The sequence below is a fragment of the Dendrobates tinctorius genome, unplaced genomic scaffold, assembly GCF_039654945.1.
Source record: "Dendrobates tinctorius isolate UK_male_01 unplaced genomic scaffold, ASM3965494v1 ptg000086l, whole genome shotgun sequence".
In the NCBI taxonomy this organism is placed as follows: domain Eukaryota; kingdom Metazoa; phylum Chordata; class Amphibia; order Anura; family Dendrobatidae; genus Dendrobates; species Dendrobates tinctorius.
The window spans coordinates 17,454,954-17,527,042 of record NW_027361754.1 but is presented as its reverse complement, the minus strand read 5'-3'; the positions used below and the strand labels follow the sequence as shown (position 1 = coordinate 17,527,042).

The 72,089-nt window shown below is 44.7% G+C and overlaps 1 protein-coding gene and 1 pseudogene across 1 annotated transcript; both read left to right on the top strand.

Annotated features, from left to right (window-relative positions):
• Positions 1–3,279: 3,279 nt before the first annotated feature.
• LOC141097726 (nicotinamide N-methyltransferase-like) lies at positions 3,280–13,234 on the top strand (annotated as a pseudogene).
• Positions 13,235–45,482: 32,248 nt separating this feature from the next.
• On the top strand, positions 45,483–53,181 carry LOC141097725 (indolethylamine N-methyltransferase-like). Its single transcript, XM_073585099.1, has 3 exons — positions 45,483–45,673; positions 50,768–50,975; positions 51,539–53,181. The coding sequence occupies exons 1-3, from the start codon at positions 45,520–45,522 to the stop codon at positions 51,960–51,962; spliced, it is 786 nt and encodes a 261-aa protein (XP_073441200.1). The 5' UTR covers positions 45,483–45,519; the 3' UTR covers positions 51,963–53,181.
• Positions 53,182–72,089: the final 18,908 nt, after the last annotated feature.

The window sequence follows — 72,089 nt, the reverse complement described above, 5'->3', positions numbered from 1 at the left end:
CACTATTGCCACATGATTCTCACAGAGGTTAGTGGCGTCCGCCAGAGCGGTGCAGTGCGCACCTTGTGTGCATATACATTTCAGTTGCTCTATCTGGCACCGCAGCTGCGGCGTCAAGTGCTAGTGGTCTAGAGGGACTCTAACCCTGTTCTGGGGCAGAGTCCTGTTGTGAACTCATTTTCTGGTTTACCTCTGGCTTCTGGTGAGGGTGGTGGAGCTGGCTGTGTTGACAGAGGAGTCGTGAGTTCTCCATCCGGGCTCCCTCTAGTGGTGAGAGTATGTAATGAAGCTGATCTAAATTGCAGAGACCTGCCACCTGAGGAAGAGGACTGTGAGTGGACATCAGGAGTCTCTGACTGGATTTAAGACAGCCGACTCCCTAATTTTGTGCTGGTGATTTTCCTGCCCTGAGGTTCTGGATTCCAGTCCTGTTCCTGCCTTCTCAAGCTAAGTGTGCTCTGCTATTTTTTCACATGAGATTTGGTCTGGTTTACTCAGTTTTTGTGGTCAGCCTGCTGGGGCTGTGCTGAATTTCCATTCTTATGTGTCTCTTTATGCCAGTTTGTTTTTTTTGTCCCTGATCACATTGGTCTCTTTCTGCTCTGTCTTCAGAATATACCAGATTGCTGATATAGGGAATTGAAGTCTAGCGACTTCAGGGTTTTTGTTATCAGAAAGTGTTGGACATTTTTTGGCAGGGTTTTGTGCGTGATTGCAGACAGCATCTTTCCTTTCCTGTCCTTTGTAGTTAGTTTGGCCCCATCGTTTGCTCAGCCTATTTTTCTATCTGTCTTTGTGTTTTCATCTTGTCTCACCGACAATACATGTTTGGGGGCTGTCTATTGCTTTGGGGTCTGCTCTGGGGCAGTTTAGATTTCCCTTTTCTTGCTTTAGGCTTATTTAGTTCTCCGGCTGTGACGAGGCATCTAGGATCATCGTAGGTACGCTCCATGGCTACTGCTAGTTGTGTGGATAGGATCAGGGGTCTGCAATCCACTTAGTTACCAACCTCTCTGGTTCTCTGTGGCTTAGCTTGTTTTTGTTTTTCCACCTCGGTGACTCATTCATAAAAGAGTCCTGTGACTATATTCTAGCGCTCACCCGGCCGAGTCCTGTGAGTTTTAACAGGCTTCGGTAGTTACACTCTGCGGCAAGTTCTGAAGCAACAGAACTCGCCACTGTACACACCTGGTGACTTTAACCCGCGTGTGTCCATCTATTACTTTGCCGTATAGTCTCCGCCATTACCGAGCAGCAGGTAACATCTCCATGGTGGACCCCGGGCTGCGAACACACCTTTATACCATCTTCTATTACCTGGTGCATTCCGCTAGCCCTAACAGTTATATAGCGGTACAAATAAAGAACACACATGGGTTAACGTAACCTGGTGTGTACTGAGGCAGACTCTGTTACCTCATAGAACTGCAATACCACATAATATAAATGCCGTAGCCTGGTAAGCTCACAGAACTCGGCAAAGTGAGTGCTAGTGAACGGTCACAGTACTCTGCCCCAAAGACACAGGGTTAGTGTTCCTCTAGACCAACTAAGCGCACAGCGTCGCACCTGCGAATACCACTAATTAGACGCTGGCTACCGTGGCATACAGGCAAGCCACTACTTGGTGCTGATGCTAGTCCCTGACTCAGCCTCCTACCTGCACTCTCAGCCTAGGCACTAACTGGAAAGGCTGAACAACACATGCGTACCAAGGGTAGGGGTTTCATAATTAGTCATTCACCTGAGACATACATACGTGCATAGAACACTCACTCCACATGGTCTATACTAGAGCACGGCCGTGCAATCCTTTTATAACCGCAGCCTCCCGGGACCGTCCTGATGGCCCAATTCGAGTTGCTTGAGGACCTGAGCATGTGACCTCCGACCTCCAATGAGAGGTCATCCCACGGGCATGCTCAGTAGGCTGCAAGCAGGACTTAGTTTCCAGAGCTGCTCGCTGCTGGTTAGTGCAGGTTGCTATAGCTGAACCAGAGGTGGTAGAGCAATCAATCTGACAACACTAGCCTGAGCAAGATGCTGGGATTGTCATCTCTGCTGAGCAGCTCCCTTTGCGGTCGAGACTGGATGGGACACCATGGAAGGCAAGGCTTGGGATTCCTCCTGTGCAGAGGAAGAAACCCGACGCCTAACACTCCACACCCGACGTCACCACTTCCGGTGCTGCGGCCGCTCTGGGGATCCTGTCGGGTGCGCACGCGCACCTCTCACACTTGATCCTGTGGCTGCATGGCTATGCCTGGCACGCATGCGCACCCTTCTCTGATCTGACTGCAGCCATGCTATCTCTATAATCCTGGAGGAACAACAGGGAAGTCCCAGTGCTCTTGCCCTATATCAGGCTACCTCTTCCTATGGGAGGTGCCTGATTATTGTTGTGCTTCCCTGCTAGACCTGCTTGGTTCCTGCTCAGTCGCTCTCTGTATTCAGGTCCCTTGCCTTGTGCTCTGTTGTGCTCCTTAGCGCACACTCTGCTCCTGTACTGTGCTCTGTCGTGCTCCTTAGCACAAGCTCTGCTCCTGAACTGTGCCCTGTCGTGCTTCTTAGCACACCGTCTGCCTTGCACTCAGGCGTGCTTCCCAGCGCGCGCTCTGTCTAACCCTGTACTCTGGCATGCTTCCCAGCATGCGCTCTGCCTAACCTTGTACTCAGGCGTGTTCCCTTGCACGCGCCCCGCTTTGCCCACACCCGGGCGTGCTTGTCAGTGCACGCCATACGTGCCCCCGTCTACTCACCTTGCACTATCCAGTACTCAGCGCACCCCTGTGTACACGCCCTGTATAGTCCTGAACCATGCATATTCCCGTGTATACGTCCTATATGATTCTATACCCAGCGTGCTCCTGTGTCTATGCTTTGCACACTTTTGTACTCTGCATGTTCCCTGTTGCACTTTGCTAGAAGCACTCACTCATGTCTTCTGTGAGCCGGCTACCTGGTTCCATTAGTCGTGGTACTAAGCCTCCCTGGGTCTGCCCCTGACACTCCCTGTATCAGGGGGTGATCCTCACTAGGTCAGCTCACCCTGGGTGGGCTGCTATCATAACCCAGAGGGTCCACTCCAGGAGTCGTCACAAATATGAATAATGTTCCATGGAAATATATTATAACACATCCCCATGACTGACTTATGATAGTAACTCGTGATGTGAAAAGTAATATGGTCTAAGTTATTATACTTGCAAATTTAATTATTTAATTTATTGTTACTATAAGAAGACCTTGATTTTAAACAGTCATTCCGTCTGTCTATTATAACACATGACTGACTCATGAAAATAGCTTATGATGTGATAAATTTCTGGAGCATTATGTTTCAGGTAGCTCAGAAATGGTCTTTAAAGAGGATTTCTTGAAATTTCCCATTGAAAATCTTAGAAAAACTTTCACAGTAGGTAAGTATTTTTCAATGTTTAATCATTTCTTTTCTCACTTTTACTAAAAACAATTTACTTTAAACATTAATGGTATCTCATCAGAATCATCCTGGGCCCAACCAATGAGCAACATCATCCTGCTGCCCATAAGGGGAGGAGAGAATAGCGGAAAAGGCTACTCTTAAGTAAGATGATCAGAGGGGGGACCATGCAGTCAAATTAAATAATGGGAGCAGAGCGAAGACTTGTTTTTTTAATTGATTATAATGAATCTATAGTGTCAGATTTAGTAGAGTCATTGTTTCCTACTCTAATATCCAAAACCTTTGAGGACTTTAAAGGATGATGAAAAGTAACTCTTAAATTCCAAGTGGTGGAGGGAATTACTTTAAATCTGCTTTTATCTGGAAAATACCAGTTCACCGTTTTTTGCTTTTGTCATTTCCTGATATGTTCCAAATGTATAACGTTCTTTGTTGAACTTGATGGTCTTTTTTAAACCATATTGACTTTATAACATTTTCCTGCAATATTATATTATTCCAGTATATACAATAGGCGAGAAAACAATTTCATGTTCAAGTCCCCTAAAAGTAAAAAAACAATAAAGTAAAAAAATAAAAGCAGTGCTTTAAAAAATATAAGAACAATAAATATTAGTTCAAACTAACATTTTTTCCTCATTTTAAAATAAGAAAATTGTAAAAGAATATATACACCAATATATATTTATGTACATTATTATTATAATTATATATTTGGTATTGTGTCTGAACAAAAATCCAAGTTATCGTAACAAAATTATTCAAACCATTTAAATGCCAAAGATAATTTTAAAAAATGCAATTTTTTTGGTCACCATTAGTGTTGAGCGATACCATCCGATATTGAGAAATATCGGATCGGATTGGATCGGCCGATACCCAAGAAGTATCGGGTATCGCCGATTCCGATACCAGAAGTCCCATTCAAGTCAATGGGACAGAAATATCGGAATTAAAAAAAACCCTTTCTTTACTTGTACATCCAGTTCGGGAGGGGGGAATAGTGTGGGCGGTGCGTGGGCAGACACTGTGCGTGTCTGTGTGTGCGGGCAGGGTCTGTGCGGGCCTGCCGGCGGTCTGTGCGAGCCAGCCGGGGGTCTGTGCGGGCTGCCGGGGGTCTGTGCGGGCTGCCGGGGGTCTGTGCGGGCTGTTGGGGGTCTGTGCGGGCCTGCCGGGGGTCTGTGCAGGCGTGCCAGGGGTCTGTACGGGCTGCCGGGGGTCTGTGCGGGCTGTCGGGGGTCTGTGCGGGCCTGCCGGGGGTCTGTACGGGCCTGCCGGGGGTCTGTACGGGCCTGACGGGGGTCTGTGCGGGCTGCCGGGGGTCTGTGCAGGCTGTCGGGGGTCTGTGCGGGCCTGCTGGAGGTCTGTATGGGCCTGCCGGGGGTCTGTTCGGGCTGCCGGGGGTCTGTGCGGGCCTGCCGGGGGTTGTGCCTGTCATTGTAGCAGGCTATGCCTGCTACAATGACAGTGATTGACACATTAGCCAATGATGGGGCAGTAGTAGTCCCATCATCCGGCTAATGTGTTGAATGTAAAAAAAAACAAACAAAAAAAACATACTACATACATACTACATATATATCATATATATCCTTCCGCACTGTATTCCTCTGCCACTGTAAAAAAATAGTCCCTAGTCTCACTTTTGGCATTGCTGTGTGAGATAGTTCCCACGTAGCTTTTGCCATAAAGTGAGACCAGTGAACTATAGTAACCTCTCAGTGATGCAGTGCAGGAGATCGTCGTGGGACACTCGTGGATTTCTGCGGATCAGGGAGTATATCGCTTGTTTGTTATTTTAATATTTTTTAAAGATGACACTGGCTTCGGGGAACAAAGTGACAAGTGATGGTGAGTATGTAGTCTATGTTATATGTACTGTATGTCTATATGTATGTATTGTATGTAGTATGTATGCAGTATGTACAGTATGTAGTATATATGTAGTATGTATGTTGTATGAATGTAGTATATATGTAGTATGTTGTATGAATGTAGTATATATGTAGTATGTATGTAGTATGCATGTAGTATATATGTATGTATGCTGTATGAATGTAGTATATATGTAGTATGTATGTATGTATGAATGTTGTATATATGTAGTATGTATGTATGTTGTATGAATGTAGTATATATGTAGTATGTAATATGTATGTATGTTGTATGAATGTAGTATATATGTAGTATGTATGTATGTATGAATGTTGTATATATGTAGTATGTATGTATGTTGTATGAATGTAGTATACAGTATATGTAGTATATAACATGTATGTATGTATGTTGTATGAATGTAGTATATATGTAGTATGTATGTATGAATGTTGTATATATGTAGTATGTATGTTGTATGAATGTAGTATATATGTAGTATGTAATATGTATGTCGTATGAATGTAATATATATGTAGTATGTATGTATGTATGTTGTATGAATGTAGTATATATGTAGTATGTATGTATGTTGTATGAATGTAGTATATATGTAGTATGTATGTATGTAGTATGTATGTATGCTGTATGAATGTAGTATATATGTAGTATGTATGTATGTATGTTGTATGAATGTTGTATATATGTAGTATGTATGTAGTATGTATGTTTTTTTAAATTCAACACATTAGCCGGATGATGGGACTACTACTGTCCCATCATTGGCTAATGTGTCAATCACTGTCATTGTAGTAGGCATAGCCCAATGGGACTTGTAGTCCCAACGGACGATGCCTGCACACACACACAACCCCCGGCAGGCCCGCACAGACCCCCGGCAGCCCACACAGACCCCCGGCAGGCCCGTACAGACCCCCGGCAGCCCGCACAGACCCCCGGCAGGCCCGCACAGACCCCCGGCAGGCCCGTACAGACCCCCGGCAGGCTCGTACAGACCCCCGGCAGCCCGCACAGACCCCCGGCAGGCCCGTACAGACCCCCGGCAGGCCTGTACAGACCCCCGGCAGGCCCGCACAGACCCCCGGCAGCCCGCACAGACCCCCGGCAGGCCCGTACAGACCCCCAGCAGGCCCGCACAGACCCCCGGCAGGCCCACACAGACCCCCGGCAGCCCGCACAGACCGCGCATCATGATGTGCACAGACCGCGCGTCATGATGACATCATTTTAGCAGCCAATCACAGCCACAACACTGGCTCATTGCATTATGGGAACTTCCGATTCCGGTATCCGATAGTGTAAAAATATCGGTACTGGGTATCGGAATTCCGATACAGCGAATATCGGCCAATACCCGATATTTGCAGTATCGGAATGCTCAACACTAGTCACCACACTTCCCTAAAAAATAAATAAGTAAATAGCAATCAAAATGTTTTATATAACCCAACATACTGTCAATAAAATCAACATGCAAAAAAAGAGCTCTCACCCAGCCACATCAAAGTAAAAAAGAGTCTCAGAACATGGCGACATGAGTACATTTTTTTACAGACAGTTTAAAATTTATTTTAACCAATAAAATAAATACATATATATTTACCGTATATAATAAGTCGTCATACTGATGTAAAAAAGAAGTTCTTCTTTAAAGGCCCCTTTACATTTTGCGATGCACCAGAGATCCCGACCACGATACGACCCGGTCAGGATCGCTGGTGCATCGCTAAATGGTCGCTAGTGAGCTGCCACACAGGCAGAGCTCACAGCGATGCAGCAGCGATCTAGCGGTCGTTACTTACCTTTCTGACGCGGCGATCCTGACGTCCTCTCGTCCACTTCAATGCGTCGCCTGACGAGAAATGGAGCTGCGCGATCAGCAATGGACAGCGGTGGAGCCGGTCGGAGGTAGGTATCACACATAGCGATATCGCTAGCGATATCGCTGCTACGTCACCAAATCGGTGATGCTTTAGCGATATTGTTAGCGATATCGCTATGTGTAAAACCCCCTTAAGGATGAGCAGATTTGCATTTGTACAGGAAAAACAATTTGCATCAAATTTATTTGATGAGAGTGTGCACACATTAATACTGCAGGGGCTGAGCGCACAGTGTCAGTGCGCCTGTGATCTAATCCCCCTCTCCTATCAGCATCGGCCATGTACTACTCTGTGCAGCAAGCGGCCACTGTTGACAGGAGAGTGAGATGAAAATGCATTTTTTCACACTGACACTGTGTAAGCTCTTGTTCCTGCAGTGGCAGTGTGTGCAGAGCTGAGAATTCTATTTAGATTGCGCTTCATATTGAGTGTTGTAAATCAACATAAGAGGAGCTGCAGAGGATTGCAATTAACCAGATGAAAAACTACATTGAGACCTTGGTTAAACCAAAGCTCCTTTATTTACTTAAATAATAAAATACTTTTATATGTAAAATCTATACTACCTGTATGATTTATTTGAGGGCCAAGTCTCCTATATCAGTGTATAAATAGTTTAATTTGGGTTTTGGGGGTGACAGACTCCTTTTAAATACTTTACTAGAAGTGATTGCTTATTAACATGTATGAGGGTTTAATATGTCAGAACTTGAATATTTGGATTTTCCTGCAGGTCATATTAAAGGAGTCATCTTGATTGACCTCAGCAATGGTTCTCACTGGTTCATCAATTGTATGCAGCCTGTGATTTTTTCAACCATGTCATAGTGCTGAAGTTCAGAGACAGATGCATCACGGAGCTGAAAAGATGGGTGGACTCACGTACTGGAGCATTTCATTGGGGCCACGCCACAAGACTTCATGCTGAGGATGGAGAAGAATGGTGAGAAGAAAATGCAAAATGAGGCAGATCTACTGTCTAGACCAGGAATGGAGAACCTTAGACCTGAGAGCCATTTACTGCCTTCGATGCCCTCGATTTTATCCTTTTATCAGATTCCTGGGAACCATACTACTTGGGCCGGCAGCTGTATTTTGATGCCCAGTGCCCGCCAACTCATTGATTTCTTCTTGCTCTGTGAGCATGTGCACATAGTGTTCACCATTGAATACTGAGGCACGTGCAATGAAAGATTACGTCCAGACACCAGTGCCAGCGTTAGGACGTGCTTTTTGGGCTAGCGCGTAACTTGTACAGCCCTCGAAGGATGGCATAAATATCCAAATGACCCTTGGCAGAAAACAGATTACACACTCCTGGTCTAGACAGTGCAAAGTGGAGCTTTTTTTGCTGCTAGAGACATAAACATAGAATGTTTTTTGATAAAAAACAAATTATTAGGTAACCAAAGGATAGGTGATAATTTATTGATCAGTGAAGATCCGAACACTGGGACCTGAACTGGTCAGTAGAACGGGGCACATTTATCCTCATTAGACTGTCGTGGCAGTGCACATGCTCAATTCATTACCTTTGAGCTACTGAATGTTGCACTGGGCTTTTTCCAACAGCCCCATTAATGGAGCAGTGGATGGACATTCAAACAACTACTCAAATAGTAACTGGAATAAAAACTCCCTGCTCTGCCGAATGGTGCGGGTCCTAGCAGTCAGACCCCCACTAATCAATTTAATATCATCTATTCAGTGAAAAACTTATCACTGCTCGAACAACGCATTATAATAGTGCAACCCCCTAACAAGCTTTTGGAATCACATAAGATAGAGTAAAATGTCTCCCCCCAATGGTTCTAATGTAAAATACAGCAGATATTTTGTTAGGAAAATCCGGACCAATTATCTGCTGTGTATTCTCACCATGAGAATATGCCATGATATATTTTATCGCTTGAAGCTGAGAAGACAGATTCCCCACCTACTCTCTCTGCCTGTCATTATTTATTTAGACAGTTCCATTTCTCCTTCTGTCTATTCTGCAGAGAAAGATCTATAGTTCCATTCACAATCTTTCAGGGCACAAGTTACAGGGGAGTGAATGAAGATTATGTCCCATACCATAGTGTACAAATTTAGGTTGGAGGTGAGATTCTAGGTCATGCACATATTCTATTATCGCAATGCTAGACTATCTACAATCACATACAACCCCTGGCAAAAATTATGTAATAACCGGCCTTGGAGGATGTTCATTCAGTTGTTTAATTTTGTAGAAATAAGCAGATCACAGACATGGCACAAAACTAAAGTTAATTCAAATGGCAACTTTCTGGCTTTAAGAAACACTAAAAGAAATCAAGAACAAAAAATGTGGTAGTCAGTAATGGTTATTTTTTTACACCAAGCATAGGGGAAAATTATGGAGTCACTCAATTCTGAGGGAAAAACTTATGGAATCACCCTGTAAATTTTTATTCCCAAATCTAACACCTGCATCAAATTAGATCTGCTCGTTAGTCTGCATCTAAAAAGGAGTGATCACACCTTGGAGAGCTGTTGCACCAAGTGGACTAACATGAATCATGACTCCCAACACAAGAGATGTCAATTGAAACAAAGGAGAGGATTATCAAACTCTTAAAAGAGGGTAAATCATCATGCAATGTTGCAAAAGATGTTGGTTGTTCACAGTCAGCTGTGTCTAAAATCTGGATCAAATACAAACAACATGGGAAGGTTGTTAAAGGCATCAAGACGGGAAACTTAAAGCAATATGTCTCCAAAAAAGGAAATGCACAACAAAACAAATGAGGAACGAATGGTACTTACATACAGAAAACTAAACAAAAGCCATCATTAACACCTAAGCAAAAAAAAAAAAAGGTTATAATAGGCTAAGGAAAAGCAATTGTGGACTGTGGATGACTGGATGAAAGTCATATTCAGTGATCGCAAATCTGCATTGGGCAAGGTGGTGATGCTGGAACTTTTTTTTGTGCCATTCCAATGAGATTTATAAAGATGACTGCCTGAAGAGAACATGCAATTTTCCATGGTCATGGATGATATGGGGCTGCATGTCAGGTAAAGGCACTAGGGAGATGGCTGTCATTACATCTTCACTAAATGCACAAGTTTATGTTGATATTTTGGACACTTTTCTTATCCCATCAATTGAAGGGATGTTTGGGGATGATGAAATCATTTCTCAAGATGATAATGCATCCTGCCATAGAGCAAAAACTGTGAAAACATTTCTTGGAAAGTTTCATGGAAGTTGAAGAAAATGGTCCAGGACAAGACTCCAACCTGCAAAGCTGATCTGGCAAAAGCAATCAGAGAAAGTTGGAGCCAGATTGATGAAGAGTACTGTTTGACACTCATTAAGTGCATGCCTCAGAGACTGCAAGCTGTTATAAAAGCCAGAGGTGGTGCAACAAAATACTAGTGATGTGTTGGAGTGTTTTTTGTTTGTTTTTCATGATTCCATAATTTTTTTTTCCCTCAGAATTCAGTGACTCCATAATTTTTTTACCTACGCTTGGTGTAAAAAAGTAACCATTACTACCACTACCACATTTTTTGTCCTTGATTTCTTTTAGTGTTTCTTAAAGCCAGAAAGTTGCCATTTGAAATTACTTTAGTCTGTGCCATGTCTGTGATCTGCTTTTTTTTTCTACAAAATTAAACAACTGAATGGACATCCTCCAAGGCTGGTGATTACATAATTTTTGCCAGGGGTTGTAGTAGTTTTGTCCACAAAGATAATTGTATTAATTCATAAGGTCTTGTAATATAGTGAAGTTAGCAATAGCAATTATTGTGTATTACAAACCCCTCTCCAAAGCTAACTACTGGTTTTACTTGTTTCACTTTTGATTGTGAGTTTGGAACAATCATTGTCATGGGTTTACCACAACAGACAGGAGCCAGATGATCGTGAGATATGATTTTTCCTACTCCTGCACTAACTATTAGCATTTCTACTTCATATCAAATGGTACAGGTTTCTTCTAGCAGCGTAGTGGTTGATCTGCTCAGCTGAGAGCTCCTGGAAGCTTACCTGCATTATGGTCCTCAGCTGTTCACTGTTAGCCACTCTCTTCGCTTATAAAAACTGGACTCAAGCACTCATTGCCAGAGCTAACTTCATTGCTACATGGTTTAGGAGTTGGTGGAGAGTTGTTGTTTGAGAAGGCGTTTGGTGGATTTATCGAAGACTGTTGCGTGGTTTAGGTTGCATGCTAATGCTCTCCTTTTCCTTCTTTGGCTTTTCCCCCATCCTTCACTCCCTATTTTTTCTTTTGTTGAGTGTGTGTGCATTTTTGTATGATTGGTATTTTCCTTTATCCCTGTTCATATTACCTTGCTAGTCTGATTGGCGCATTGCCATACACCACTACTCGCCTCTTCCACTTGTCAGACCACACTTGGAGTATTGTGTGCAATTTTGGCGCCGGTGCTCAAGAAAGACATTACTGAACTTGAAAGGGTTCAAAGGCGGGCTACTAAAATGATAAATGGAGTTGGTTCACTACAATACCCAGAAAGGTTATCAAAATTAGGTCTATTTACTCTAGAAAAGAGAAGACTTAGGGGAGACCTAATATATAATATATATGTACAAGTATATCAGAGGGCAATACAGAGATCTCTCCAATGAACTGTTTGTACCAAGGACTGTGACAAGAACAAGGGGGCATTCTCTTCGTTTGGAGGAAAGACAATTTCTGCACCAGCATAGAAGAGGGTTCTTCACGGTAAGAGCAGTGAGGCTCTGGAATTCTCTTCCTGAGGAAGTGGTGATGGCCAACTCACTGAATGAATTTAAGAAAGGAATGGATGCTTTTCTTGTGAGTAACAGTATAGAAGGTTACGAATAACAGAATATTATAGGTAGATGGTTGACCCAGCTTAGGAGTCGGGAAGGAATTTTTTTCCCCAATGGAGAAAATTGGCTTCTACTCTGTGGGTTTTTTGCCATCCCCAGGATCAACAATGCAGAACAGCTGCACTAAAAATAGGCTGAACTAGATGGACATAAGGTCTTCCTTCAGCCTTCAAAACTATGTTACTATGTAACTATGTATTCAGGAGTTCAGCAAGGTACATGGCCCTGGCGTCTTCACCATTAAAAGTAATCTGGGGAACAGGGCTAGCTAGAGCGCTCCTAGCGTTAGGGATAGGGAAGGAGCCCCTGGTCCTGGGATACCAGACAGCAAAGTTGTGACAATCACTTTTTACATTATTTTACATTTCTTTCAGTGACAGGTTACTGGAATAAGAAGAAAAAATGAGGTCAGCACTTCAACATGTTGTGAAATGTGACATTGGGAAAGAAAATATAATGGATCCGATCGTCTTACCACCAGCAGATTGTATCATCTGTGCTTGGCTCCTAGATACTATCAGTAAAGATCAAGATGATTACATCCGAAATCTCAAGAAGTTCTCAAGTTTACTAAAACCTGGAGGACACTTTATAATATTGGGGTGTTTAGAGTCAACATATTTCATAGTTGGGAAAGACAAAATGCATCTTGTCAATTATAATGAGGATTTTCTCAGGAAAGCTCTAGTTGGAGAAAGATTTGTTATTGACCGCTGTGAGGTATTGAAGAGAACAGTTGTAAGTGATCTTGTTGACCATAAGGGAATCATATTCATTGCAGCTCACAAAGAGAACCAAGTCTGATAAGAAGCTAAAAAAAATAATCCTGCATGTTTTAATATTAATATCTATGCCATCAAAATATACAAATTATAACAGTTCTTAAAAGAAAACAAATTCAAACATTTTTCTTGTAAAAGTTTCACACTATTTCTTGAAGGCAATTGGATCCCTCTTTTCTTATGAATCAGTTGAAAATTTTGTGTCTAATTGGTTAATATTACTCTTTTATTTTTTTAAGTCTTTATTTGGAATATTAATTGTGTGAAATGAAAATAGCACCAGAACGTGATGTGATCATTTGGGAGATCTTACGGTATTATGAGACTTTTGGCCGTTTGCAAGATATCAACATTGTAATAAAGAGAATGTAATATTAAACTTGAATCTTGTGATTTCCTTGAGGGGTTATTGTTATCTGCTTCTTTTTTTGCCAAAGAGTTATCTTGATTTCTGAGTCTTATTATAGCTACATTTTATGCAGAGCCTTTAAGGGTATGTCCACGCGTAGCAGATTTGCCTGAATTTTCTGCACAGAATCTGCACCTCTTGGCAGAAAACGCAGGTAAAAATTCACGTGTTTTAGATGCGTTTTTCATGCGGATTGTATGCGTTTTTGTAAGCTAATTAAAGATATGTTATTAAACAAAAAAAAAGATTTGTGATGTCATTTCTGGTCCCACCTTCTCTTTTACATTTGTCCAACCCACACTTTGTTACACACACACACACACACACACACACACACACACACACACACACACACACACACACACAGACAGAATGACAGGTAGGTAGATAGATAGATAGATATAGGATAGATAGATATATCTATCTATAGATATATCTATAGATATATCCATAGACATATCTATAGATATATTCATAGATATATCTATCTTTTGATATAGCTATGGAAAGATATAGATAGATAAATAATAGCAAGGCCGATGTTTATTAATGAACAATGTGTTTAATTTTGAAAAAAAATGGGAAAAAAAGTTGTCTGTCTGGTAGCCCAAAAATTAAAAAAACTTTGCACACATTTGTCGTAGTGGTATCTCCGTGTGCTCAAAGTTTTGCCAGTTTCCGGCGATTTTCTTTTTTTGTCCTTGGTGAAACTGTACTCATGTACAGCACTATCTAGCCAAAAAAAAAAAAAAAATTAATACAGTGTGTTATCACTAGCATGTGTCCCTCAACATTACCCGTGCCCTCAACAATGCTGTTACTGGGAAAGTCCACCTAACCACGGACACGTGGATAAGTGCTTGTGGGCAGGGATGGTACAGCTCACTGACGGCACACTGGGTTAACATAGTGAAAGCTGAGACCCAGTTGGACCTTGGGATGGAACACATCCTCCCCACACCGTGGATTGCCGGCCTTACATCAATCAGGGTTGCCCCCACAGTCTATAGCAGCTGTACCTCCTCCTCCTCGTCTTCAGCCTTCATCTCTGAAATGAACACATCAGTCAGAAGCTGGAAGCACTGCATCAATGCCTCAGTCAAGCTGCAACAGGTTGTGCTGAAGCTAATCTGCATAGGTGACAAACCGCACAATGCAGAAGAGTTGTGAACAGTGCAGAAGAGCAGTCAGTTATTTGGATGACTCCGCTGAACCTACAGCCAGGCATGGTCATGTGTGAAAATGGCCAGAACCTAGTGGTGGCTCTGAGACAAGGTGAACTCAAACACGTACCTGGCCTGGCCCATGTGCTTAACCTTGTGGTTCAACGTTTTCTCAAAAGCTACCCGGAGCTGCCGGATCTGCTAGTGAATGTACGCCATCTGTCTGCCCATTTTAAAAAGTCAGTTCCACTTCAGCAACATTTGGAACTTCCAGCTCATCGACTCATGTGTGATGTCCCCATGCGTTGGAACTTGACACTGCATACGTTGGAAAGGATTTGTGAGCAGAAGAGCGCAGTTGTTGACTACCAGCATCAACAAGGCCGCCGATATTCAGCTCAGACTCCACACATAAGATCTCAGGAATGGACATGGACAGTTTTCTCAGACCCTCCCATTGTGCTGGCACAGAGGCAAGGGGTGCTGGCACAAGAAGTGCAATGTTTGGGAAGATGCTGAGGAAGTACCTTGCAGATCGTACAAATGACCTCCAGGATTCCTCTGTGCCTTTCAATTATTGGGCATCCAAGCTGGACATGTGGCATGAACTGTCTCTCTATGCTTTGGAGGTCCTGGCCTGCTCTGCTGCTAGTATTCTGCAGAGCGGGTTTTTAGTGTCGCTGGTGGAATTATAACAGATAAGCAAGGGCTGGAAAGGGCAAGACTTCTGTACACCACCGAATGAAAACAGCGAAGCATAACCTCAAATACATTGTCTTTTTTGTGGAGGTGTATTCTCATGCACCTCTTCACAACCACACATGGGTATTCGCTTCCTGATTTGGTCTGTTTGGTGTTATCCTCCTCCTTATCCTCATCATCCACAACCAGTAGAACACCAGGGTGAATGTATTCTGTGATGCAAAAGTCACCCAATTTTTGTGCAGGGGTGTTTTTATGATGCCCGTTACTAAATTGAAACCAAAACAAATGTTACTCCCCCAGGGGGAACGGTCATAAAAATGAGATTTATGTATATTCTTCCCTTTTATTCTTATATTTTCCAGTTTTACTATCTCTGAACCATCCTCTTGGGACCTAGTGTATACCTCTCCAATAGAAATATATTGAAATACTATTATATTATATTTTAATTTATATCCCTGTCTCTGAGCTGTTGCTAGGGACATACATATTTCGTTGGACACATTCTGGCTTCTTTCATAGGTGGAGTCACATTTTTTATTTATTTGGTTGATTTCAGTATGATTTATCATTATGTCTCCTTATTCTCCACTACTAGATCACCAGGGTTAATGTGTTCTGTGCTGCTACAGGCAGTCCAATTTTTGGCATGGGTGTCTATGATGCCCATAGTTTTGTTTTTCAAAAATGTACCCCCCATGGGGAAATGTTTGTCAGCCCAGGCATTGTGTGTATGGGCATTACAAGTCTAGGAGACACACTCCTTTACATTGGGCCTAGTGTTATGATTGGGTCACCGAGGAGGAGAGCAAGACCAAGCTAAGCCACAGAAAACCAGAGAGGTTGGTAACTAAGAGGATTGCAGACCCCTGATCCTATCCACACAACTAGCAGTAGCCGTGGAGCATACCTACAATGATCCTAGACGCCTCGTCACAGCCGGAGAGCTAAATAAGCCTAAAGCAAGAAAGGGGAAATCTAAACTGCCCCAGAGCAGACCCCAAAGGAATAGATAGCCCCCAAACATATATTGTCGGTGAGACAAGATGAAAACACAAACGCAGGTAGGAAAATAGACTGAGCAAATGATGGGGCCCACATTAACTAGACAGGAAAGGAAAGGAAAGACACTCTGCAATCACCCAAAAAACCCTGCAAAAAATGGCCAACACATCTGATAGAAAACTAATGAAGTCACACAACTTCGCCCACTATATCAGCACTCTGGTATATTCTGAAAGCAGAGCAAAAAAGAGGCCAATCTAATAAGGGACAACAACAAACTGGCACAAGCAGTAACATATGGATGGAGATTCAGCACAGCCCCAGCCGGAGCTGGCTGGCCACACAAAACTGAAATAGATAAAACTAAATCAAATGTGAACAATAGCAAAAGAACACTTAGCTGAGCATGCAGGGACTGAGCTGGAAACTAAGACCTCAGGAGGCAGGAAAAAATCACCAGCAGAGATAGAGGGAGTCGGCTGTCTTAAATACAGTCAGAAACTCCAAATCTCCAATCATCCTCATTATCAGGTGGCAAGTCTCTGTTAATCAGATCAACTCCATTACCTCCAGTCACCACAAGAGGGAGCCCAGAAAGAGAACTCGCAACCTCTCTGTCAATACAACCAGCTCCACTACCTTCACTAGTAACCAGAGGTAGGCCAGAAAGCGAATTCACAACAGCCTAGTTTTTAATGAGGCCTTCATCAATGTCTCCTCATTCTCCACCACTAAATCACCAGGGTTAACATGTTCTGTGCTGCTACAGGCAGTCCAATTTTTGGCAAGGGTGTCTATGATGCTCATAGTATATTTTTCAAAAATGTACTCCCCTTGGGGAAATGTTTGTCAGCCCAGGCACTGCATGTATGGGCATTAAAAGTTTAGGAGACCCGCTCCATTACATTGGGCCTAGTTTTTAATGAGGCCTTCATCAATATCTCCTCATTCTCTGCCACTTGATCACCAGGGTTAACATGTTCTGTGCTACTACGGGCAGTCCAATTTTTGGCAAGGGTGTTTTATGATGCCCGTTAATAAATTGAAACCAAAACAAATGTTACTCCCCCAGGGGGAAATCTCATAAAAATGAGATGTACGTATACTCTTCCCATTTATTCTTATATTTTCTAGTTTTCCTATCTGTGGAACATCCTCTTATGACCGAGTGTATACCTCTCCAATATAAAAATAGTGATATACTATTATATTATATTATTATTTATATCCTTTTCTCTGAGTTGTTGCTAGGGATAAACATATCTTGTTGAACACATTCTGGTTTCATATCTATGAATCTGTGTTCGCCCCTCCCTTTTGTTAATGTCTTTCATAGGTGGATTCACATTTTTAATTTATTTGTTTGATTACAGTATGATTTATCAATATGTCTCCTCATTTTCCACGACTACACCACTATATCACCAAGGTTAACGTGTTCTGTGCTGCTACAGCCAGTCCAATTTTTGGAAAGGGTGTCTATGATCCCCATAAAATATTTTTTTAAAATGTACCCCCCATGGGAAAATGTTTGTCAGCCCATACACTTAGTGTATGGGCATTGCGAGTCTAGGAGACCCTCTCCTTTGTAATAGGACATTTTGTTTTATGAGGCCCTCCTCCATATTTCTTCCAAGGGGAGATTGGGGTGCGCGCAAATTTGGGTCAAGATGGCCCTTGCATTCAATGCATAACGAACCTGCATGGCAGAACCAACTGAAGACTGTGAAGTGGGTTTTCATGTTGCCTTCCAGTATCTGGGTTCAAAGGCATATTGAGGTGCATATAACATGAAAGCAGGGCAGGCCTTGCCTTGCATTCAATGCAACATTTTTTCAGGAGGCCCTCTTGTACCTCTCATGAAAGGGGTATTGGGGTGCATTATAATTCTTGGCAGCCCAGCCACTCACTGCATAGGCAATAACAGCATAGGAGACCCACTGTTTAATAATCGCCCTTTAAGAATATTAATGCCGACTGATGCCCCTCTAAAAATAGGCTTTGTGACTTTGAGTCCCTCCTTCAGAAATGAAACAAGATGTGTCTCCTTATATGTCACACACTACATGGCCAGCTAGGGTTGTTAAATGTTACAATGACATTTCCCAGTGAACGCATTAGTATCGGTTGAAAGCAATGTTAAACTTGAAAAACTCATCAAAAATGCTGCATGTGAATATAGCAAAAGTGTTGGAGGAACATTTCAGTAGGGGGTTAATTTTTTTGCCTTATACACAAGTCACTACCCTGGAAAGGATGTACCTTAACATATTTCCTATCAAAATCCATTCTGGTTTCGTTTTTGTATGTTTTTTGGTGCACCTATAAAAATGGCGTGAAACTCTGACAACATTGCTTACAGCTGTGACCTAGGAGTCAGAAATGCTTCCAGGGGCGATCCTCATGATGTTCCTGTGTCATTTGAGCAGTGTTTCCATCATTTTCAGATGTTTTTAGACCTTAAAAGGACCCCCGGGGGGGATCGCGGTAAAAAATGCTGTGATTTCCAAAATAGGATCACTTGTGTTTCCACTGTTTCTGTTTAGGAACATCAGGGACTCTCTAAATGCAACATAAAGTCCGCTAATTATTACAGCAAATTTTACGTTCAAAAAGTCAAATGGCACTCCTTCCTTTCTGAGCCCTGCCATACGCACAAACAGTAGGTTTCCCTCACAAATAAGGTATTGGCATATTCAGGAGTAACTGTACAACAAATTTTGTGGTCCATTTTCTACTGTTACCTTTATAAAAGTAAAAAAAGTTTGGGTCTAAAGTAAATTTTTGGTGAAAAAAGTTAAATGTTCATTTTTTCCTTCCACATTTCTTCAGTTCCTGTGAAGCACCTGAAGGGTTAATAAACTTGAATGTGGTTTTGAGCACCTTGAGGGGTGAAGTTTTTAGAATGGTGTCACTTTTTGGTAGTTTCTGTCATCTAGACCCCTCAAAGTCACTCCAAACGTGAGGTGGTCCCTAAAAATCTGGTTTTGTAAATTTTGTTGGAAAAATGAGAAATCGCTGGTCAACTTTTAAGCCTTCTAACTTCCTAACAAAAAATATGTTTCAAAAATTGTCCTGATGTAAAGTAGACATCTGGGAAACATTATTCATTAACTATTTTGTTTTAGCTCTCCTATTTAAGGGCATGAGAATTAAAAGTTTGAAAATTATGACATTTTCAAAATTTTTGCCAAATTTCCATTTTTTTTCACAAATAAGCACAAGTCATATTGCAGAAACCACTGTCATGAAGTAGAGTAAGTCATGAAATAACAATCTCACAATCACTGGGATCTGTTGAAGCATTCCAGAGTAGTGATGGGCGAGCACTAAAATGCTCGGGTCGAGCAAATTGGAATACTCGGGTACTCGGACAGAACAACGAGCCCAATGTAAGTCTATGGGAGACCCGAGCATTTTTTACCGCGATCCCCCCCGGGGGTCCTTTTAAGGTCTAAAAACATCTGAAAATGATGGAAACACTGCTCAAATGACACAGGAACATCATGAGGATCGCCCCTGGATCCCTGTGTGTACGAAGTGTACAGAGCAGAGCCGTGTGTGTACAGAGCGAAGCCGCATATGTTCCAGAGGTGTATTGAACAAAGCCGCATGTGTACAAGGTTTACGAAGTGGAGCTATGTGTGTACAAGGTGTACAGAGCGTGGCTACATGTGTAAAAGGTGTATGGAGTAGAGCCGCATGTCTACGAGGTTTACGGAGTGGAGTCATGTGTGTACTGAGTGGAGCCGTGTGTGTGCGAGGTGTACAGAGCGGAGCCATGTGTGTACGAGGCATAAAAAGCAGAACCATGTGTGTATGAGGTGTGCGGAGCCATAAGTGTACAAGGTGTATAGTGGGAAGCATTCATACCTCCCAGCGGGACAGTCCCGATTTTGAGAGAGCCTGCTGTTGTGAACTATCTCGATTAGACTTCTGAGTCAGGGCTCCCTCTGGTGGTTACTGTGGGTAGTGGAGCTGGCCGAAGTCTGCCACCTGACGATGATGATTGGGAATCAGGGGTTACTGACTGGAGTATTTAAGTGAGCAGGCTTCCTTCCGTGGCTGGATTAGTTTTTTTTTTCCTGTGCATTCTGAGGTCTGCTGTCTCCTGCCTGATCCTGCATTTTTCAGTTAAGTTGTTCATTTGCTAATCCTTTGCATCTGATCTGGTTTTGCCTCTTTCTGCTTTGCTGTGAGGGTTCATATGTTACAGCTTGTGTCAGTTTGTTCAGTCCCCTGTTATATTAGTCTATTTTGCTTTGCTGCCAGTTCATACCAGAATGCTGATATAGTGGGGGATGGGTCGTGAGACCTCAGTGTTTTTTTGTACATCAGACATGTAGGATTTTTAGGGTTTTTGCGTGATTGCAGACAGTGTCTTTCCTTTCCTGTCCTATCTAGTTTGGGCCCTATCATTTGCTCCGTCTATTTTCTGCCTGTGTTTGTGTCTCATCTGGTCTCACCGACAATATATGTTTGGGGGCTATCTATTCCATTGGGTTTCTACTCTGGGGCAGTTTAGATTTCACCTTTCTTGCTTTGCTGCACCGAGGCATCTAGGGCATCATAGGTACGCCCCACAGCTACTGCTAGCTGTGTTGTTAGGATTAGGGGTCTGCAATCCGCTAAGTTACCAACCTTTCTGGTTTCCTGGTGGCCTAGCCTATTCCTGCCATCCTCCTCGGTGACCAGTTGTTGTCTGCCCCACTGCCCCAGCTGGGAGCTTACTTTTCCGACGGACACAGGAGTACACGGCGGAGCCCCGAGGAGCACTTTAAAATTCGCACGTGACGTTCCACCGTAAGTGACGTGCTAGAAGCTGACCAGAAATTAGCTAAGCTGTGATGGAACCATGGAGTCACTTCAGGGAATGCTTCAAATCCATCACTGTGTCCTCCTCCAACAGCACGGACAGCGGGATTGTCTTGGACTCGGGGATGCCAGCCATTGAGGGGATCATGATATGTCCTGCATCGGGAGGCTCAGGTGGGCATTACATTGGGAGTTGGGCTGATATAGTATCTTTATAGAATCTTTCTTTCTTTCTTTCTCTCTCTAATCTTTTTTTCTTTCCTCTCTTTCTCACTCCTTTCTTTCTTTCTTTCTTTCTTTCTTTCCCCTCTTTTTTTCTCTCTCTCTTCTTTCTTTCTTTCCCCTCTTTCTTTCTCTCTCTGTTTTCTTTTTTCTCTCTCTCTCTGTTCTTTCTTTTCCTCAGCACCCCCATAAAGTGGGCCAGCCCCAGACAACACGGTACAAACAAATCACTATTACTATCAGTCCAAGTGGACAATTATATACGTAAAGTTAATGATGTCCCTGTGTCAAGCAGTGCGGAGGATCAGAATACACTGGGGAGACCAGAGCAGCGGGGTATGGGGCCCATTATACTGTATGAAGTAATATATGGGGCCCATTATACTGTATGAAGTAATATATGGGGCCCAAAATACTGTATGAAGTAATATATGGTACCCATTATGCTGTATGAAGTAATATATGGGGCCCAATATACTGTATGAAGTAATATATGGGGCCCATTATACTGTATGGAGCATTATATGGGGTCCATAATACTGTATGCAGTAATATATGGGGCCATAATACTGTATGGAGCATTATCTGGGGATAGGGGATGACTTTCTGTTTGTTGTGGATCTGACCGCTGGGACCCCCATGATCCTGGGAAACGTAGCTTTGAAGAGCACCATGTAAATGGAGCTGTGGTCAATCATACGCACTTTGGTGCCATTCACATGTGGCTCTTGAAATAACTCCTTTAAGAGAGTGATGAGGGGACGACAAAGTAAAGCAAAAAGTCACTGATCGGGGTAAGGAGTGTTATAGTTTGTGGGCTGGTGGGATTTGTGTGGCAGGGCTGCATTTTTGTCCCAGTCCGGCCCTGTGCCAGGCCTACCATTGCCATTAATGACCCTTGTTCTGGATACTTCTGTGTTGTTCTTGTATGTTCGTGTGATGGCGTTGACATCCTTGTGTTTGGACACCTTTTCTATTTATCTGAATCAAAATGTCCACTATTGTACTCAGTTTTACAGGATAGATATAAAAATCTACTTTGTGTGCGGGGGGGGGGCGTCATTTTGCTGTTCGCCTCAGGCAGCAGAGAGGCTAGGTTCACCCCTGTACTCACTTATATAGCGCCGTTAATTCCACAGTGCTTTACATACATTATCGGCACTGTCCCCATTGGGGCTCACAATCTAAATTCTCTATGAGTATGTATTTGGAATGTGGGAGGAAACCCACACAAATAAGGGGAGAGCATGCAAACTACTTGCAGATGTTGTCCTTGGTGGGATTTGAACTCAGGATTATATCATGTGTTTTTTTTTCCTGAAGAAGTAGCTTTGTCCTTCGAAACGTGTCAAAATAAGCCATCATTCCACTCCACTACACTGGGATACAAACCCCAATCCTGCCGTCAGCGCGGAGACCATCCACCAATCCACCAATTCCCTCCCACCTATTGATGTCTGTTGGTCCCTTATAGACCAGTGGATCTGCTGCAGTTGACCTCACATTATATGCTGCCTTCACAGATTAAACAGGTGAGCTTAATCTGAGCGTGAAGCTCACTATTTATCAGATAAGACCCTATTTGCGCTGAGCTCTCCTACAGTTTTCCTTGGAGAGAACACACACTGGTAGGGGGCTCGTCATCCAAAGCGCCTATTGGCACGCCCGTGACATGATCACAGAGCATCAATGTGCTGACATGACAGCCGGGGGTCTGCTGAAGATCTCTCAAGCCCAACATTACTGTACAGAAAGCCTCGATTTAGCCGGAGTTCATGAAGATCCTGATCTTAGCTCTACATTGCAGTTCTTGTCATGCTCTCACTATTAGAACAGGATTCATATAGCTTAGCAAGCAGCTAAACCGCTATACCGGGTCCAGTAAGGGAGACTGTAGTTGAATCTGTGCTTTATTGAACATAGGTATATAGATGAGGTGAAACTACAAACAGAAACATAAATACAATGAGTACTGGGTTCATAGAATACATATATACATAACATACATGTCTACACTGATAGCTGAGCAGGGGAGTTAACTAAGCTGGCTAATGTGAGATAGGGATTATATAAAGGGAGGATGTTACCTACCAGCAATGCTGACACAAGGGGTGTAGAGAAATGAGGTGCTTCCAGTATGCAAGCAGAAGGAAAATGGTGGACTGGAGGGAAAATGGGCATAACTAGCCACAATCCCTTGCAAACCTACCCAGGATGCATTGGGAATTAGAGGGAAATCAAAAATGAAACCAAATAGAAATAACACTGTAGTTATTACTTTGGCCTCTAGATGGAGCCAAAACGGAGAACATCAGAATCTATGGAAAATTGAGCATTATCACTGAATATATGTTATCAAAATAGACAGTCAAGAGTCATTAATTATGTCGAACAGTGCTCATGCACTACTGTGTAAACTACGCACAATCAATCGCAGCTTCAAGTCCCCTAAGATTACTAACAAAGTAAACAAAAATTGAAAAAGCAGTTTTTAAAAATATGAAATAAAATACAAAAGATCAAAGAGGAAAAAAAAACAAAACACACAATTTGGTATCGCGGCATTTAGAAATGTCCAATCTATCAACATGTAAAATAAATTAATCCGACTGGTAAATGGCATAACAGGAACATCGAAATACCAGAATTTAGGTTTCTTTTTAGCAGCCACAACATTGCAATAAAATGCAATAAGAGGCAAGCAAAACATCGTATCAGTAAAAATGTCAGGTCATAGAGCAAAATACTAGTGCCCACACAGCCCCTTCAGCAAAAATTTAAAGCGTTACACATTTCGGGGAGAAAAAAGCAAAAGGTTTATATATAAAGCTGAGTGTACAGCCCCGCCCACTCCGCATAGCCACATTCACTATAATATCCCACATCATCCCGTCAGCCAGAGCTACCGGACTACTACCCCTAATATCCCACATCGTCCCGTCAGCCAGAGCCACCAGACTACTAATATCCCACATTATCCCGTCAAAGTTACTGGACTACTACCCCTAATATCCCACATCATCCCGCCAACCATAGCCTCCGGACAACTACCAAAAATATCCCACATCATCCCATCACAGATGCCGGACTACTAACCCTATTATCCCACATCATCCCATCAGCCAGAGCCACTGGACTATTACCCCTAATATCCCACATCATCCCATCAGCCTGGGGTCAGAACCAGAGCGCTGAGTGGAATGGCCCTAACTTCCATACCAATGATCCCTTTAATAGAAGCCAGGGGTGAGAATCAGAGCACTGAGGGACTTACCCTAACTTCCATACCTGAGATCCCTTTAAGAGAGGCTTGGGGTCAGAACCAGAGCACTGAGTGGATTTGCCCTGACTTCCATACCAATGATCCCTTTAATAGAAGCCTGGGGTGAGAATCAGAGTGCTGAGGGACTTACCCTAACTTCCATACCTGAGATCCCTTTAAGAGAGGCCTGGGGTCAGTACCAAAGCACAGAGTGGATTTGCCCTCACTTCCATACCGGGGATCCCTTTAAGAGGGGCCTGGGGTCAGAATCAGAGCGTAGAGAGAATTTGCCCTCACTTCCACAGCGGGGATCCCTTTAAAAGGGGCCTGGGGTCAGAACCATAGTGCTGAGTGGATTTGCCCTCACTTCCATACCGGGGATCCCTTTAAGAGGGGCCTGGGGTCAGAATCAGAGCGTAGAGAGAATTTGCCCTCACTTCCATACCGGGGATCCCTTTAAGAGAGGCCTGGCGTCAGAACCAGAGCGCTGAGTGGATTTGCCCTGACTTCCATACCAGTGATCCCTTTAAAAGGGGCCTGGGGTCAGAATCAGAGCACTGAGGGATTTACCCTAACTTCCATACCTGAGATCCCTTTAAGAGATGCCTGGGGTCAGTACCAGAGCGCAGAGTGGATTTGCCCTCACTTCCATACCGGGGATCCTTTTAAAAGGGGCCTGGGGTCAGAATCAGAGTGCAGAGTAGATTTGCCCTCACTTCCATACCGGGGATCCCTTTAAAAGGGGCCTGGGGTCAGAATCGGAGCGCAGAGTAGATTTGCCCTCACTTCCATACCGGGGATCCCTTTAAGAGGGGCCTGGGGTCAGAACGAGAGCGCTGAGTGGAATTGCCCTAACTTCCATACCAATGATCCATTTAAGAGAGACTGGGGTCAGAACCAGAGCGCTGAGTGGATTTGACCTCACTTCCATACCGGGGATCCCTTTAAGAGGGGCCTGGGGTCAGAATCAGAGCGCAGAGTGGATTTGCCCTCACTTCCATACCGGGGATCCCTTTAAGAGGGGCCTGGGGTCAGAACCAGAGCGCTGAGTGGAATTGCCCTAACTTCCATATCAATGATCCATTTAAGAGAGACTGGGATCAGAACCAGAGTGCTGAGTGGATTTGCTCTGATTTGCATACCAGGGATCCCTTTAAGAGTGGCCTGGCATCAGAACCAGAGCACTGAGTGGATTTGCCCTGACTTCCGTACCAATGATCCCTTTAATAGAAGTCTGGGGTGAGAATCAGAGCGCTGAGGGATTTACCCTAACTTCCATACCTGAGATCCCTTTAAGAGAGGCCTGGGGTCAGTACCAAAGTGTAGATTGGATTTGCCCTCACTTCCATACTGGGGATCCCTTTAAGTGGGGCCTTGGGTCAGAATCAGAGCGCAGAGTGGATTTGCCCTCACTTCCATACTGGGGATCCCTTTAAGAGAGGACTGGGGTCAGTACCAAAGCGCTGAGTGGAATTGCCCTAACTTCCATACCAATGAACGATTTAAGAGAGACTGAGATCAGAACCAGAGTGCTGAGTGGATTTGCCCTGACTTGCATACCAGGGATCCCTTTAAGAGAGGCCTGGCATCAGAACCAGAGCACTGAGTGGATTTGCCCTGTCTTCCATACCAATGATCCCTTTAATAGAAGCCTGGGGTGAGAATCAGAGCACTGAGGGATTTACCCTAACTTCGATACCTGAGATCCCTTTAAGAGAGGCCTGGGGTCAGTACCAAAGCGCAGAGTGGATTTGCCCTCACTTACATACCAGGGATCCCTTTAAGTGAGGCCTGGGGTTAGAACCAAAGTGCTGGATGGATTTGCCTTAACTTCCATACCAATGATCCCTTTAATAGAAGCCTGGGGTCAGAATCAGAGCACTTAGGGATTTACCCTAACTTCCATACCAGAGATCCCTTTAAGAGAGGTCTGGGGTCAGTACCACAGCACTGAGTGGATTTGCCCTGACTTCCATACCAGAGATCCCTTTAAGAGAGGCCTGGGGTCAGAACCACAGAGCTGAGTGGAACGGTCCTGACTTCCATACCAGGGATCCCTTTAAGAGGGAAGATGTGCCTATGGGATGGAGGATGTGTGATGGGTATATGGGCACGGGAGGGGGGATTCATTTCTGTCATGTGCTCTCTTCTCTTTCTGGGGGGAAGACAATGGCTGGGAGCTTATGTTCCCGGGGATGCTAGATTTCTCCCACCTGATCAGTGTCAGCTGAGGTGTTTTCTGGACTGGGAAAACTGTTGCTCATAGCAACCAATCACAGCTCATCTTCTTTAAAAAGCTTTGTTGAAATGAAAGATGCTTAGTGATTGGTTGAAAGGAAAACTGTTGCTCATACATTCAATTTTTTTTATATATATATATATATATATATATATATATATTCAGTACATACACACACACACACACATATATACAGTATATATATATATATATATATATATATATATATATAGCCTTAATGATGAGGTGAATTGAATGGTAGGATATTCATATGCCAAACAATTTTTACAGCATGTATGAAGCAGGTAATGGATATTCTGTGGCAAGCACCAGCATGTGACCTGGGCTCTGGGGAGGAACACTGAATTGGACAACAGGACACAATGCATCTGGCACACAATACAGAACACCCAGGATTCTGATTGGTGCACTGGCATTATTTCAGAAGGACCATATACATGTAAAAAGGAAAAGTAAGAATGGCAGTTTAAAAAAAAAAAATACAGAAAAATCCGCAGCATTAGCACAGCATTGTGGAATCCCATAGGATTGCATGGGATGAGTTTTCTTTGCGTTTTCGCGGCGATTCCGCAGCGGAAAAATGCCGCGAAAACGCAAAAAAAAATACAACGTGTGCACACAGCCTAAATGAGGAGAAGAGTGAAAGACTGGAACATAAGATGGATCAGAGATTATTTTAAGAAGAAAAAATAATTCTAAGATATATGAAATATACTTGAAGTTCCCCTTTACTATGATTGCTATATTGCTTTGGTAATATTCTTTAAAATACATTATATTTTGGATGTTTTGCTCTGTTGTGTGTGATTCCAGTCAGCACTTTATATATGTTGGATGTCTAGAATTACTGTCTTCATTTATGCTTATTGATTACAATTAGCACCACTATTTACTGTATACACTACAGTACTGTATATATTTGCCAGGAAAGCTCTAGTTGGAGAAGGCTTTGTAATTGACCCCAGTGAAGTAAAGAAGAGAAAGCCTGTGAGTGACCTCGTTGATTATAAGGCCATCATATTCTTTGCAGCTCACAAAGAGAAATAGGTGTAGGTAGAAATTTAAAATGAAAAGGACTTGAGGTTTCCACGTAAGACTATGACAAAAGGAAATGGCTCTAGCAGTGCTTGCTCCATGATTTTATTTACAGTAACTAGAACATTTTAGAGAATTATGAGAATTATGCTAATTTGTTGATGTAGAGTCTAATGTACCAAAGGCGTTCTTCACTGTAGATCCCAGAGGGTGTATTTTATTAGTGCTACACCTTCAAAATCCTCAAATTATGCATTTCTATACTTCTAACATTATTCTTGCAAAAGTCTAATAATATTTCTTCACAGCAATTGGATCCCACTTTTTATTTTTCATAATTTAATATCCTGAGTAGGGTACCTGGGGCATGTGGTCTCAGTAGAACACGTCCGTCCGTCCCATGAGAGGATTGCAGCAGTGCAAGACTTGCCTACCCCGAGAACCGTAAAGGATGTTTGAGCCTTCTTAGGGCTGACTGGGTATTATCGACAGTTCATGAAAGACTTCACCCTGTTACGGGCTGGCGGAACGCACCAAATAATAAGAAGATGGTAATAAGGTGCATTCGCAGCCCGGGGTCCATCGTGCAGAGTAATGCACAGTAATGGTGGACACAAAATGGCTGTATCGCACTGAACACACAAGAGTTAAACGCCACCCAGTGTGTAGTAGCAACGGGCTCTGTTGCATCACAGAGCCACGGAACCGCAGAACACAGATGCCGTACCCTGTTGACTCAAACGAAAAAGGAAGCACACTGTCGCGCCATAACATGCAAACATGAAATATGAAAAATGAATTGCATTACTGCATTAGAAGTATGAAAAATTGAGAAAGTTTAGCACAGAAAATGGCCAATTTATGTGTACCTGGAAGCCAAGTTAAGGTATTTCTCGTTTTTCAGGACCCTAACCTAATGCCAATTCTCAGTTAGACTGAAGTCAGAAGGTTAATGAATGCAAATTCATTAACCGTCTGACTGAGCACTGTTAGCCGCAGGCGTTTTTAATCAAAGCAAGGCCACTGCCCCTCCACAGAGATATAGACTTCAGTCTAAGGAGAGGATTTACATAGGTTCCCATTCAGATGAAGACCCTAAGGGTGGTTTCACATTAGCGCTTTTTAAGCGCACGCACGGCAGGGGGTAGCTCCGCCCCCGAGCCGGCTCTCTGCCCGGCGTGCCCGCCCCTTGCTTGTAGCGCTGCCTCCTAGCGCACAGCGGCGCCTGCGATCGGCGCACCCTATCTTTAGCATAGGGTGCGCAGATCATGCGCAGGCCGTGCGCTAGTTGCGCTTTGACCTGCGCTGCGCACTTTTGACGGTGCGCCGTGCGCGCCAAAATCAAACTTTGACCGTGCGCAGCGCAGGTCAAAGCGCAACTAGCGCACGGCCTGCGCACGATCTGCGCACCCTATGCTAAAGATAGGGTGCGCCGATCACAGGCGCCGCTGTGCGCTAGGAGGCGGCGCTACAAGCAAGGGGCGGGCACGCCGGGCAGAGAGCCGGCTCGGGGGCGGAGCTACCCCCGGCCGTGCGTGCGCTTAAAAAGCGCTAATGTGAAACCACCCTAACAGAGATGAAGAGCTGGAGGCCGACGAAGTGCCGGAGTTCCGAGGATCTGCCAGGATGCTGGCAGCTCAGGGGGAACAATATTGGGTAGAATTTCAAAAAAGGTGTTCTGGAACAGCCTCGTGCTGAGTGGGTACGAATACAGCAGGAGGATGGAGTGCTCGCCCTACTTCAGCAGTGGGTGGCTCTCAAACAACTGCCTAGTCGGGAGTAGAAAGAAAACCTGTCTCCTGCTACGAAACAAATCCAACGGCAATGGGACAGGCTCCACCTGAGAGAATGATTGCTGTATAGAAAAGTCCAGCTACAGAGGGACCTGACTGTCACTCTGCAAGTAGTGATTCCAGAGAAGCTGTTACATCAATTGGCCGCAGAGGCACATGAAAAAGGGGCTCACTTCGGTCAAGAAAATAACCTTTCAGTGGTTGCAGAGACTGGTGTACCATCCACGGCTTAAAACAACGGTGAAAGAAGTATGCAGACTCTGTAGGAACTGTGAACTGTCCTAACCTCCGGAACAGAGAGCTCCCACACAAACTACCATAACCTCTGTCCCGTTAGAATTTTCGATGATAGACTATCTGACAATAGGCCCAGCCCATCAAGGGTATGAACATTGTTTAGTCATCGTGGACCACTTCACTAAGTTCGCTGTTGTGACCCCTACTCGGGACCAAACTGCCGAATCCGCAGCTTACGCTATCTATTTCATTCAAGTATGTGGCTGTCCGAAAAGAATTCACTCAGACCAAGGTGCCTGCATTTGTATGGAATTGAGAAATCTCGTACGACCCCTTACCATTAGTGATGGGCGAGCACTAAAATGCTCGAGTGCTCATTGTTCGGGTCGAGCAAATTGGAATACTCGGGTACTCGGACAGAACAACGAGCCCAATGTAAGTCTATGGGAGACCCGCGCATTTTTACCGCGATCCCCCGGGGGTCCTTTTGAGGTCTAAAAACGTCTGAAAATGATGGAAACACTGCTCAAATGACATGGGGACATCATGGGGATCGCCCCTGGAAGCATTCCTGACTCCTAATTCACAGCTTTAAACAATTTTTTCAGCGTTAAATGCCATTTTTACCAGTGCACCAAAAAACATACCAAAACGAAACCAAAACGGATTTTGCTGGGAAAATGTTAAGGAACATCCTTTCCAGGATAATGACTTGTATATAAGGCAAAATAAATAACCCCAGACCAAAATGTTACACCCCCACTTGGGCTATGTTCAGACATAGCATTTTTGAAGCGTTGTTCAACTTTAAAATTGTAAAATTGCTTTCAACCAAAACAAATGCATTCACTGGGAAATATCATTGTAACATTTAACAACACTAGCTGTCCATATGGTGTGGGACACATAAGCAGACACAGGAGGGGCTCTTAAAGTCACTGAGCCTATTTTTACAGGGGCATCACGCAGCATTAATCTGCTTAAAGGGACATTATTAAACAGTGGGTCCCCTGAACTGTAAAAGCCTATGCAGTGAGTGGATGGGCTGCCAAGAATTACGACGCACCCCAATACCCCTTTCACAAGATGTCCAGCAGGGCCTCCATAAAAAATGTTGCATTGAATGTAAGGCCTACCCTGCTACCAAGTCATATGCACCCCAATAAGTCTTTGAACCCACATGCTGGAGGGGCACAGGAAAATCCACTTCACATTATTCATTTTGTACTCCCATACTCTTTTCTTATGCATTGACAGCAAGGCCTGCCCTGCTACGAAGTCATATGCACCCCAATAACCCTTTGAACCCACATATTGGATGGGCCCAGGAAAATTCACTTCACATTATTTGTTTTGTACTCCCATACTCTTTTCTTATGCATTGACAGCAAGGCCTGCCCAGCTACCAAGTCATATGCACCCCAATAACCACAATCCCCCTTGGAAGAAACATGTAGGAGGGCCTTTTAACAAAAAATGTCCCATGAAAAAGGAGCAGGTCTCCTAGACTTGTAATGCCCATACACTAAAGGCCCCGTCACACTAAGCGACTTACCAGCGATCCCGACAACGATATCAACATGTCAGGATCGCTGGTGAATCGCTATGTGATCGCTGGTGAGCTGTCAAACAGACAGCTTCACCAGCGATTAGCACAGTGACGCCGCGCGTGCGGCATCGCTGTGTTCAGAGCTGATTCATGTCAAAAATAGAATTAAAATAAAAAATATTGTTATTCTCGCCTTCCGACGTCCCGCGCAGAATTCCCGCCTCTCTCCACGCTCCGGTCCCAGTAATCCTTTGCGAGAATTACCGCGATGACGTCCATTCTCGCTGGATCGCGAAGTCTCGCGGTCATTCTTGCAAAGGATTACTGGGACCGGAGAGTGGAGAGAGGCGGGAATGCTGCGCGGGACGTCGGAAGGTGAGAATAGTAATATTTTTTATTTTTTTTTTATTAGTTTATCGCTGATCGCTGGTCTCCCGCCTGTCACACACAGCGATGCGTGCTGGCCAGCGGGAGATCAGCGATGAAAGAAATGTCCAGAGGTTTCCAAGAGCGATCAGCGATACCGGCAGGGGGGCCGGTCGCTGATCGCTGTCACACACAGCGATCTCGCTGGTGAGATCGCTGTTGTGTCACAAAACTTGTGACTCAGGAGCGATCTCGCTAGCGACGGGGCCTTAAGTGCGTGGGCAGACAAACATTTCCCCCTGGGGGAGTAAAATTGTTAAAAATATTTTATGGACATCATAGACACTGTTGCCAAAATTTAGACTGGTTGTTGCAGCACAGAAGACGTTAACCCTGTTGATGTAGTGGTGGAGAATGAGGACACATAATGAGAAATCAGACTGAAATCAAACAAATAAATAAAAAATGTGAATCCACCTATGAAAGAAAATAACAAAAGGGAGGGGCAAATACAGTTTCATAGTTATAAAGCCAGAATGTGTCCAGCGAGATATGTTTGTCCCTAGCAACAGCTCAGAGACAGGGATATAAATAAAAATATAGTGACTTTTGCATCATCGAATACATTGACCCTGGTGTTCTACTGGTTGTGGATGATGAAGATGAGGATAAGGAGGAGGATAACACCAAACAGACCTAATCATGAAGCGGATAACCACGTGTGATTGTGAAGAGGTGCATGAGAATACACCTCCCCAACCAAGCAAAAAATTAATTTGAGCTTATGTTTTGATGTTTTCATTCGGTGGTGTACAGAAGTCTTGGGCAATCCAGTCCTTGTTCATTTTTATAAGAGTCAGCCTGTCAGCATTGTCAGTTGACAGGAGGATGCGCTTATCTGTTATAACTCCTCCAGCGGCACTAAAAACCCGCTCTGACAGAACACTAGCAGCAGGGCAGGCCAGGACCTCCAAGGCATAGAGAGTCAGTTCATGCCACATGTCCAGCTTGGATACCCAATAATTAAAAGGCACAGAGGAATCCTGGAGTACGCTTGTACGATCTGCAATGTACTCCCTCACCATCTTCCCAAACATTACACTTCTTGTGACACGACCCCTTGCCTCTGTGGCGGCACGATGTGAGTGTCTGAGAACACTGTCTCAGAACTTTGCCATTGTTCCTCTGCCTGAGCTGGATTGTACTTCTGTCTCTCTTGCATGGACTCCTTGGCTGTACAACAAACTCTGACGTCTGCTGTCAGCGTTCTCACATGGGAATTTTTTTGGTACTTCCGCTACAAGGGCCCTATGGTACAGCAACATTTGTGCACACCTCTCTACCTCTGGAAGAAGAGATTGAAAGTTTTCTTTGTAGCATGGGTCTAGAAGTGTCACCAACCAGTAATGAATGTCCCCAACGCAGTGCAACATAAAGTCAGCCATGCATGCCAGACTACTAACAGGCAAGACTTCCTCCACAACAGGATGACTGACCGTGGTGTCCTCCTCCTCCCCACCCTCCTCTTTCCATCCCGGCTGAACAGATGGTATGACAGCTGTGCTTGTAATACCATCTAGAGTGCAAGAAAGTAGCTCCTGTTCTTCCTCTTCCTCCTCCTCATTGTCGATAATCCACGTTGCGACGACATGAGGTTGGGCTGAGTGTAATCACCCTGTCCACGTGTCTGCCTGCAATGCATCATCTTTAATTGTGAGCAGAGAGGTTTTCAGATGCTGAGAAGCAGGATGGTGACGCTAATGATGGCGTCATCACCGATCAATATCTTGGCGCAGTCCTCAAAGTTCTGGAGGATGGTACATATTTTTGACATCCATGTCCACTCCTGAGGTCTTATGTGTGGAGTCGCAACTCAATATCGACGGCATTGATGATGCTGGTAGTCAACAACTGCCCTCTTCTGCTCACAAATCCTTTCCAACATATGCAGTGTAGAGTTCCAATGCATGGGGACATCACACACCAGTCGGTGAGCCAGAAGATGCAAATGCTGCTGAAGTCCAGCAAGTGCGGCTGAAGCTGTAGCTGACTTTCTAAGATGTGCAGACAGACGGTGTACTTTCAATAGCAGATCTGGCAGCTCCAGGTAGCTTTTGAGAAAATGTTGAACCACGGGGTTAAGCACATGAGCCAGGCAAGGTACGTGTGTGAGCTCACCTTGCCTTAGAGCTGCTACCAGGTTCCGGCCATTGTCACACACGACCATGCCGGGCTGTAGGTTCTGCTGTGTCAGCCAAATATCTAACTGCTCTTTCAGCGCTGTCCACAACTCTTCTGCATTGTACGGTTTTTCACTTATGCAGATTAGCTTCAGCACAGCCTGTTGCTGCTTGGCTGAGTCAGTGCTGCAGTGCTTCCAGCTTCTGACTGATGTTTTCATTTCAGAGGTGGAGGCTGAAGAAGAGGAAGAGGAGGTGCAGGAGCTGTAGACTGTGTGGGCATCCCTGTTGATAAAGGGCCCGCAACCCTCGGCGTGGGGATAATGTGTTCCATCGCAAGGTCCTACCGGGTCCCAGCTTCCACTATGTTAACCCAGTGTGCCATCAGTGAGATGTACCATCCCTGCCCACAGGCACTTGTCCACATGTCTGTGGTTAGGTAGAATTTTCCAGTAACAGCATTGTTGAGGGCACGGGTAATGTTGTGGGACACATGCTGGTGTAATGCAGGTATGGCACAACAGGAGAAATAGTGGTGACTGGGGACCGAGTACCTTGGTACGGCTGCCGCCATCAGGTTGTGAAAAGTTTCTGTCTCAACGAGCCTAAAAGGCAACATTTCGAAAGGGCAAACAGATGAGAAATGTGCGAATTAAGTACTGTGGCCTGTGGAGCATTGGCTGCGTATTTCTGCTTGCGTTCCAAAGATTGGGGTATATAGAGAACTGAAGGCTGGGCTGGGACAAGGATGTGTACGGGCTTGATGATGGTGCTGGTTGACTGTGGGCAACAACAGGTGCAGGGCCCGAGGCATCTTCACAGGCACGGTGAACTGGGCATTGGCTTGGACATGAAACAGTGGAAGAAGCAGTGTTATCACCTGCAGACAGTGTTCCTGGAGCCTTGGGTTTGGCCCACAAAGTCGGGTGCTTGGCTGCCATGTTCCTAATCATGCTGATGGTGGTCAGGCTGGTAGTTTTGCTACCCCTGCTGATGCTGGCATGGCAAGTGCTGCAAACGGCCTGTTTGGGATTATTAGCAGAGTCTTTAAAAAATAACCAGGCTCAGAAAGATCTAACAGAAGGAATGGCCACTTCCGTCCTGTTGGTGTTACGGGGAATGGATGCACGCCTTCTGTCTGAGGCCACGACACTGCTTCTCCCTGCCTGTTGGGGTGATATGACTCCTTCCCCATGTGTGCTACTTTCCTCACTCTGCATGTCCTCCTACCATGTTGGATCAGTCACTATGTCATCCACCACCTCACCCTCCACATCTGCACCCTGCTCCTCCTCCTGACTTTCCAGCAATTGTATCTCATCATCATCCACCTCAGGTGACCATGGCTGCTCAAAGATTTGTGCATCACTACATGGAATATCATCTTGCCCCACTTCAAGTGAAGCAGATGAGAGGCACAAATCTCCAAATGGATAATTGAACAGCTCTTCGGAGTGTCCGAGTGTGGTATCAGTTGTCTCAGGGCACTCGACATGGTGGGAGGAAGGAGGATCAGGGTGAGTAATATCCGGTCCACAGTCATGGCTACTCAGACTTGCCCGTGTGGAAGACGTGGTGGTAGTGGCTAAGTGACTATAAACATTATCCGCTATCCAACCAACAATCGCTTCACACTACTCTGGATTCAATAGTGGTATGGTGCGGTTCCCTAGAAACTGGAACAGGAAGGTCGAGTGCACAGATGTGGGTCTTTGCTGTGGCCCACTTTCTGCTTGAACACGGCCTCGTCCTCTGCATGCACCATCAGCATCACGTCCACTTCCCCGTCCCTTGCCCCTTGCCCATTTTAAAAGGACTACTGAAAGATTTCAAAACCTCAATACAAATGGATTTCTTGTGAAAAAAATTAGATGTGATAAGTATACCTGCAAAGCAAACAATTTTCCACCACAGATACACCAGGCCTCAGCCTGAGATAACAGACTGTATTAATTTTTTATTCTTTTTTGGATACAAAAGACTGCTGGATATAACGACTGTGACAGCCAGGCCCAAAAAAGGAAACCAACGTTACCTGGCCAAACTTTCACCACGCACAGATAACAGCTGGCACGAAGATACCGCACCAAAAAATGGGTGGCCTTTTTAATTTTTTTGGCCTAAATACTGCTTTATTGAAGCAAAACCAACAGCCAGACACAAAAGAGAAAAAAGCCATAAACTAAATTTCACCACGCACAGATAAGACCTGGCACGAAGATACTGTTATGGATCTGCAATGCAGGACTAGGGTAGAAGGGGGAAAACTGACCCTGCACTATGACTAGGCTGATACCCTATGATAGAGTGGGCAACCCATTCCTTGCGAATAGACCAACCGACGATCCTAGGTTAATCTCAAGTGAAGACCTAAAGATAGGGGGAGGGGGTCCCTGAAAGATCTAAGGACTGGGTACAAAAACGGGTCACCTACTAATAGAAAACACAGAGAAGGCTGCAGAACCCAACTGAAAAGAGAAACTAAGACTAGCAGAACCAGAGGTCCCAGCACTGCACAAATTAAAGCACACAGAAGACAAAGCACCAAGCCAGAACTCAAACACTGTTGTCCAGCAAGGACTGGGAGGCAGGTGCAGGTTAATAAAGAGTGATACAATCACCTGACCCAAGACAAGCCCAGCACCAGAGGAAAAAGACCAGCAGCCAGAACACCACAAGAAAATGGCAGATAGTCACAAACTAAACAGATTCTAACAGATACTGCACCAAAAAATGGGTTGCCCTTTTTTTTTTTTTTTTGGGCCTAAGTTTTGCTTGAATAAAGCATCATTAACAGCCAGGCACAAAAGAGAAAAAAGCCATAAACTGGCCAAAATTTCACCACGCACAGATAAGAGCTGGCACGAAGATACCACACCAAAAAATGGATGGCGTTTTTTTTTTGCCTAAGCACTGCTTTATTGAAGCAAAACTAACAGCCAGGCACAAAAGAGAAAAAAGCCGTAAACTGTCCAAAATTTCACCACGCACAGATAACAGCTGGAACAAAGATACCGCACCAAAAAATGGGTGGCCTTGTTTATTTATTTTTTTTCCTAAATACTGCTTTATTTAAGCAAAACTAACAGCCAAGCAAAAAAGAGAAAAAAGCCATAAACTGGCCAAAATTTCACCACGAACAGATAAGAGCTGGTATGAAGATACCGCACCAAAAAATGGGTGGCCTTTGTTTTTGGGCCTAAATACTGCTTTATTGAAGCAAAACTAACAGCCAGGCACAAAAGAGAAAAAAAGCCGTAAACTGGCCAAAATTTCACCACACACAAATAACAGCTGTAACTAAGATACTGCACCAAAAAATGGATGGCCTTGTTTATTTTTTGGTCCTAAATACTGCTTTATTTAAGCAAAACTAACATCCAAGCAAAAAAGAGAAAAAAGCCTTAAACTGGCCAAAATTTCACCACGCACAGATAACAGCTGGCTTGGCTTTTATCCTAAGTCATGTAACAAGGCTCATTAAAGGGTCGACATTGACTTTTAGGATTGCTACTTCCAAAAGGTGGCACTAGAGTTCTAGTCCTCTTCCTCTCTGAAGAGACAATTTGCATAATTAGCAGATAAAAGCTGGCACAAACTTACCGCACCAAAAAATGGGTGGCCTTTTTTTTGGGTCTAAATACTGCTTTATTGAAGCAAAACTAACAGCCAGGCAAAAAAGAGAAAAAAGCCAATAACTGGCTAAAATTTCACCACGCACAGATAACTGCTGGAACTAAGATACTGCATCAAAAAATGGGTGGCCTTGTTTATTTTTCGGGCCAAAATTTCAGCACACACAGATATGATATATTCAATGCTCTATGTACACACATATAGTGCATGCAGGCCTTGCACTGATGTGTATACAGCAACATACACTCCCCTGCCTGCCTAACACTAGACCCTATGTACTTCAGAATTAGTCCTTAGAAGGACTGTTGGTTTAGCTGGATGTGAGTATTTAGGATGGTAGACCCCACACTAACTGAGAAATGCCCAATTCTGACCCTATCAAGGCAGCCACTCTCCGTACACTCTCTCAATCCGGAGCTGAATGCAGCCCTTATACCCCTGATGATGCTGTGCGGCCAGCCAATCACTGCATGACCACAAGAAAGCTGGCTGCGGATTTTCATGGCCTGGCAAACAATCCCAGCACTGTGTTTGGGTCTCTAAAGTCTGCCAAAATTGCTGGGTGGAGACCCAAGTTCCCACCGAGTAATCCCGGAAATACTCGGTGCTTGCCGAGTACACCGAGCACAGTGATACTCTGGCGAGTACCGAGTAGTGAAGAGCATGTTTGCTCATCACTACTTACCATCCGCAGGACAATGGAGCATGTGAATGGTTCAATCAAACCCTTATTCAAATGTTGAGAACCTTAGAAGAAGATTGAAAGGCCTGGTGGCCAGAATTTGTAGCAGAACTAGTGTGGGTGTACAACAATCAGGTACATCACACCACAGGATACACGCACTATACTCTACTTTTTGGCAGGCCAGGAAAATATATCACCGAGCTGGACCCGGAGGATGACTACCCATGCACGGGGGTGTCCACCTGGGTCCGAGAACACCGTCATCGACTGCAGTCTCTACATCATCTGGTGCAGACCTGGTTTCGAGACTTAGAACACCCAGAGACGGCTCCTCTACGGGGGGACAGCTCTACAGGCTGGAGACCGGGTACTAGATAGAGAAAAATGTCCTTGAGACAAGTTAGATCATCAATGGGAGAATACACTGTATTGTGTATGGCAGCAAGTCAGTTCTGAAGGGCCTATCTATGAAGTTCAGCCCGAGGGGGCCGATGATTCTCCAACTCATATTGTGCACCGAAACATGTTTAGCCACGGGTGTCTAGAGACCCTACGCGAATAGAGAAAGAAGAGCACGATGCTCCTGAGAATCTTCTACTATTCACTAGTGAAGATGAAGATCACGAATGCCCTGAACCTCCATGGGCAGAACCAGAAGAAGAAACCTGAGACCCCTGGGACTCCTGAAATTCCTACAAGGCTGCTTCTCCAGGGTTGAGCGTGCCCCCACCTTTTTCCATTTAGCCTGATTCTATTACTCAAGTAAAACCAACTAATATTCCCAGTTTACGACATTCTGAACATTCGACAGCAGGAAAACCCCCTCACCGATTTGATCAGGATAGTTTTGTTTGGCAACAAGTTGTTAGAAACATAGAAGAATGTCAATGCATACTTCAAGAACTCTGCCCGTGGAATGGCGAGCACAAAGAGAGGGGGAATGTAAGTGTCAGGAACGGCGGAACACACTAAATAAAAATAAATAATAAAGTGCGTTCGCTGCTCGGGGTCCACCGTGCAGTAGATGTTAAACCGCTGCTAGGTAATGACAGACGAGCAATATGGCGGTATAATGTGCACGGGTTAGACTTCACCCGAAGTGCGCAAAGAGGGCTCTGTTCACACACAGAGGTGCCGCAACATAAACATACAAAAATGCTGAGCCTGTTAGTGTCACAGACCACAGGGAAATGCACACACGGTATCTGGTCACAGGAGCAGGACCCAAGGCAGAGGAGCTGCATCCGTCTAGACCTACCGTGTGTGCGGCGTCGCTACTGCGGATGCCAAGGAGGGCTGCAACTGCAGCGTGGCGTAGGGCACGGCCGCTAGTCGACAAAGCTAGGAAGCAGGTGCAATGTCGGACGCTAGAGTAGAGGTGCGGTGTGCACAGGGGCCTAAGGCTTGCCAATGACTGCTGCACTAATTCCCTATCCACATGCGTAATATCAGAGGGAAGGGGTTTCAAATGATTCAGTCACCAGAGTCATACATCCGTCACCATTCACACATTAGCTTGAAAAGTTTATACTAGCGTATGGCCGAATGGTCATGCGCGCTTTTTATAGCCGTGCGGGACCTGCCAGATCTCCGAGATGGACCAATGAGATCTGGAGCAGGACCTGGGCACATGACCCCTGATCTCCAATGGGAGATCGCCTCGTGAGCATGCCCAATAGGAGCACAGAGGAACTTAGTCTCTGGAGTGGTCTGCTGCAAAGTAATCTTCTCTGCAGTAGATAGACAGCAGAAGACCGCGAGCCCCGTGCGGCCACCAATACAACCCTGCCAGGAGTTTTGTGGTCTGCATGTAGCCACAGTGACCACCTACCCTGGACGCGTGTGCCCATGCGAGAACCTTCAGCCGAAGGCGGGGGAGGACAAAGGTCTTGCCCGGCGGCACAGAGTTTGGCCATTGCGGGGCCCCGTTATCCTGGGGAACAGAGTACTGACAGTGGTAGCCGCAAGTGGAGCTTAGTGCCGGACGCGCCTCGAGACTGGCGCGAGACACCTCCATGGGCTCTGGGAGTGAACACTCTGGCTCGGGTGATTCCAGAGGTTCAAAGAGGTTGGAAGCCGGCGTAACCCTCTGTCTGGATTGAGCACGCTCCAGCCCGCACTCTGAGAGACGAAGATCAATGTGGGTGGCAATGGCAATCAGCTCCTCCAGACTAGCAGGAACCTCTGTTGTGAGTTCATTTTCCCCTTCACCTTTGATGTCTGATGAACTCCCTCTGCTGGTGAAGAGAGGTAGTGAAATTGATTGGGATGGGAAGAACCTGTTATCTGAACAGGCGGAGTGTGATTGGACATCTGGAATTTCTGAGTGGATATAAGGCAGCCGACGCCCTGCAGGGTTTGCTGGTGATCCTTTCTGCTCTGAGCTCTGGCATCCAGTTTTAGTTCCTGTCTACTAAAAGCTAAGTTTTGCCCTGCTATTATTACATGAGATTTTGTCTGGTTTCCTTAGTGTTTGTATTCAGCCAGTCCTGGTTGGGACTGGCTGAATTCCATTTTTGTCTCTGATCAGTTGATCTCTTTGCTCTGTTTTCAGAATATACCTGAGTGCTGATATAGTGATTTTGAAGTCTAGCGACTTCACGGCGTTTTTTCCTATCAGACGGTTGGGACATTTTTGTAGGGTTTTTTGCGGATTGCAGCCAGCATCTTTTCTGTCCTGCCCTATCTAGTTAGTTGGGCCCCATCGTTTGCTCAGCCTGTCTTTCTGTCTGTGTTTGTGTTTTCATCTGTTTTTCACCGACAATACATGTTGGGGGCTGTCTATTGCTTTGGGGTCTGCTCTGGGGCAGTTTAGATTTCCCCTTTCCTTCCTTAGGCTTATGTAGTTCTCCGGCTGTGACGAGGGGTCTAGGGCACCGTAGGAACCCCCCACGGCTACTGTTAGCTGTGGTGAATAGGTTCAGGGGTCTGCAATCCGATAGCTACCAACCTCTCCGGTTTTCTGGACTTAGCTTGTATTTTTGTTTTCTCCTCCTCCAGTGACTCATTCATAACAAACCTCTCTGGTAGATAGAGCATCCTTAACATGCTCAGCTAAACCTCTCCAAAACACAGGGATGAGGGCTCTATCAGACCACTTCAGCTCGGAAGCCAGTGTCCGAAAACGAACGGCATACTGGCCGAGAGGGATCCCTGAGTTAATGCAAGGAGCTGAAGAGAGGTATCGTGCATGACCCATGGTCCCAGGAAAACCTGCTTGATAGATATTAAGAACTGAGCAGCGGTCCAAACCTCAGGGTCACCACGCTCCCACAGTGGCGTGGCCCACTCCAACGCCCTGCCCGACAGAAGGGAAATAATAAACCCCACCTTAGCCCGTTCCGTAGGGAATCGCGCAGCCAGTAACTCCAGCTGGATAGAGCACTGGCTCACGAAACCCCTACAGGAGGCGCAATCGCCCGAAAATTTATCGGGCAACGGGAGGCGGGAAACTGTCGGCGCAGGAGAGAACGTGGACGTACGTGAAACTGCCTCTGTGGTCACCTGTACAGCATCCTCCGAAGACTTCGCCACTGAGACAACACTCTCAAGAGTAGGCAACCGCCCCTCTAGCTGGCGAATGCACTAAAGGAGTTGCTGCTGATCTGCCATTACTAGCCAGACCCTGGCGCTAGTATAATGTTAGGAACGGGGGAACGCACTAAATAAAAATAAATAATAAAGTGCGTTCGCCGCTCGGGGTCCACCGTGCAGTAGATGTTACACCGCTGCTAGGTAATGACAGACGAGCAATATGGCGGTATAATGCGCACGGGTTAGACTTCACCCGAAGTGCGCAAAGCGGGCGCTGTTCACACACAGAGGCGCCGCAACATAAACATACAAAAATGCTGAGCCTGTTAGTGTCACAGACCACAGGGAAATGCACACACAGTATCTGGTCACAGGAGCAGGACCCAAGGCAGAGGAGCTGCATCCGTCTAGACCTACCATGTGTGCGGCGTCGCTACTGCGGATGCCAAGGAGGGCTGCAACTGCAGCGCGCCATAGGGCACGGCCGCTAGTCGATAAAGCTAGGAAGCAGGTGCAATGTCGGACGCTAGAGTAGAGGTGCGGTGTGCACAGTGGCCTAAGGCTTGCCACTGACTGGCTCTGACTGCTGCACTAATTCCCTATCCACATGCGTAATATCAGAGGGAAGGGGTTTCAAATGAGTCAGTCACCAGAGTCATACATCCGTCACCATTCGCACATTAGCTTGAAAAGTCTATACTAGCGCATGGCCGAATGGTCATGCACGCTTTTTATAGCCGTGCGGGACCTTCCAGATCTCCGAGATGGACCAGTGAGATCTGGAGCAGGACCTGGGCACATGACTCCCGATCTCCAATGGGAGATCACCTCGTGAGCATGCCCAATAGGAGCACAGAGGAACTTAGTCTCTGGAGCGGTCTGCTGCAAAGTAATCTTCTCTGCAGTAGATAGACAGCAGGAGACCGCAGAATGTGAGACTCTGGATTCCTGCAGAGCAGACGCAGAACACAGATGCCTAACAATAAGGAGAAGGAACTAACTAGACATGTCTCCTCCGCAAAGGGTCCGGAACCATAATAATAATAATAATAATAAATTTTATTTTTATAGCGCCGACATATTCCGCAGCACTTTACATTTCAGAGGGGATTTGTACAGACAATAGACATTACAGCATATCGGGGCTGTCACCTATATTGCGGGGTAGAAAGCTTGAGACTCCAGACTGTACTCTGTGTTTGAGAAAAGGGTGTGTGGCTAAGCAGACAGAGCTGCAGCGTGTGAGTGACCAGACTGTTTGGGTGGGAACTTTGGGTGCATGGAAGGCCTGTGAGGTAAAATCAGCTGAGAAGCATCTGGGCAGAGCAGAGCAGAGCCTGGGATGGCAGAGCGGTTTGACAGAAGACCATTGACAGAGTACCGCTCAGATATCTATGTCCCAGCTGACATCATTGCCCTCGCTGAGACCGCTGACACAGCCAACAATGCTGCCACAGCCGTCCCCGCTGACAGTACTGACCTTGAGAGACAAGGTCTGTGAACGGGACTTAGGCGCGTGTCAATTTGGCACAGCGAACTGGGCTGCCCATTGTAACCTGTGTTTGGGCAGTGCTGCAAATCTCCGTAGTGTTGGGACACTCACCGCTGAGGATAAGGACGTATCCCTCTTCATCACCTCATCTGCTGGACCCAAGACCTGTATCAGGATCCCAAGGATTCGCCGCCATCTTCAGGACCATGGGAGGACACCGCCAACTTCAAAAGATACTACATCATTTACCTCAAGATTGTGACAGACCCCCACTGCGACGCACTCTAAGCAGCACGAGTCACAGACAGAAGTTCAACCATGACTGGCACCTGAATGATAAGTTATTATTTTATTGTATTGTCGGCTTTACTTGTCCCTGTTCCTTAAGTTATCCCCATTAGCCTTTTGCTGTATTAGGGAATATTATTCCTCCGTTTTCTCCCTGCATGGAGTTTCTACTGTATAATAAACCCCTTTTACCCTTGGTCTGTGTACAGTCCGTTACTGCATCCTATGTGCCTGCAGTCTTCTCACAATGAGACAATGGTTCAGTGTGATATAAGAATTGTTTTACTTGTATATTACAAAAATCCATGGTTGCATAAATGGAAATTTTTTGTAATTTACCTCCGAGATTATACAGCAATATGGTTTAAATGCAATTGTATATATATACACACACACACACACACACACACACACACACACACACACACACACACACACACACGTGCTTCTCACAAAATTTGAATATCATCAAAAAGTTAATTTACTTCAGTTCTTCAATGCAAAATGTGAGCCTCATATATTATATAGAGCCACTACAAACAGAGTGATCTATTTCAAGTGTTTTTTCTGTTAATGTTGATGATCATGGCTTACAGCAAATAAAAACCCAAAAGTCATTATCTCAGTAAGTTAGAATACTTTATAAGACCAGCTTGAAAAAATGATTTTAAAATCCGAAATGTTGGCCTACTGAAATGGAGGTTCAGTAAATGCACTCAATTCTTGGTCGAAGCTCCTTTTGCATTAATTACTGCATCATTGTGGCGTGGCATGGAGGCAATCAGCCTGTGGCACTGCTGAGGGGTTATGGAAGCCCAGGTTGCTTTGATAGCAGCCTGTAGCTCATCTGCATTATTGCGTCTGGTGTCTCTCATCTTCCTCTTGACAATACCCCATAGATTCTCTATGGGGTTAAGGTCAGGCGAGTTTGCTGCCCAATCAAGCACAGTGATACTGTTGTTTTCAAACCTGTCATTGGTACTTTTGGCAGTGTGGTCAGGTGCCAAGTCCTGTTGGAGAATGAAATTTCCATCTCCAAAAAGCTTGTTGGCAGATGGAAGCATGCTGGTGTTATAAAGTATTCTAAGATACTGAGATAATGGCTTTTGGGCTTGCATTGGCTGTAAGCCATAATCATCAACATTAACAGGCACTCACACCTGTTCAGAGCAGTTAAAACTGGTTTAAATCACTGACTGGTAACCAACTTACAATTTTGCTTAAAAAAATGCTTTGCCCCAATTAATTTGCACAGCACTGTATATAATATACTATATATATATATATATATATATATATATATATATATATACAAATACGGTGCCTTGCGAAAGTATTCAGCCCTCTGGAACTTTTCAACCTTTTCCCACATATGCTTCAAACATAAAGATACCAAATGTAAATTTTTGGTGAAGAATCAACAACAAGTGGAACACAATTGTGAAGTTGAGCGAAATTTATTGTTTATTTTAAATTTTTGCGGAAATTCAAAAGCTGAAAAGTGGGGTGTGCAATATTATTTGGCCCCTTTAACTTAATACAAGTTTTATTACACTTACCTATATATGGAATATAATAAATCCATATTGCAAAAGTACAGAAGGAATGGCACTCACTGGGCAGAGAAGTCAAGACTTTATTGTAAAAGCATATTTAATGGGAGAACGGGTGCTACAAAGATGTAACGACGATCATTTGGCGCAGAACAAGCGCTTCCACGGGTCACATTATTGAGTATAATAAAACTTGTTTTTCTTATCTTTCAGGTTAGATTCTAGAATGCTGTAGATAAGCCCCCAAAGGCAGTGGCCACAGCTTATAGCTGAAAAATGAGGTGACAGGTTCCATTTAACAGTGTTCCATTTGCTATGCATTAATTATAACATATTCCCATGACTGACCCAGGAAAACAACTCATGATGTGATTAGTCATGTTTACCAACTTATGAAAATTGCAAATTGATTTTTAGTAACTATATAAAGGTCTTGAGTTTACAGAGAATCATCCTGTCTGTGATACAAGATTAGATGATGGATTCCAAAGACTATAAGTTCTATCATGAATTTGGCTTTGATTCCAGACAACATTTGGAGCACTATATATCAGATAGCGAAGGCATGGTATTTGAAGAGGATTTCTTGAAATTTCCCATTGAAAATCTAAGAAAAACTTTCATAGGGGGTAAGTATCTTCTGATATTTTATGAATATTTTTTCATGCTTTTACTAATTACCTTGTGTCCTTACGCTGCTTGGAGTCCTGGAGGGGAGAGAGGCGATAGGATTAATAATTTCTCGTTTTTTGTTATTTAATAAAAAACAAACTTAAGAGCATATTATGGATCATTAAATTCAGTTCTAATAATTTCAATGCTACAATATTGTAGTTGATCCCTGTGAAGACTTTTTTAAGGTTTTGTGAGAACCGGTATAACAAGCTGTAATCATTCAAAGTAGAATCGCCTTAGGACACATATTTCCCTCTGGGCAGATACCATGACAGTTTTCCATCCACCTTTTCCAGGTGACAAAACCTGCACCGTATTACTGCATGGGCAGAATAGGTGATCAGTAGAGTTGAGCGATACCGTCCGATACTTCAAAGTATCGTATCGGATGGTATCGGCCGATCTTTAAAAAAAGTATCGGTATCGCCGATTCCGATACCGGAAGTCCCATTCAAGTCTATGGGACTTCCGGTATCGGAATAAGAAAAACCCTTTCCTGCCCTTGTACAGCCTCTCTGGGGTCTGTACGGGCCTTTCGGGGGGCTGTGCCGGCCTGCCAGGGGGTCTGTGCAGGCTCCGGTGGTCTGTGCCGGCCTGCCGGTGGTCTGTGCAGGCTCCGGGGGGCTGTGCCGGCCTGCCGGGGGGCTGTGCCGGCCTGCCGGGGGGCTGTGCAGGCTCCGGGGGGCTGTGCCGGCCTGCCGGGGGGCTGTGCCGGCCTGCCGGGGGGCTGTGCAGGCTCCGGGGGTCTGTGCAGGCATCGTCCGATGGGACTACAAGTCCCATCGGGCGATGCCTGCTACCATGACAGTGATTGACACATTAGCCAATGATGGGACAGTAGTAGTCCCATCATCCGGCTAATGTGTTAAATGTTAAAAAAAAAAAAAAAAAAAAAAAAAAATACTACATACATACTACATGCATGCTACATACATACTACATGCTACATACATACTACATATATACTACATACATGCTACATACATACTGCATGCTACATACATACTACATACATACTACATACATACTACATGCATGCTACATACATACTACATATATACTACATGCATGCTACATACATACTACATGCTACATACATACTACATATATACTACATACATACTACATACATGCTACATACATACTGCATGCTACATACATAATACATACATACTACATACATACTACATGCATGCTACATACATACTACATGCATGCTACATACATACTACATGCATGCTACATACATACTACATGCTACATACATACCACATACATACTACATACATACTACATGCTACATATATACTACATGCATGCTACATACATACTACATGCTACATACATACCACATACATACTACATGCTACATACATACTACATATATACTACATGCATGCTACATACATACTACATGCTACATACATACCACATACATACTACATACATACTACATACATACTACATACATGCTACATACATACTACATGCTACATACATACCACATACATACTACATACATGCTACATATATACTACATGCATGCTACATACATACTACATATATACTACATGCATGCTACATACATACTACATGCTACATGCATGCTACATACATACTACATACATACTACATGCTACATACATACCACATATATACTACATACATACAATACATTCATACAATACATACATAGACATACAGTACATATAACATAGAGTAACATACTTACCAATACTTGTCACATTGTTCCCCGAAGCCATTGTCTTTTCCGGAATAAATATTAACATAACAAACCACAAAAATACTCACCCACGATCCGAAGCAGTCCACGAGTGTGTCCCACGACGATCTTGGGTAGAGAACTGCAGCATCAGCTGTTGCTGCCGTTCTCTACGGGCTGCAGGAATCCAATGACGGAAGGTAGGTATCCTTCCGCACTGTATTCCTCCGCCACTTAAAAAAAAAAAAAAAGTCCCTAGTCTCACTTTATGCCATTGCTGTGTGGGAATTTCCCACGCAGCAATGGCATAAAGTGAGACTAGGGACTTTTTTTTTTTTTAAGTGGCGGAGGAATACAGTGCGGAAGGATACCTACCTTCCGTCATTGGATTCCTGCAGCCCGTAGAGAACGGCAGCATCATCTGATGCTGCAGTTCTCTACCCAAGATCGTCGTGGGACACACTCGTGGACTGCTTCGGATCGTGGGTGAGTATTTTTGTGGTTTGTTATGTTAATATTTATTCCGGAAAAGACAATGGCTTCGGGGAACAATGTGACAAGTATTGGTAAGTATGTTACTCTATGTTATATGTACTGTATGTCTATGTATGTATTGTATGAATGTATTGTATGTATGTAGTATATATGTGGTATGTATGTAGCATGTAGTATGTATGTAGTATGTATGTAGCATGCATGTAGCATGTAGTATGTATGTAGCATGCATGTAGTATATATGTAGTATGTATGTAGCATGCATGTAGTATATATGTAGCATGTATGTAGTATGTATGTGGTATGTATGTAGCATGTAGTATGTATGTAGCATGTATGTAGTATATATGTAGTATGTATGTAGTATGTATGTAGTATGTATGTGGTATGTATGTAGCATGTAGTATGTATGTAGCATGCATGTAGTATATATGTAGTATGTAGTATGTATGTAGTATGTATGTGGTATGTATGTAGCATGTAGTATGTATGTAGCATGCATGTAGTATATATGTAGTATGTAGTATGTATGTAGTATGTATGTGGTATGTATGTGGTATGTATGTAGCATGTAGTATGTATGTAGCATGCATGTAGCATGCATGTAGTATGTATGTAGCATGCATGTAGTATGTATGTAGTATGTATGTAGTATGTATGTAGCATGCAGTATGTATGTAGCATGTATGTAGTATGTATGTAGTATATATGTAGTATGTATGTAGCATGTAGTATGTATGTAGCATGCATGTAGTATATATGTAGTATGTATGTAGCATGCATGTAGTATGTATGTAGTATGTATGTAGCATGCAGTATGTATGTAGCATGTATGTAGTATATGTAGTATGTATGTAGCATGTAGTATGTATGTAGCATGTAGTATGTATGTAGCATGCATGTAGTATGTATGTAGCATGTATGTAGTATGTATGTAGTATATATGTAGTATGTATGTAGCATGTAGTATGTATGTAGCATGCATGTAGTATATATGTAGTATGTATGTAGCATGTAGTATGTATGTAGCATGCATGTAGTATGTATGTAGTATTTTTTTTTTTTTTTTTAACATTTAACACATTAGCCGGATGATGGGACTACTACTGTCCCATCATTGGCTAATGTGTCAATCACTGTCATGGTAGCAGGCATCGCCCGATGGGACTTGTAGTCCCATCGGACGATGCTTGCACAGACCCCCGGACATCAGCACAGCCCCCCGGCAGGCCGGCACAGCCCCCCGGCAGGCCGGTACAGACCCCCACAGGGTGCACAGACCACCGGCAGGCCGGCACAGCCCCCCGGCAGGCCGGTACAGACCCCGGGCAGCCCACACAGCCCCCCGGCAGGCCGGCACAGCCCCCCGGCAGGCCGGCAGAGACCCCCGGAAGGCCCGAAATGACGGCGCATCATGATGCGCACACACCGCGCATCATGATGACGTCAGGCCGTCAATCAACTGAACTTCCGATTCCGATGCCGAATTCCGATATTGAAAAAATATCGGAAGTCGGTATCGGAATTCCGATACAGCAAGTATCGGCCGATACCCGATACTTGCGGTATCGGAATGCTCAACACTAGTGATCAGTGTTACAGAGAGTCATACTGTCTGTAATACAAGATTAGACGATGGATTCCAGAGACTACAAGCTCTATCATGAATCTGGCTTTGATTCCAGACAACATTTGGAGCACTATATGTCAGATAAACCAGATATGGCATTTAAAGAGGATTTCTTGAAATTTCTGATATTTTATAAAATTTTTGATCGAATCGCCTTATCGTGGCTTCCGGGTAAACATGAATTTACCAATTGGTGTGCTAAGTATTCTCAATATTTCTATTTTTCAAGAGCAGAAATTTTCTAGAGCAGTAATGCAATTCAAGTTTCATAAATTTTATATTTGCATGCTATAGCGCTACAGAGTGCAACTTTGTTAATTATTATTATTATTATTAATTTATATAACACCATTAATTCCATGGTGCTGTACATGAAATGGGTGAATTATGGTAGTATATCTAAAAAATGCAGGAGGGTTTTAATGCCTCAAAATTTCACCCACATAGAACTTTAGGATAATTTATGATATTATTCTTATTTTAGTTATTATGAATATACATAGTAACATAGTAACATAGTTAGTAAGGCCAAAAAAAGACATTAGTCCATCCAGTTCAGCCTATAAAATTCTGTCAGAATAAATCCCCAGATCTACATCCTTCTAAAGAACCTAACAATAACTGTAAGATACAATATTGTTACGCTCCAGGAAGACATCCAGGCCTCTCTTGAACCCTTCGACTGAGTTCGCCATCACCACCTCCTCAGGCAGGGAATTCCAGATTCTCACTGCCCTAAGAGTAAAGAATCCTCTTCTATGTTGGTGGAAAAACCTTTTCTCCTCCAGACGCAGAGAATGCCCCCTTGTGACCTTCCTTGGTATAAACAGATCCTCGGAGAGATATTTGTATTGTCCCCTTATATACTTATACATGGTTATTAGATCGCCCCTCAGTCGTCTTTTTTCTAGACTAAATAATCCTAATTTTGCTAATCTCTCTGGGTATTGTAGTTCCCCCATCCCCTTTATTAATTTTGTTGCCCTCCTTTGTACCCGCTCTAGTTCCATTATTTCCTTCCTGAGCACAGGTGCCCAAAACTGTACACAGTACTCCATGTGCGGTCTAACCAGAGAATAAAATATTTAATAATTTTGTATTAATTACTTTTTGTGGAAGTTATATAAGCACATCATTGTTTATCTACACTACATTTATGCGAGTTTCACATCGGGTTTCGAACATTTGCATTTTTTTCAGGTCATATTAAAGGAGACATCTTGATTGACCTCAGTGTTGGTTCCATGATTCATCATTTATATGCGGCCTGTGACTTTTTCAAAAATGTCATAGTGCTGAAAATCAATGACAGATGCATCATGGAACTAAAAAGATGGGTGGACTCAAGAACCGGAGCATTTAGTTGGGGCCATGCCACAAAACTTCATGCAGACATAGAAGGAGAAAGGTGAGATGAAAAGTAAATAGCAAGCGGATCTACTATCTACCCAGTTTATATTGTAATCTTTCTGCTGCCAGAAGAACAAACTTAAAAGGATTGTTGACCTTTTGGACAACACTTTCCTAAATTCTGTAATCCCAGTGTAAAATAAAAAACCTTTAGATTCTCCTCCTACCCTAATGCCGTTCCCGATACATGCATGACATTGTTATGCCATGTAATATATGTGCTGCACATCATCAGTGCACATTGCTAGGCTACTTTGCTTGCAATTTATTCTGATGTTAAGACACATGATGGTAGCTATGACCATGGGTCATGCAAATATTCTATTTGTGCAGTGTTAGCCTATTCAAAATCAAATAGCATTTGTCCATAAATATCATTCTTCGGAATTATAAATACCTGTAAAACAGTGGCTAAAATGAGAAGTAACTTAGTACACCAGCCTTGGTATCAACAATTCTGTATATTTGGAAGCCATTCGTCCACAGCTAATTACTGATCTTATGTTTTGCCTTTTGAAAAGAAAAAAAAGGAACAATCACTATCTTAATTTTTTCTTTCAGTGAGAAGTTACAGGAAAAAGAAGAGAAAATTAAAATCGCCATCCAACATGTTGTGAAATGTGATATCAATAAAGATAATATGATGGATCCGATCATCTTGCCACCAGGCGATTGTATCATCTGTGCTTTTCTCTTGGAAGTTGTCAGTAAGGATAAAGATGGTTTCATCAGAAATCTCAAGAAGTTCTCAGGGTTGCTAAAACCCGGAGGACACCTCATATTCCTTGGGTGTTTAGATGCCACATATTACACAATCGGGAAACACAAGTTCCATTATGTCAATTTTGATGAGAATTTTGTCAAGAAAGCTCTGGTTGGAGACGGCTTTGTTATTGATCGTGTTGAGATTTTCAAGAGGAAGGCTGTAAGTGATCTTCTTGACCATAAGGGCGTCATATTCATTGAAGCTCACAAAGAGAAATAGGTCTGAGTAGCAATTTAAAAATTAAAGAAGTTGGGCCATAAAAGCAAATTTTTGCTTATAGATAAGGATAAATTAAAAATTGGTGATAGCTGGGATCCAATCACTTTAACTTCCAATGATCCCATGAACGGGGCTCTGAAGTATCTTATTAGCATTGAGCAGTGATCCCACATATGCTCCATCACTCCATTTACTGTCTGTTCCACAGACAGCTAAGTCCCATAGAAGATGAATTAAGTGATGTGGGACCACCGCTCCATTCAAAACGTTCACCAAGTTATCACATATCCAGCGGCTTTCATGATTCAATTCTTTTAAGCCATTATGTCAGGAATTTGTATGCAAGACAACTTAAATTCTAAAGCCCCCGTTACACACTGCGATATCGCTAGCAATATCGCTGTAAAGTCACCGATTTTGTGATGTAGCAGCGATATTGCTAGCGATATCGCTACATGTGATACTTACCTCCGACCGGCTCCCCCGCTAATTATCGCTGGTCGCGTGAGAACTTCCTGGATCATTTCTCGTCGTCAGCTTCCTGCTGGGCTTCCTGTGGCACTGACGAGCGACGCGTGGACACGGGCGGGAGGACGTCAGGATCGCCTCATTTGACAGGTAAGTAGCGACCCCCGACCCCAGCGATGTCGCTGGTGAGATCTGCCTGTGTAGCAGCTCACTAGCGACCACTTAGCGAAGCACCAGCGATCCATATCATTGTTGGGATCGCTGGTGCATCACTAAGTGTAACGGTACCCTTACAGTGCTTGTTCCAAGATTTTATCTAACTAGATACATTTTACAAAATCCTGCTAATTTTATGCAATAAAATCTAATGTCCAAAATAAGTATTTAACAATAATTTCCAAAGGGTTCATTTTAAAAATTCTCAAATTAAGCAACTACATTTAAAAAATGTCTAGGTTTTAAAATCATTTGCTTTAGCTCCAAAATTTTTTTATTTATTTTTTACAAAATATCTTTAAATCAATTACTGTAGATACTTCTCTTTTAAGGAGATGATAATCTTCCACAGAGACATAGAGGTCAAATTTCTTAAAATTCGCTGTTGTTGCTTCTTTTTTTGTAAAGATAATTGTGTGAAATGAAAATAACGTCAAGACTTAATGTGATCATTTGGGAGATCTTATTGTATTATGAAACTTCTGATTTTTGCTTAATATGAACATTGTAATAAAGATAATAATGTAATATTGAAGTTGAACTGTGTGATTTCCTTTAACAGATTGGTGCTACTTGCCTATTTATTTGCCATAAAGTCTTATTTTTTGAGCCATAGTATTAGGGTTGCAGATTGCACTAAATATAAAATATAAGGAAGTGGGATCGCAACCTGGGGTCCAACGTGCAGAGATGGTAAACTGCTGCTTGGTAATGGCGGGAGTGCTAACTGAACACCGGCGGGTTAACCACTGACCTGGTGTGTACAAGAGCGAACTCTGTTACTTCACAGAGTCGCTGGCACAAATGCCGGAGCCTGTTGACTCACTAGCGTGCGGCACCGCAACTGCGATGCCAGGAGAACGGAACTAAAGTAAATAGATTAAGTGCACCACGTGCGCACAGCACCGCTCTGGCGGACGCCACTAACCACCCTAACTAGGGCTTGGAAAGTGCACAGATAGCGTACTGCGCCGCACTGGCAGTTGCTGCTGCTAGACGCAGTACAGTAGTGCATTGCGCTGGATGGCACAATCTGGCGCTAAGTGTGGTGCTGAGGACTGGGTACACCATAGCACATAAGCAAATCCACTAGTAGATGCTGACTGTAACTCCAATACCCTATACACATACACAACCAGAGGGAGGGAATCTTAATGAGTCAGTCACCTGAACGCATACATCCATCTTCACACACACAACTACAAATAACAGTCTATGCTAGCGCATGGCCGAGCGGCCATGCAAACCTTTTATAGCAGCGTCCTTCCGGGACCTTCCTGATGGTCCAGTCAGAACAGACACGGGACCTGAGCATGTGACCCCTGAACTTCAATGGGAGGTTGAGCCACGGGCATACTCAGTGGAGCGAAAAAGGGACTTAGTCCCAGGAGCTGCTCACTGCTGGCTAGTGCAGGCTGCTATAGCTGAAACAGGGATGGCAGCAACAACGAACCTGACAGCACTAGCTTGAGCAAGGTGCCGGGAACGATGTCCCTGCTGCGGCCGGGACTGAATGGGAGACCACAGAAGACAAGGCATGGGATTTCTCCTGTGCAGAGGGAGAAACCAGATGCCTAACACATAGAGTCTTCTTGTTTTAGAGGTTCCATTTAGTTAAAAGTGCATTATGATGAGAATTAGGGATGAGCGAGTATACTCGTTAGGATTCGGTGCTCGGCGAGTAATGCAGTACTCGAATCCTAGCGAGTAAATTTCACTACTCGCCTTGCAATATTCGGATCTACCGCCCGGCATGTGTCAGCCAATCACAGTAAAGCCATTACTGTGATTGGCTAGCCACGCAGCCTCATATGTGTGTGCGGGCTCTGCCGGGCTGATCGGGGGTCTGTGCGGTCTCTGCCAGGCTGATTGGTGGGTCTGTGTGAGCTCTGCCGGGCTGATCGGGGGTCTGTGCCGCACAGACCCCCGATCAGTCTGGCAGAACCCACACGGACCCCCAATCAGCCCGGCAGAGCCCACACAGACCCTCGATCAGCCCGGCAGAGCCCGCACACACACAGTCCCACAGACCCCCGCACATTCCCCACCTGCACATATAGTCACCGCCTATTACTCGCATTTCTCATAGACATACATTGGACTCGCTACGAGTACCCAAGTATTAGGAGCTACTCGTAACGAGTACAGCGAGTCAGAGTATTTTACTACTCGCTCATCCCTAATGAGAATCAATTCTCTCTGCAAAGCCAGTGGCATCATGGAAAACATATTAATAGGACCATATCAAAAGGGCATGAGGAATAGACTGCTGGAAGGTCCGACTAGCACACAAAATTACAAGAAGACACCTTGATAATTTAACAAATAAAACACAGACACACTAATATTTTTGAACTAGATTTCAGTTACAGATTTATTACTTAAATTACCATAATTTTGCAAGGCATGAGCATAACACTTACCAAAATCATAAGAACTGAGTTAATATTTTTTTACATACTTCCTACTTGATGACATTTCATTTGAAAAAATCCAGTGCATGCTGGGATACTGAAACAATATGTCTTCCGCATCCTAAAAATTAAGCATAATCAGTGATGTCTGTTTCAGGGGCTGGGCTAGTCTCTGCTCTATTGAGCATGCTTTGACTCTCAATTCTGATGTATGCTTAAAAGAGCTCCCTTGTCACTGTGTGATATTGCGTTCAATGCACAGTGACAGTGCGCTCCCTCACTGGCTCTAATGAAAAATGATGAACTTGGAAGAGAGCACACTGTCAGTGTGCATTGTCAGGGTGTCACGATCCTTTTTTGGATCTGTTGCAGATCTGGACTCACATATTAAAACTTTTTTCCTTTCTGGCCATCGGAGGTTAATGTTAGTTTTTTCCCCCGGTGGCCGCTGGTGTCACTGCATGTTTAGTTGGTCTTCTGGTGAGTTCCCCCCCCCGATGGCCGCTGGTGTTACTGAATTGTGATTAATTACCTATGCAGGTGGATACCACTCCCACCTTCCTACATAAGCTCACCAGGTGCACCAACTAACTGTTGGTGATATTGTTCCTCTTTGGAGACCAACCTTGTTGGAGTTCAGGAGCTGACAGAGTTCTGTGGTGCTTCAGTTCTTTGCTGTTTTCAAGTGGCTACTCTGCTGTCCTGGAGCATTGCAGCAGAGCAAGCTAAGTGCTGTTTTGTATTACCCCATTCTGTTGAAATCCTTTCCTTTTGGGTGTTGTGCAGTACACTTTATTCCCTGTCTCATCTCCTGGGGAGGGGGTTGGGGGTGTAGTTCAGGGCTAAACAGGAGACAGGGACAGGTCGGAGACTTGGGCCTCACTACCATTAAGTGTACCCCCAAGGTAAGGAGAGTCAGTGCCCTCCTTTAGCCTTAGGGGCAGTTCAGGGACCCTGGTTCCTCGACCCCTGTTTTCCAACTACTGCCCCGTGACATTATCACCAACCCACCCATTTCTTTTTTTTTCCTGCTTAGCCATGGCTCAGATACAGGCCTTAGCCCAAATGCTTCAGCCTCTCACCGATGAGCTCAGGGTGCTGCGGGGTGAGATGGTTCAGCAGCTGCAGCAGGTGGTGGGGATCTGGGCCTCTGCTCAGGCTCAAACAGAACCTAAGATTAGAGTTGAGCGAAACGGGTTGGTCAAATTCATAAGTCGACCGACTTTCGCTGAAGTCGGGTTTCATGAAACGAAACCCGACCATAGCGTGAGGTCGGCCATGAGGTCGGCGTCCAGAGTGCCAAAGTCGCATTTCAAATGATGCTTCCAGCGCCCTTTTTCAGCCAATGTTGGAGGACGCACACTGTGGGCAACGCAATGACATAGGCATCGGTCACCACCATCTTTGAGAAGGGCATGCAAGTGATTGGCTTGCTTTGTGTGGCATCACAGGGGCTATAAAAGGGCGTGCATGCCAACCGCCATCTTACTTCTGCTGATCTTAGCATTAGGGAGAGGTTGCAGCTGCTGATTCTGAATAAGGGAGAGTGTTAGGCAGGGAAGAAGAACAAAAAAACTGCTTCTGCTGCTAGCGATTTCCACTGTACAACACAACAGTTTGTGTGCAGTGACAAGGGAGGATATATTTTTGTGCATCAGCTCTGTTGGTTATTAGACTGCCTTATAAGGCTCCCTGATAGCTGTATTGCTGTTTGCACACTGCTGTGCAAACTGCTTTTTTAAAAGCAAAAATACTTTTCTTCCTCTTTTCTGCACAGTTACCAAGCGTTCATTTTTCCACACTTTTGTGTGCAGCAGTCCTGCTTATTAGGCTGCCTGCATCCATACGTGGACTGAGAGCATCACTGTCAGCCTCCTAAAATCTCTAGGGAGCTTACAATTCTCCCCAATACTATATACACACCTTGTGCCTGGTCATACACCAGCCTATTTCTGCCTGTTAAATTGAGGTGTAATCTATAGTGGGCATGAGATAATAGTTCAGCCTCCTAAAATCAGTAGGGAGATTCAAATTCTCCCCAATACGATATACACCTTGTACTTTGTCATACACCAGCCAATTTCAGCCTGCTACATTGAGGTGTAATCTATACTGGGCCTGAGATAATACTTCTGCCTCCTAAAATCTCTAGGGAGATTCAAATTCTCCCCAATACTATATACACACCTTCTGCCTGGTCATACACCTGCCTATTTCAGCCTGTTAAATTGAGGTGTAATCTATAGTGGGCCTCAGATAATAGTTCAGCTTCCTAAAATCTCAAAGGAGCTTCCAATTCTCCCCAATATTATATACACACCTTGTGCCTGGTCACACACCTGCCTACTTCTACCTGTTAAATTGAGGTGTAATCTATAGTGGGCCTGAGATAATATTTCAACCTCCTAAAATCTGTAGGGAGCTTCCAATTCTCCCCAATACTATATACACCTTGTACTTTGTCATACACCAGCCAATTTCAGCCTTTTAAATAGAGGTGTAATCTATAGTGGGCCTGAGATAATAGTTCAGCCTCGTAAAATCTGTAGGGAGATTCAAATTCTTGGTTCTTGCTGGTACTGATGGTGGTGGTGGTACATCTGCTGGTAGTGGCAAAAGCACAATAGCACCTAAGGCAGGAGGTGTTGAGCCTGCGTTCATCGTCTGGCTCCACAAGACCTCGAAGGCTCCCTTTTCTGGGAGTAGGTAAACCGCTTTTATAGCCGGAGCTTCAGGAACAAGTTTTGGCTTACATTACTGACACAGCCTCCAGCTCTATCGCCTCCTCTTCTGAAGTTTCAAAAAATAAAAGCACTGAGTCATCAGTGTAGGCTCCTGGTCAGGAACAACACCTTTCCTTGGGTCCTGCACCCCTACCAAAAGTGAAGGATGTGGTAGGCAACACTACAGATTACTCCATGGAGCTCTTTTCGCATACCATGCCTGGGTTATCAAGTCAAATCGTGAATTCCCCAGTCCAAGATGAAACTGACATGGTGTGCACTGATGCACAGCCACTGCTAGATTTTTCTGCTGGTACATTCACTCAGAGCACTACATTGTCTTTACAGTGTACTGAGCCAGAATCTGAACCTGATGAAACTCAGGTGCCCCTTCCCGCATACTATACCACCTTACATGGTGACACAGAGGAAGGTGCACATGAAATTGAAGAGGAGGTGATGGATGACCCAGTTGTTGACCCAGATTGGCATCCATTGGGGGAAGAGGGTGCCGCTGCCAATAGCTCAGAAGAGGAGGAGGAGGATCCGCAGCAGGCATCGACATCGCAACAGCTGTTATCTGGCAGGCCTGTAGCAGTCCAAAAACGGTTTATAAAAACCAAAAGAGTTGCAGGACAGCTTGGCCAGACGGTCACATTAGCACAGCGTGCAATGCCTTAGCATGTCTTCCATAGTAGGAAGAGTGCAGTGTGGCACTTTTTTGAACAAAATCGTAATGATCAGGCAAAGGTTATCTGTAAGAAGTGCGCAAAGACCTTTAGGGAAAAATCTGAGAAATTTGAATACCATTTGCATGCTTAGACCTTTAACCACCATGCACTTGCAAGCGTGGACGGACTACCAAACCTCACGTACCACGTGTGCACCAACTACGAATGAAGGTAGTCAGCAACGCTACATCGCTTCCCCCACTGTAAGCTCATCGGATAGCACACCACCAGCAGCAAATATTGAGGTGTCGTCGCAAGGCCAGAGCAGTCAGGGAATCACAATGTTATTGCTACGAAAGACTGAATCTAGGCCATTAGCAAGACCACCAACACCATCACCATCACCAACCCTCTCTCAGTCCGCCATGTCTATCATTAGTTCCACCATATGCACCTCTCAAGTCCAGCTCACCCTACCAGAAACTCTGAGTAGGACAAGAAAGTACTCATCCTCTCATCTGCGTACATTGGGTTTGAACGTCCACATTGCCAAACTAATCTCGTTAGAGATGATGCCCTACTGGTTGGTTGAAAGCGAAGCTTTCCATGAGCTCATGGCCTACGCAGTACCATGCTATGACCTACCCAGTCGGCACTTCTTTTCTCGAAAAGCCATCCCTGCCCTCCACCTGCATGTGAAAGACTGCATTGTTCATGCACTCAAGCAATCAGTGAGTGGAAAGGTGCACCTCACAACAGATGCATGGTCCAGTAGGCATGGCCAGGGCCGTTACGTGTCCATCACTGCGCACTGGGTTAATGTGGTGGATGCAGGCTCCACAGTGGATAGCGGCGGTGGGACAGTGCTGCCTAGCCCACGGTATAGGAAAAAGTTGGCTGTAGGCATTCGGCCTTCCTCCTCCATAAGCGAAAGCTCGTCCACAGAGCGCAGTCGCACGAGCACTCCAGCCGCAGCTGCCAGTGTTGCACACAAGGTGTCTCACTATCGAACAGCTAGTGGTAAGCGTCAGCAGGCTGTGTTGAAGTTGATGTGTTTGGGCGACAACAGACACACCGTGGAGGTACTGGCCGAACTACTTTCAGCGACAAACTGAGTCATCGCTGGGCAGTCTACATCTTGAGGTAGGCAAGGTAGTTAGTGATAACGGACACAATTTTGTGGCAGCCATAGCCCTTTCAAAACTCAGACACATACCTTGCCTGGCTCACACCTTGAACCTGGTGGTGCAGTGCTTCCTCAATAATTATCCGGAGTTAACAGCCCTGCTCCATAAGGTGCGAAGACTGTGCTCGCACATCCGCCGGTCGCCCGTACACTCCAGTCGTATGCAGAAGCTGCAGCGATTGCTCCACCTTCTCAAGCACCGCCTAATTATCGACGTTGCAACAAGGTGGAACTCCACCCTGCACATGGTTCAGAGGCTGTGCGAACAGAGGCAGGCTGTAATGCATTTGTGGGAGGATACACGGGCAGGCAATTTGAGGGCAGACAAGGAGTTGTCGTGTGTGCAGTGGTCGAAGCTGAAAGACCTCTGTAAAGTCCTTCAGTGTTTTGAGGAATGCACACAGCTGGTAAGCGCAGATGACGCCATCATAAGCATGAGCATCCCACTTATGCATCTGCTCATGCAAACTTTGACGCACATTAAGGAGCAGGCGTCTGCAGCCGAGGAGGAAGAGGAGGAGGGAAGCCTTGATGACAGTCAGCCATTGTCTGCTCAGGGAACTCTCCTGGACGAGGTGGAGGAAGAAAAGGAAGAGGAGGAGGATGATGGGAATGATTATTTAGGTGAGGAGCATGCTTCTCAGGGGGCAAGAGAAAATGTTGGCGTGGCAAGGTCAGGCACAGGGTTTGTGCGCGACTGGAGGGATGTTGATTTGCCAGAAAGTGCTCCTCCACCCAGCACTTACAGTTAGAGTTGAGCAAAACGGGCCGAAAAATTTCAAAAGTCGCCGACATTCTCCAAAGTCGGATTTCATGAAACGAAACCCGACCTTAGCGTGAGGTCGGCCATGAGGTCGGCGACCATCGCGCCAAAGTCACGTTTCAAAAGATGCTTTTGCGCCCTTTTTCAGCCAATCAGGAAGAACGGACACTGTGGGCAACGTGGTGACATAGGCAGCGGTTACCACCATGTTTGTGAAGGGCATGCAAGTGATTGGCTTGCTTTGTGTGGCGTCACAGGGGGTATAAAAGGGCATGCACGCCGACAGCCATGTTACTTATGCTGATCTCAGAATAGGGAGAGCTGCTGCTGCTGATTCTGTAGGGAGAGCTTTAGGCAGGGAAGAAGATACCAAAAACTACTTCTGCTGCTAGCGATTTTGCCTGTACAACACACCAGTTACTGTGCAGTGCAAGGGGATGCTATATTTTGGTGCATCAGCTCTGTTGGTTATTAGGCTGCCTTTTAAGACTCCCTGATAGCTGCATTGTTGTTTTCACACTGCTGAGCAAACTGCTTTTTTCAAAGCAATCCAAATTTTATTGTTTTGTCCTGGTGAGTTACTGAGCGTTCATTTTTTCACACACCGTACAGTGGTGTACGCTCCTCACACAGTACCGTGTACCTGCTGTTATCACGGCCAAATTGAAGCTATCTGTGTGTGACTCTGTAAGGAAAAGCAAAGGAGTTTGTCCGTTCTTACAGACCTACACTCTAGGGAGATTCCAATTCTGCACAATTCTATATACACCTTGTAGTTAGTCATACACTAGGCAATTTCTGCCAGTCACATTGGGGTGTAATCTGTCCTGGGCCAGAGACAATAGTTCAGCGGCCAAATTGAAGCTATCTGTGTGTGACTCTGTAAGAAAAAGCCGAGGAGTTTGTCCGTTCTTACAGACCTACACTCTAGGGACATTCCAATTCTGCCCAATTCTATATACACCTTGTAGTTAGTCATACACTAGACAATTTCTGCCTTTCACATAGCGGTGTAATCTGTCCTGGGCCAGAGACAATAGTTCAGCGGCCAAATTGAAGCTATCTGTGTGTGACTCTGTAAGAAAAAGCCGAGGAGTTTGTCCATTCTTACAGACCTACACTCTAGGGAGATTCCAATTCTGCCCAATTCTAAATACACCTTGTAGTTAGTCATACACTAGGCAATTTCTGCCAGTCACATTGGGGTGTAATCTGTCCTGGGCCAGAGACAATAGTTCAGCGGCCAAATTGAAGCTATCTGTGTGTGACTCTGTAAGAAAAAGCCGAGGAGTTTGTCCGTTCTTACAGACCTACACTCTAGGGACATTCCAATTCTGCCCAATTCTATATACACCTTGTAGTTAGTCATACACTAGGCAATTTCTGCCTTTCACATTGCGGTGTAATCTGTCCTGGGCCAGAGACAATAGTTCAGCGGCCAAATTGAAGCTATCTGTGTGTGACTCTGTAAGAAAAAGCCGAGGAGTTTGTCCGTTCTTACAGACCTACACTCTAGGGACATTCCAATTCTGCCCAATTCTATATACACCTTGTAGTTAGTCATACACTAGGCAATTTCTGCCTGTCACATTGGGGTGTAATCTGTCCCAGGCCTGAGACAATAGTTCAGCGTCCTCCAATCTACAGTGAGCTTCAAATTCTCACCAATACTATATACAGCATCTGCCTTCTCATACACCAGCCAATTTCTGCCTGTCACATTGTGGTGTAATCTCTACTGGGCCTGAGACAATAGTTCAGCGTCCTCCAATCTACAGTGAGATTCAAATTCTCACCAATACTATACACAGCTTCTGCCTTCTCATACACCAGCCAATTTCTGCCTGTCACATTGCGGTGTAATCTCTACTGGGCCTGAGACAATAGTTCAGCGTCCTCCAATCTACAGTGAGATTCAAATTCTTACCAATACTATATACAGCTTCTGCCTTCTCATACACCAGCCAATTTCTGCCTGTCACATTGCGGTGTAATCTCTACTGGGCCTGAAACAAAAGAGCAGCGTCCTCCAATCTACAGTGAGATTCAAATTCTCACCAATACTATTTACAGCTTCTGCCTTCTCATACACCAGCCAATTTCTGCCTGTCACATTGCGGTGTAATCTCTACTGGGCCTGAGACAATAGTTCAGCGTCCTCCAATCTACAGTGAGATTCAAATTCTCACCAATACTATATACAGCTTCTGCCTTCTCATACACCAGCCAATTTCTGCCTGTCACATTGCGGTGTAATCTCTACTGGGCCTGAGACAAAAGTTCAGCGTCCTCCAATCTACAGTGAGATTCAAATTCTCACCAATATTATATACAGCTTCTGCCTTCTCATACACCAGCCAATTTCTACCTGTCACATTGCGATGCAATCTCTACTGGGCCTGAGACAAAAGTTCAGCGTCCTCAAATCTACTGTGTGATTCAAATTCTCACTAATACTATATACAGCTTCTGCCTTCTCATACACCAGCCAATTTCTGCCTGTCACATTGCGGTGTAATCTCTACTGGGCCTGAGACAATAGTTCAGCGTCCTCCAATCTACAGTGAGATTCAAATTCTCACCAATACCATATACAGCTTCTGCCTTCTCATACACCAGCCAATTTCTGCCTGTCACATTGCGATGTAATCTCTACTGGGCCTGAGACAATAGTTCAGCATCCTCCAATCTACAGTGAGATTCAAATTCTCACCAATACTCTATAGACCCTTTAACTTGTTTTACAGTACCTTATAGCTGTTGTTATTTTGGGTACCTTTTTCCAAAAAAATGAAGAAGTATGGTGGAAGAGGCCGTGGAAGTGGGCGGGGGTTGCCAGCTGGCCCTGATGGTGGTGTTGGTGGTGGTGTGTTATGAATGGGTCACCGAGGAGAAAAAAAAGCAACACACGCTAAGTCTCAGAAAACCAGAGAGGTTGGTAACTATGCAGATTGCAGATCCCTGATCGTAACACACAACTAGCAGCAGTCGTGGAGCGTGCCTACGATGGTCCTGGACGCCTCGTCACAACCGGAGAGCTAAATAAGCCTAAAGTAAGAAAAGAAGAAAACTAACTCCCCCAGAGCAGACCCCAAAGGAAAGACAGCCCCCCACATATATTAACGGTGAAGCAAGATGAAAACACAAACAAAGGCAGAAAAATAAGCTGAGCAAATGATGGGGCCAAACTAACTTGAAAGGACAGGAAAGGAAAGATACTGTCTGCAATCTGCCAAAAAACCCTACCCAAAATAATGTCCAACACTTCTGATAGCAAATTAACCCTGAAGTCACTAGACTTCTCCCACTATATCAGCACTCTGAAATATTCTGAGACAGAGCAAAAAAGAGGCCAATCTAATAAAGGCCAAAAAGGCAAATTGGCAAATACAGATAAATAAGAGTGGAAGTTCAGCACAGCACAGCCGGGCTGGCTGACCACAATAAAACTGAGTTGACCAACAAGAGCAAGTGTGAACATTAGCAAAAACAAACTTAACTTGAGAAGACTGGAGCAGAGCTGAAGTCCAAGACCTGAGAAGCAAACTGAATCACCAGCAACTGGATAGGGCGTCGGCTGTCTTATATCCAGTCTGATACTCCAGAGATCCAATCATTATCCTCCTCGTCAGGTGGCAGACCATTACCAATTAAACCAACCTTACTACCTCCTGTCACCACCAGAGGGAGAACGGAAGGAGAACTCCCAGCAGGTGGAGCATAAAATGAGCTCATAACAGTACCCCCCCTTGAGGAGGGGTCACCGAACCCTCATCCACGCCACCAGGCCGATCAGGATGGGCCCGGTGAAAAGCACGAACCAATGTATTGGCATGAATATCCGAGGCAGAGACCCAAGAATTATCCTCCTGGCCATAACCCTTCCATTTGACCAAATACTGGAGTCTCTGTCTGACCATACAAGAATCCAATATTTTCTCTACCTCATATTCCACATTGCCTTTAACCAAAGCAGGGTCAGGAGGTGCCGCCACAGGAACTACTGGCTCAACAAACCTCTTCAACAGTGATTTGTGAAATACGTTATGGATTTTGAACCTAACTGGAAGAGCCAATCGAAAAGAAACAGGATTAAGAATCTCCAAAATCTTATAAGGTCCAATAAATCTTGGCTTAAATTTTGGAGATGCAATTTTCATAGGAATATTCTTAGACGACAACCAAACCATATCACCCACTTTAAACCGGAGACCAATGGTCCTATGCCGGTTGGAAAAACGCTGGGCCTTTTCCTGAGAGAGTGACAACTTATCCACCACTTGGTCCCATATCTGCTGCATTCTCACAACCACAGTGTCCACACCTGGGCAGGACGAAGATTCCACTTGTCCTGAAGAGAATCGAGGATGAATCCAAAATTACAGAAAAAGGGTGACATCAAAGTGGCATTACTAGCTCTATTGTTCAGCGCAAATTCGGCCAAGGGCAAAAATGAGACCCAATCATCTTGATCAGCAGATATAAAACATCTTAAATAAGACTCCAGGGTCTGGTTTGTTCTCTCAGTCTGCGCCATTGGTTTGGGGATGAAACGTGGAGGAGAAGGATAACTGAATTCCCAGATTAGAACAAAAGGCTTTCCAAAATCTGGAAACAAACTGGACCCCTCTATCAGACACAATGTTCTCAGGAATCCCGCGTAACCGAACCACCTGTTGTAAAAACAAGGGTACCAACTCAGCGGAAGATGGCAACTTTTGGAGTGGTACAAGATGGACCATCTTTGAAAATCTATCACAAATCACCCAGATAACAGTCATTCTCTGAAAGACAGGAAGATCAGAAATAAAATCCATTGAGATATGGGTCCATGGCCTCTTGGGCACCGGGAGGGGCATCAGCAACCCACTAGAACGAGAACAGGGTTTAGACCGAGAACAAGTCCCACAGGACTGTACAAAATTCCTGACATCACAAGATATGCAGGCCACCAAAACGACCGACTCACCAAATCTCTAGTACCAAAAATACCTGGATGACCAGCCAATGCGGAGCAATGGACTTCAGACATCACTCTCTTTCTCCACTGGTCAGGAACATACAATCTTCCCATAGGGCAACGCTCAGGTTTATCCTCCTGAAATTCCACCAGGGTGTGTCTCAAATCGGGCGAAATGGCAGAAAGAACTACCCCCTCACCTAGGATAATAGTAGGCTCAGTCACATTAAGAGAATCAGCAAAGAAACTCCTAGAAAGGGCGCCTGCCTTAACATTCTTAGTGCCCGGAAGAAAAGAGACCACAAAATTAAAACGCGTGAAAAACAACGCCCATCTAGCCTGTCTAGGATTCAAGCGTTTAGTCGACTCCAGATAAATCAGATTCTTGTGATCGGTGAAGACCACAAATTTATGTCTAGCTCCCTTCAACCAATGTCTCCACTCCTCAAATGCCCATTTCATGGCCAACAATTCCCGATTCCCCACATCATAGTTGCGTTCAGATGGGGAGAACTTTCGAGAAAAGAAGGCACAGGGATTCATCTTAGAAGTCACAGGGTCTTTTTTGGACAAAAAAGCTCCTGCACCAATCTCAGAAGCGTCTACCTCCACTTGAAATGGAAGTGAGACATCAGGTTGCCGTAGAACTGGAGCTGAAGTAAATCTCCGCTTAAGCTCCTGAAATGCTGAGACAGCCTCAGAAGACCAATTCAGCACATCAGCTCCCTTCTTGGTCAGATCAGTCAGTGGTTTGACAATGCTAGAAAAATTACCTATAAATTTACGATAGAAATTAGCAAAACCCAAAAACTTCTGGAGAGCCTTCAAAGAAGTAGGCTGAACCCTATCATAAATGGCCTGTACCTTGGCCGGGTCCATTTCAATAGTCGATGGAGACAAGATAAATCCCAAAAATGAAATCCTCTGTACACCAAAGAGGCATTTTGATCCCTTAACAAACAGGGAATTCTCCCTCAAAATCCGGAACACAGTCCGGACATGTTCCACATGGGAATCCCAATCACTAGAAAAGATCTAAATATCATCCAGATAGATGATCAAAAACTTATCTACAAAGTCTCAAAAAATATCATTCATAAAGGACTGGAAGACAGAAGGGGCATTAGAGAGCCCAAAAGGCATCATCAGGTACTCAAAATGTCCCTCCGGAGTATTAAACGCCGACTACCATTCATCCCCATGCTCGATGCGAATAAGATTATACGCCCCCCTGAGGTCAAGCTTGGTAAACCAGCAAGCACCTTTAACTCTGGAGAATAGATCAGATATCAGGGGTAACGGATACTGATATTTAATAGTAATTTTGTTGAGGGCACGATAATCAATACAAGGCCTTAATGAACCATCTTTCTTGGCCACAAAAAAAAAACAGCGCCTAAAGGTGACGAGGATGGTCTAATATGACCCTTCTCCAACGACTCCTTAATATAGGATCGCATAGCATCATGTTTGGGTACAGATAAGTTGAAAGCCGACCCTTGGGAAATTTGCACCGAGGCATCAACTCAATTGCACAGTCATAACTGCTATGAGGAGGCAAAGATGCAGACTTACTTTCACTAAATACATCAGAGAAATCAGCCAGATAATCAGGAATATCATGAGACTGAGGAGAGGTGGAGAAAACAGGAGCGTCCCTAAGAACACACTGACAACCCCAACTCACCACAGACACAGATTTCCAATCCAAAACTGGGTTATGAGTTTGCAACCAGGGGAAACCCAGAACAATAGTATCATGCAAATTATGCAGCACCAAAAATTTACAATTTTCTTGGTGATCTGGGGCAACTCGCATTATCACCTGGGTCCAAAACTGAGGTTTATTCTCTGCCAAAGGAGTGGCATCAATACCCCTCAAAGGAATAGGCGTCTGCAAAGGCGTCATGGACAAACCACAATGTTTGGCAAAGTCCAAATCCATCAGATTCAGAGCTGCTCCTGAATCCACAAAATCCTTAGTGAAAAACATGGACAAGGAGTAGATCAAAGTAATTGCCAAAAGGAACTTAGGTTGTACACTGCCCACAGCAAATGTGTGTGCAAAACGTTTCTCTCGTCTAGGGCAGACAGAAATAGTATGAGAGGCGTCTCCACAGAAAAAACACAGCTTATTATGCCTTCTAAACTCCTGACATTGCGCCCTAGACAATACCCCATCACATTGCATAGGTTCAGACATTTGTTCAGAAAGTGGCAGCGCCTCCCGTGTAGTTTTACGTTCACGCAAATGCCGATCAACTTGAATGGCTAATGACATAGAGCCATCCAGACCAGAGGGAACAGGAAATCCCACCATAACATCTTTTACGGTCTCTGATAAACCTTTCTGAAAGAAAGCTGCCAGTGCACTATCATTCCATGTAGTAAGGACCGCCCACTTTTGGAATTTTTGACAGTATAACTCTGCAGGATCCTGACCCTGGTTTAATGCCAACAGGGTTCTCTCAGCTTGATCAACGGCATTAGGTTCATCATACAACAACCCCAAGGCTTGAAAAAATGCATCCACATTAGTCAGAATAGTATTTTCAGGTGTCAGAGAAAAAGCCCAATCCTGGGGATTGCCGCGCAGCAAAGAGATGACAATTTTAACCTGCTGCACAGAGCTCCCCGATGAGTTAGGCGTCAAGGCAAGAAATATTTTCCAATTATTCTTAAAATTCAGAAATTTAGACCGATCCCCGGAAAACATCAGGAGTAGGGATCTTGGGTTCAGCAACATGTGACTGAATGAGGTAGGTAGAAATTCCCTGCACTTCAGCAGCAAGTTGCTCCACACGATCAGACAGTTGCTTAATCTCCATTAGGAGAGAAAAAAAAATCCTCCTACGGCCCCAGAGAAAAAGAGGAAAAAATATTAAAAAAAAAAAAAATTCTGACACTTTTTTTTTTTTAAACAATTTTTTCCTGCTCTTGAGTACCCTAGAATCTGCAGTATGGCTGGTGATTCTGTTATGAATGGGTCACCGAGGAGAAAAAAAGCAACACACGCTAAGTCTCAGAAAACCAGAGAGGTTGGTAACTATGCAGATTGCAGATCCCTGATCTTAACACACAACTAGCAGCAGTCGTGGAGCGTGCCTACGATGGTCCTGGATGCCTCGTCACAATCGAAGAGCTAAATAAGCCTAAAGTAAGAAAAGAGGAAAGCTAACTCTCCCAGAGCAGACCCCAAAGGAAAGACAGCCCCCCACATGTATTGACGGTGAAGCAAGATGAAAACACAAACAAAGGCAGAAAAATAGGCTGAGCAAAGGATGGGGCCAAACTAACTTGAAAGGACAGGAAAGGAAAGATACTGTCTGCAATCTGCCAAAAAACCCTACCCAAAATAATGTCCAACACTTCTGATAACAAAATTAACCCTGAAGTCACTAGACTTCTCCCACTATATCAGCACTCTGAAATATTCTGAGACAGAGCAAAAAAGAGGCCAATCTAATAAAGGCCAAAAAGGCAAATTGGCAAATACAGATAAATAAGAGTGGAAGTTCAGCACAGCACAGCCGGGCTGGCTGACCACAAAAAAACTGAGTTGACCAACAAGAGCAAGTGTGAACATTAGCAAAAACAAACTTAACATGAGAAGACTGGAGCAGAGCTGAAGTCCAAGACCTGAGAAGCAAACTGAATCACCAGCAACTGGATAGGGCGTCAGCTGTCTTATATCCAGTCTGATACTCCAGAGATCCAATCATTATCCTCCTCGTCAGGTGGCAGACCATTACCAATTAAAACAACCTCACTACCTCCTGTCACCACCAGAGGGAGAACGGAAGGAGAACTCCCAGCTGGTGGAGCAGAACATGAGCACATAACAGTGGTGCCTCTGCTGGTTGTGGCAAAAGCACAATAGCACCTAAGGCAGGAGGTGGTGAGCCGGCTTCATTGTCTGGCTCCACAAGGCCTTATAGGCTCCCTTTTCTGGGAGTAGGTAAACCGCTTTTAAAGCCGGAGCTTCAGGAACAAGTTTTGGCTTACATTGCTGACACAGCCTCCAGCTCTATCGCCTCCTCTTCTGAAGTTTCAAAAAATAAAAGCACTGCGTCGTCAGTGGAGGCTCCTGGTCAGGAACAACACCTTTCCTTGGGTCCTTCACCCCTACCAAAAGTGAAGGATGCGGCAGGCCACACTACAGATTACTCCATGGAGCTCTTTTCTCATACCATGCCTGGGTTATCAAGTCAAATCGTGAATTCCCCAGTCCAAGATGAAACTGACATGGAGTGCACTGATGCACAGCCACTGCTAGATTTATCTGCTGGTACATTCACTCAGAGCACTACATTGTCCTCGCAGTGTACTGAGCCAGAATCTGACCCTGATGAAACTCAGGTGCCCCATCCCGTATACTATACCACCATACACGGTGACACAGAGGAATGTGCACATGACATTGAAGAGGAGGTGGTGGATGACCCAGTTGTTGACCCAGATTAGCATCCATTGGGGGAAGAGGGTACCGCTGCCAATAGCTCAGAAAAGGAGGAGGAGGATCCGCAGCAGGCATCGACATCGCAATAGCTGTTATCTGGCAGGCCTGTAGCAGTCCAAAAACGGTTTACAAAAACCAAAAGAGTTGCAGGACAGCTTGGCCAGACGGTCAAATTAGCACAGCGTGCAATGCCTCAAAATGTCTTCCATAGTAGGAAGAGTGCAGTGTGGCACTTTTTTGAACAAAATTGTAATGATCAGGCAAAGGTTATCTGTAAGAAGTGCGCAAAGACCTTTAGGGAAAAATCTGAGAAATTTGAATACCAGTTGCATGCTTAGACCTTTAACCGCCATGCACTTGCAAGCATGGACGGACTACCAAACCTCACGTACCACATGTGCACCAGCTACGAATGAAGGTCGTCAGCAACGCTACATCGCTTCCCCCACTGTAAGCCCACCGGTTAGCACACCACCAGCAGCAAATGTTGAGGTGTCGTCGCAAGGCCAAAGCAGTCAGGGAATCACAATGTTATATCAACGAAAGACTGAATCTAGGCCATCAGAAAGAATACTAACTCCATCACCATCATCAACCCTCTCTCAATCCGCCATGTCCACCGCTAGTTCCACCATATGCAGCTCTCAAGTCCTGCTCACCTTACCAGAGACTATGAGTAGGGCAAGAAAGTACTCATCCTCTCATCCGCGTACACTGGGTTTGAACGCCCACATTGCCAAACTAATCTCGTTAGAGATGATACCCTACTGGTTGGTTGAAAGCGCAGCTTTCCGCGAACTCAAAGCCTGCGCAGTACCACGCTATGACCTACCCAGTCGCCACTTCTTTACTCGCAAAGCCATCCCAGCCCTCCACCTTCATGTGAAAGACCGCATTGTCCATGCACTCAAGCAATCTGTGAGTGGAAAGGTGCACCTCACAACTGATGCATGGTCCAGTAGGCATGGCCAGAGCCGTTACGTGTCCATCACTGCACACTGGGTTAATGTCGTGGATGCAGGGTCCACAGGGGACAGTGGTGGTGGGACAGTGCTGCCTAGCCCACGGTATAGGAAACAGTTGGCTGTAGGCGTTCGACCCTCCTCCTCCTCCAGAAGCGAAAGCTCGTCCACAGAGCGCAGTCGCACGAGCACTCCATCCGCAGCTGCCAGTGTTGCACACGAGGTGTCCCCCTATCGATCAGCTAGTGGAAAGTGTCGCAGGCTGTGTTGCAGATGATGTGTTTGGGCGACAGACACACCGCGGAAGTACTGGCCGACTACTTTCAGTGACAAACTGAGTCATGGCTGGGCAGTCTACATCTTGAGGCAGGCAAGGTAGTTAGTGATAACGGACGGAATTTTGTGGCAGCCATAGCCCTTTCAAAACTCAGACACATACCTTGCCTGGCTCACACCTTGAACCTGGTGGTGCAGTGCTTCCTCAATAATTATCCGGAGTTAACAGCCCTGCTCCATAAGGTGCGAAGACTGTGCTCGCACATCCGCCGGTCGCCCGTACACTCCAGTCGTATGCAGAAGCTGCAGCGATTGCTCCACCTTCCCAAGCACCGCCTAATTATCGACATTGCAACAAGGTGGAACTCCACCCTGCACATGGTTGAGCGACTGTGCGAACAGAGGCAGGCCATAATGCATTTGTGGGAGGATACACAGGCAGGCACTTTGAGGGCAGACATGGAGTTGACAGGTGTGCAGTGGTCGAAGCTGAAAGACCTCTGTAAAGTCCTTCAGTGTTTTGAGGAATGCACACGGCTGGTAATCGCAGATGATGCCATTATAAGCATGAGCATCCCACTTATGCATCTGCTCATGCAAACTTTGACGAACATTAAGGAGCAGGCGTCTGCAGCCGAGGTAGATGAGGAGGAAGAGGAGGAGGGAAGCCTTGATGACAGTCAGCCATTGTCTGCTTCGGGACCTCTCCTGGATGAGGTGGAGGCAGAAGAGGAAGAGGAGGAGGATGATGATGGGGATGATTATTTAGGGGAGGAGGATGCTTCTCGTGGGGCAAGAGAAAACGTTGACGTGGCAAGGTCTGGTACAGGATTTGTGCGTGACTGGAGGGATGTGGATTTGCCAGAAAGTGCTCCTTCACCCAGCACTCGCAGTGCATCATTGACACCTGGAACATTGGCCCACATGTCAGATTATGCCTTTCAGATCCTAAAAAGGGACCCCCGCATTGCCAAAATGATGAACGATGACGACTACTGGTTGGCCAGCATCCTGGATCCACGCTATAAA

Bases quoted from the DNA above. Each gene is read 5' to 3' on its own strand.
- LOC141097725 (XM_073585099.1), top strand. From the start codon at position 45,520: ATGATGGATTCCAAAGACTATAAGTTCTATCATGAATTTGGCTTTGAT. The intron at 45,674-50,767 runs GTAAGTATCTTC...CATTTTTTTCAG, and splicing joins AAGAAAAACTTTCATAGGGG to GTCATATTAAAGGAGACATC. The intron at 50,976-51,538 runs GTGAGATGAAAA...TTTTTCTTTCAG, and splicing joins GCAGACATAGAAGGAGAAAG to TGAGAAGTTACAGGAAAAAG.